This window comes from Mercenaria mercenaria, chromosome 15 (assembly GCF_021730395.1).
Source record: "Mercenaria mercenaria strain notata chromosome 15, MADL_Memer_1, whole genome shotgun sequence".
Taxonomy (NCBI): Eukaryota; Metazoa; Mollusca; class Bivalvia; order Venerida; family Veneridae; genus Mercenaria; species Mercenaria mercenaria.
This window is the reverse complement of record NC_069375.1, coordinates 5,289,405-5,361,493: the sequence shown is the minus strand read 5'-3', so window position 1 is coordinate 5,361,493 and position 72,089 is coordinate 5,289,405. Positions and strand designations below refer to the sequence as shown.

Sequence of the window (72,089 nt, the reverse complement as noted above, 5' to 3'; positions counted from 1 at the left end):
CAGGTTTGTACTGGTACAGAATCCAGGAACAATGGTTAGGTTACACCCAAAACAAACAAACAAAACAAAACAGAATTTGTAAAATGTTTACTTTTCGGCAAGATATTAGCTAGTTTCGGAATGTCAGGCTGATTTATTTATTTTTTTCTGATTTTTGTAAATTATTCATTTCGAGAGAGGAATCTAGAATGATTCTTTTGTGTAAGTTATAAATTTATATTGAAAATTGTGTAACGTGTTTTAACAAGTAATTTAGTCATAAAACGTATAATGATTATGTCAATCTTTTCGTTGTAAATTATGGAACGCCGGTACTGCATTGTATTGTATTGTATAAATGTATGTTTTGACCGTATATTTAATTCGTAATTGCAATTAAAAATTATTGTGTGCCAGTATATTGCGTATCTATTATATGTCCGTTTTGTTGTATGGTAGTCGATAATACATTCATACCAGTTATTATGCTATGTTTAATTTGCATTGTATTTTTGTTAATTTGTGGTTGTAAATAATAGCTGCAGTTTATCATCTTCTTATCTATAATTTTTCATCATAACCTTTTCATATCATTATCATACTTTAACTTTAGAGTAGTATGTAATCAATCTGAGAAATAATGGAAGTAATAAATGACTTATTGTATTCACGTGACGTATGAACTTAGTAGCACGTATATTTTGTATAAGTAGCACGTATTATTTATAGGAGCCTACGGAGGAATAGTGTACCCAAAGGAACAGTTTTATGCCTTTATTTGTATTTGCTATCATGGTGCCTATCATATGTTATATGTTAGTTTCTTCCACCAGACGACTTTTTCCTGGTAATGTCACGACCCGGAAGTCTTATACCCGTGGTTTACTTTACCTTACTCGCCTGGATGTGAATTCCCAGCGCAGAGATTTTACATCCCATGGTTGTGCCGTAACCGCCAAGCCGCTGACCTTTGTTATTGCCTATTATAAGTGGCAAATCAGGTATTTTTCTCAAAGTGGCAGCAGACAGAGCGGAATTTCATAATTCTATTTCTAATCAAGTATAGTGATATTTGGGCACAAAGCAGAGACTTATATTTGGATTTTTTTTTTATTTTTGACCAAATTTTCACATATGGGGTGATTATTTCGCTTAATCTGGTGCAAATCAAATCCCTTATTTGTATGATTTAGAGATGAAATCACGATGGATTTGTTAAATGCATGGTATTTTAGATGAAATAGTGCTTTAATATTTTATTTTCTGTTTGCTAAACTCAGGTACAAACACTCAACAAATGCGAAATAATGCACATGAGGTGACATTTTTGGCCAAAAAAAAAAGGACATTGGATGGCCTTAGAAAACGCACATTTCTCGACTTTAACTTACGACTTGTAAATGGAACAGCGCAAGATGTCTTTACTGAAGGTTTTCTGAGAAATAAATGCAAAAATTGCCGAACATTGAATAAAATAGTTCCCCCTTTAGGTAATATAGCAGTAATTCGGTCAAAAATGTGTGTGGTGGCGCATTTTCGCGTAAACCGGGGGACAAATGGGCATTATTTCATTCGTGGAATAAATTTTACATAAAATAAGACACTTTTCATGATATTTGCATGTTTTCGGGTTGTTTACTTGAAAACAAAAGAAGGGTGTTTATTCTGCGGACCGCTTTCTGAAATGTGGCAATATGACGGTACCTGACTTCGATCGGCTTGCATTTCACTGCATACTATTCAACACTCCTTTTTCTTTTCGTTTTCTTGAAGCAAATGCATGGATATCTTGCAGAAAATATGTCTTCAACAGAGTAAAAATCTAGAAAGTGTATCAAAATTGTTCTGAAATAACTTAATTATATGAAACAATGACCAATTATTTTTTTATTTGTGTACAGCCATAAAGCGAGATGAACAAAGTAACCGTTCTTGACAATTTATTACTACTCACTTATTTTCGTTCTTGCGTCCTCATTTTTTTGTTCAATCTTCTCTTTTCGCGAATTTCGTCACTTTTTCTTTGATAACAAATTTAGATGCAGCGGGTCAAAATCGTATGCGGCGGGGCCTGAGAATAAACATTATTTTTTTTTGACCTTAAAGGAGGGACGTGACAATGTGCCAGGATGGTCGAACCGGGGACAAACCATAACAGAACAATTTAACACTCATTACAACATTTACAAGTTTATTTACAGAAAAATGATAATTTACTATGAATGAATAAGAAACTAAATAGAAGAAAAGAAGGAAAAAACTGTGCGCAATATCTGATGGTTTTTAAAAGATATTCAGTTCTCAGAATTATAGTGGATTGTGACGGTTAAACAGATGTTTCACTTTTTACTTTTAACTTAGAATAGCACAATTAATGATGAACACTTGTTGATATACTGTCCAATAAAATCACTAAGTCGATAACAAAGGCATGCGGCTTGGCGGTTATGGCACAATCATCTCTGCGCTGGGAATTCACATCCAGGCGAGTAAAGTAAACCACGGGTATAAGACTTCCGGGTCGTGACATCACCAGGAAAAAGTCGTCTGATGGAAGAGGCTAAAATATCTAACATATGGTAAGCACCATGATAACAAATACAAATAAAGGCATAAATTGCTCCTTTGGGTACACCATACCTCCTTAGGCTCCCATTAATAATACGTGCTACTTATAAACGTTTTACAAATTCTGTAGAATGAACAAAAATTTACTGAATAAAATCGTAATTAAAAAATCATACAAAAATCTAACAAATAAATTTCTTACCTCGATCGAGCAAAAATTTAATTTTTACCAAGAATAGAAGAGTGACACAGTGTCCTCAGTCAGTAAAATGTGTTGTGCGCAACGCAAATCTGAACCAGTCAATTTGTATCGTTATGTCCCGCCAAATATAGGATTTTGCACGGGAATCACGACATACCCGTGAGCTCAGACTAGTATGGCGCGAATATAAAATTTGACAAATTAAGGCCCGGTATAGTGGTTTTAGGGATAAAAACGTTAACATAAATAACTGAAGTTAAAAAATATAAATTTCTTTATTTCTGAACCGAATTTTATGAATTTACATGGAAATTCAATTTATGAAATACAGAAAAACATGAGACGTATGTTATGCGTAAAATCAGCCATTAACCTCAATAACTCAAAAAAAAAAAATACAAAAAGCTGATGCAATACCTGCATTTAAACTACAGATACCTTGCGGCCCGTATGTCAGTTTGCGACATTGGTATCTGAGCTAACTGGTACCAAATTTGAAAACCCACTGCCTCAAAATGAGTCTAAAAATTTATTGGCCGAAAACATTTGCTGACCTTTTCATGGCAAAAATCTCAAAAATACGCCAATCCCTAAGTGTATACCAAAACTTTGAACCTCAAGTAAAGGATATACAAAAGTTTAGCAAATTTACTGAACTAACTTAATATGAAGTGAAAAATCTCATCAATGAATTAAATACTACGTCTTCGGAGCTAGATATTTTGCCAACATGTATCCCGAAATCACATGCAGATGAACCTCTCTGTAGTATCACTAAAACAAGGTATTTTTCCTGCGAAATACAAACAAGCAGTTGTTAGACCCCGGCTAAAAAAGCAGGTCTTGAACTAGAGCTTTCCAATCATCGTCCTGTGAGTAGTTTATCATTTCTATCAAAACTTATTGAGAAATCTGTTATTTACAGATTACAAAATCATGTAAATCAAAACAGTCTCTTGCCTTAGAACCAATCTGCATACAGGAAATACCATTCCTGTGAAACTGCACTACTTCGGTTGGCCAATGATCTTCTGTGTGGTATGGAGAAAAAAGGAAGTCACGGCCCTTATTGCGGTTGACTTAAGTGCGGCATTTTACACTATTGACTACGACATTCTTCTAGATGTCCTAAAAGCACAATATGGTGTCTGTGATGCAACTCTTAAATGGGTAGACTCCTATTTAAGACTTCGTACTTGTAAGATTAACATCAACAATGTATATTCATCAGACCGCCATCTTGAATGCAGTGTGCCCCAGGGCAGTTGCCTTGGTCCGTGGCTGTATCTCACCTATTCTGGAACTGATTTTGATGTCAATCTAAAATCCAAAACCAGTCTACGGTTTTGCTGATGGTCATATAGCGAATAAAAGCTTTCGCCCTACATCTGTTTCCGTTGAATCACAAGCGATCGGAAACCTTGAAAGGTGAACAGTTATAATCAATGACTGGATGAATAGAAACAAACTGAAAATGAACACTTCCAAAACTGAATTTACTATGTTTGGTAGCAGACCTCAATTGAACAAATGCTTTACAAATTCCATTAACATTGTTGGTGAAGATATAAAGCGTGAAAGCACAATAAGATATCTCCTTGCTTTTCTTGACGAAGCCTTGAACTTTAAAGATCATGTAAATCGCGAATGACGTAGAGCATGTTGATTACCTACGAATTATGAACATCTGAAAATACTTAACAAAAGCAGTCACTGAAATTTTAGTTTAGTTTTAGTCATTTCACATCTGGATTATTGCAGTGTCATACTGTATGGTGTAGCTAACTGTGAGGTGCGTAAGATGCAACGTATTCAAAACATGTGCGCAATTGTATCATTTACATTGGTTGCCGGTGAAAGCAAGAAGTTTAAGATACTTTCTTTCATGTATAGCTGTCACACTGGCAGAGCACCTCTGTATTTAACAGAATAGCTTACAGAGTATATTCCAAAGCAGACAAGGTTTGAGATCGTCTTAAAATTCTGAATGTCGTTATTTTGTTCCAAAAAACAAGTGCAAAACATTCAATGATAGAAGTTTCTGTACTTCGAGTATTGGTCCAAAACTTTGGAATGGACTGCCGTTAAAACTGCGCAAAAGTAAATCACTTGACACATTCAAAAACAATCTTAAGACACTGTATTTCAGAGATTTCGCGGCATTGTTTTAAACTTTTTGATAACTGTTTATCATGCGAAAACAGCAGGTGCTAGTTCTTAAATTTTTGTAAATGGTTTTACATTTCAACATTTATATCTCCAAGGTTTGTTCAATAATAATAATAGTTATTAAAACAATATTAATAATGACAATAATAAATATAATAACAGTAATATTGTAACAAACAGCCATGACTGCACCCCTCCCTTTGAGATCATTTTACCCCTATTTCGAATACCAGTGCTGAAAGCATCTGGTACGCCCAGACGAGTTGCATATAAAGGTTCAAACCTCCGGTTAATGGTGCCATCATATATACTATTTAAGAAAGAAATACCACACACTAACTTACCCATAGAGCCCTACCAACAAGTGTGTTTATTACATAGAGGATAATTGTTGGTTTCGATGTAATATCACGTTATAATTTCACCGAGTGGGCACCAGAAGTGATATTTTCACGAGTGGCGCAGCCACGAGTGAAAATAACAACTTTTGGTGTTCACGAGTGAAATTACCGTGATATTACATCGATACCAACAATTTTTCTGTTTATTTTATGTCTAAAACTCTACTTTTGTTGTGTTTATTTCAATAAAATGTCGAAATTTGCGGGAAATTTTATCAGGAAGCATCGCAAAGATGACGTCATTTTAACGACGTCATCGTCATATTGTTTCCGGCTTTCAGTACGCTTGGTAAACTTTTTGACATTAATCCGGGTATCAGATTTGATAATTTTCACTGAGTGGCCAGTGAGTTTATCAGGATATAACTCACCGTTATATTTCGATAAACCACCGAAAAACATAAAATAAATGACTCTATTCTATTGTTTCTCTGATTGGCTGAAAACGGTTCGAAAAGTAACGAGTACATATCATATCAACTTATCTTGGGTTATAAATAGTACGAAAATAAAAATACATCGAAGTAGGTGCTTGGAAAACCAATGTGAACCTGATTTGGTCTAAATTTATTCCTTATTTCTTTATTAAACAATTGTAATAACAAGACTGACTATACATTTATTCATGTAATAAAACAATTATTGACTTTTTCATAAGTTGATATCAGGAATTATCAACACTCAAAAAGTTATATTTCATATATGACTATTTTCGGGTTGATAAGTAAAAGTTATTGTTTAAGGAATTGGTCTGCATTGTGTTTATAGACCTGTGAGGGATTTGTGAACCGAGCGAGCGTAGAGAGCGAGGTTTTCAAATCTCCTCTCACGTCTATAAACACAATGCAGACCTATTCCGTAAATGATAACTGACTTACCTACATGCTTCTTTATTTACATAGTCCAGATTGCTTTCAGATTTGAGAAACGTTTGTAACGTGTATGTATGATAAAAACAAATAGTTCGAAGAAAGAACAAGACAATATATGTCACAATTTATTTGATACTATTATTATAACACAATGCCCAACTTGCTACGAACCTGTAAATGTATTTATCCTACCCTTATACAAGATATAGCACAAAATCGGCCTGCCTAATAAACTTTACTTTTTTCAGTCTGTGTCAAAATATCACTTTTGTGGGAAATTTTGAAATCACATATTTTATCAAAATTTTAAATTGAAACCGATACCATTGTATTGGAATTTTTTGAATTTAGAAAATGAGTGGTCAAATTAAAGGTTTTTATCCAGAAAAAAAAAGTTATTGCTATTTTTCACTTTTACGGCACTTCAGCCGGAAATTTTGAAAACATATTTTTTTTCGAATTTTTTCATTGAAACCGTTATCATTGTATTGGCAATGTTCTAACTAAGAAAATAAGTGGTAATATCAAAAGTTTTTATCCAGAAACAAAAAAGTTATTGCAAATTTTCAATTTTATCCGCAATTTTATTGCACTTGCAAACGTCATATATGACGTCAAGTCTGCGAGCTGTTGCTCTTTCCAACGACTTTTTCCCCCAATATTCTGAGCACGTAGGATAAATAGAATATTAAATTACTGTCTGAAAAATTTTAATTCATTAGGTTCGTCTACGAAAATATATAAGGTTCGGCAATAGCCTCGCCTAATATATTTTCTTCAACTCGCCATATAAATTTAAATTTATCCGACAGTAACCTGATATTCTCAATTTGTCATCAATTAGGACATGACATTTTGCATTGCATGAAAATCCGTGCATATTTGGGAAATAGTCTCTCTCTCTGAGATAATCAATGCGTGTCTAGTCAATTAGTCAGAATTTGACGCGAATCGTATTTTATGTTGTTTTTTTTTATTTTTTTTATTTTTTTTTTAAAGTTTATTTAACTCTTTAATTTGATTTTACTTTGCCGTATAAAAAGTATTGATATAGATTTATCATTACATTCTAACATGACTCGGTTTAATTTCCAGTTAAACAAAGAAGGAAATCAAGCTCTATATATTCTGCGATAAACAACGGTTGACGCGCGGACCGTTAAGAGAGCATTATAACGTCAATTATGACGTCAAAAAGCCGGATGACGTCCGATATATTACTCCTCACGTAAATGAAGTCCAGTATAATATCTGTTAAATTTATGTCAATGAGCATGTCAGAATGAAAACAATGCCTTCTTGTTATTTATCGTCTAATTTACCACGGTTCATCGTTCAGATGCTTCAGTATTTAACCACTCGGGCTAACGCCCTCGTGGTTCAATCCCTACGCATCTAAACTCTGAACCGTGGTAAATTAGACGATAGACAATTCGAGGGCCTTGATTATTTGTTAATTATCACATGAAATGCGTATCATAATATACCCTGATTTGGCACAATGCAATGTGCTAAAAACTGCGCGGACACCATCGAGAAGATATAAAAATCTGCAGTTTTCTTGACAATGAAAGTAATGAGTACAATTAATTAAGAGGTTTGTAGTTAGAGGCCTCTGTTTTGATTGACATGGCAACGATCTGAATAAACATTATATAAAGTTTAATGTCGTTTTGGTTCTCCACACTTGATTCACGTGAAGAAGTTGTGGATATCAAGTATAGAATCAATAAAACCTTGTACAGTGCAGAATATCTAATAATATTTAAAGGCATAAAAATGTCAATTAACGACATTCAGCAAAATTAGAACATTTTTCAGAAAACAAATGTACTTTAACCAGTTTTTCACCAATTACTACTACCTAAAAACTGCATTGAAATATGTTTAAACGGTCAGTCTTATTCACGATAATTTAACTGGGTTATTTTCAAAAATACAACTTCGTTACTTTTATGTTCCATGTTAAGGTAGTTCTGCACGTTTGATAAACCGGAAGTGATGGCGTAACGCCATTTATCCGGAAAACGTAGAATAAAACCCGGATTCGGCGTACGGAAATGAAAATCATTTTATGAATTAATGGCAACCCATGAGTAAAGTTTTTACAATGGCACTGTTGCTATCTTTCTTAAGTTAAAATATGATATTTAAACATCTGACACGTTAAATAATGCAAAATAATGTCATAAAATTACCTTGAAATGTGCGGTTCACTTTAATCATGGTCAAATATCTCAAAAGTAAGCACACGGACCTATACATTTTATTTCACCACATTAAATACCATATATTTATTAACGACCGTGAGAGGTTTAATTAAAATCTACATTCTAAAAAAAATTCTATGAGCGAAAATGTTATAAAAATTGTGATTTTCCCATAGACTCTCATTATAAAAAATTGCGTGAGGTCCAAATTTTTCAAATCAGTGAAGCAAAAAATCAAGCACACGACCCTATCTTTTTTAATAGCTGAGTTTTCTAAGTATATTCTGAAGTTTTGAAAAATCAGGGTTTAATCAAATTCTACATTGTAGAAAAAATTTCGATCCAAACGTGCAGAACTACCTTAATTGTACAGAAAATCGTCACAATTTTCATTAGCAGATTATTAATTAACTTTGAGGAAATTGGTGTAGTTTGTATTTTTTTGTAATTATATCATTGTCAATATTTTTCTTTGTAAAATAAAATGTCCTGTTTCATGAAGCATTCTCCAATCTGACGGAAGAGTATGCCCGTATTAACTTTCAGAAAAATATCAAGACCTGCTTAGTATTGAATGTTAAAACTTTACAGTACAGTCATGTTTAGATCAATTATCAAGATATGTAAAACTGGTCGGAATTTTTTCACTTATAACGTACTTTTTTGAAACAATTGATACTATATTTACGGAGTCAATCACGCGTTCACCTAAAATGTCATGCACGGACTTCTCATGATTTACCTGCATTGTTTCGGTCGCTTACGCATAACTTTAAATTTAATCTCTGACAAATGTGTAAGTGTGTCGACAATTTGGCTCAGTGGTTAGAGCATTGGACTAGCATCGGAGCGACTTGGGTTCGATTCCCGCTACTGGCACTTAAAATTTTTGTGTAGACATTAGAAATAGGACAGGTCTAGAAAGTCTTATAGACCTCATAGGCGGTCTATAATGTGTTTATAGGCCTCATCGGAACAAAGAAGCCGGTAGATAAATCCTGATATCAACCTATGAAAAAGTCGATAATTGTATATTATTATGTACACCGCCATTTAATATATCATTGTATAACAGTAGGCGTTTAATCAAATTATTCAGTTTCAGAGTCGCGGCCATGTGGTAATTATCGCATACATTCACATTCATTTGTTAAAGCCAAAAATGTTGCATGTGAAAGATATACCACACGTTTTTGCTTTTAAGAAAACAATTAAAAAATCCCAATGTTTTCATAAAGCTTATTATGTTGTCCTGTTAGGGCCATCACAGCATAATTTGAGACCGAAACAACGAAGACACGATGGTGAAACATCGAAAGAAGGATGATCAAAGTACGAAATAATTTCAAAGTTTCACCATGATGACTGTTATAGTTCGTCATATCGTACGTTTGTATATGTAGTGATGGGCCTAACGCAACTAGTTTTCAAATATATATAATTTACCCTTTTTCTCTGTCTTCTACATTCAGACCTGTCATTAGTTTCGAAAGTTTTCCTGAAATTGTTTTTCAAACGTGCCGTTTTCCTATAAACTTCTAGCATCTTGCGGTAGCTCGCCCATGTTCTGTTTTATATTTTCAAAACAAATCGTAGGGCGAGAGACTTAAAACCTCAAAATCAGCAAAATCTCATTTTCCCCACTTTTTGCACTCAAGAAATGTTGTTGAAAGAAAAAAAGTAATTTTAAGCACCTATATTTCATAAACAACACATATGAACATTGGTTGGCATTATTGGCTCGGCTGATTTTTTTAAAAAGTCTACGAGGGTATTGTCACGGTATAGAACTTGAATATTAAAACGGTGAGAAAATGTGTAGGCAGCCGGGTAGCTCGGTGGATAGAGCATCGGAACGGTATTACGAGGCACAGGGTTCTAGTCCCGGTCTGGCTGCACATTTTTCACACCATGTGACATTTGGCGCCCAACATGGGACCGTGAATGAATGTACTTCGAGATCATGTCTATCTTGTTCTCTATCCCATTAGAAATATGAGGACGAATTTCATATAGCGGTAGAGTATATCACGGCATAGGACCTGATATTAAAACGCGGAAAAATGTGTAGATAGACGGGTAGAACAGTCGGTAAAGCATCGGAACGGTATTCCGAGGCCCCGGGTTTGAGTCCCGGTCTTGCTGCAATTTTTGTTATGGTCTACCATGTTCTCAAAAACTTTAAGAACTACAGTTTTGAAACTTTGCGTACTTGTATATCTTCATTAGATGACAAGGAACCATATCTCTGATATGCATTTTGTCAGAATTATTGCCCTTCTTGTACTTGGAAAATTTGAGTTTCTTGCTGAAACTTTTTGTTTTGGTCCACCTTTTTTAAATACCTATAAGAGCTGCGGCTTTGAAACTTTGCACACTTGTTTATCATTAGTAGATGACTTTTTAGGCCAAGAAACATAGAATTTACTTGCATTATATCAGAATCTTTGTCCCTTTAGAACTTAATGAATCTGAACTATAACTCTTTTCTTACATATTGTTCAGCACTTGCAGACGAGCAATGGCACCCGTAGGCGGTGCTCTAGTTCTTCTGCATTGTTATATTCTACCATACAGAACAATAACACTCACGTTGTTATTGTCAAACAAAGGTAGAGAGACTTATTTAAGAGTTTAAAATTAAGAAGACACGGACTTCTCCTGCTGAAATCTTTGAATATGTGTGCAGAAAAGTTTGATATGCCTGCATTTACATTTAACTGAAGTCTATCCATTTTGATCTCTTTTATCCATATTATTGCGAGAAAACATCGTAATTCATTTACGTATTGTACTAAACTCCAGAGACGGATAATGTGGACATCAATTAATCCTTACAGTCTCCAAAACAATATATGCCCTCCTTATTCAGGTACAACATCAATTTGGCTTGCACCTACTACATTACTATATTAACACACTTGTTTTCAGATATCTTGATGAATGAGACAAGCACGCACTTAGCCGATCCTCTGTATATAAACTGGGTTAGAGGGGCACTGGGACTGAAGTATCTTAAAAATGGTCTTCATGGTCCAGTGGATCGTCTTATACAGCAGCACCACCATAGGCTTCTTCAAAGGTATGTAACAGATAAAGGAAAACAAGCGGTCAACTGTACAGAATGTACACTAGACAATCTTCTACCAGAGCATCCAAGAAACAGCTGTATTCACAAGTTCCGTTCCAAATGTTTATGCAGTAAACCCGCTGGACGGAGAACATGTCCCAACAATTTCTGCAGTCATTTCTACGACCTGATAGTATTAGCCCACGATGAAAGAAATCCAAACTTGCTTAATACAGATCCAAGCCGGTGGTACAGTGACCATTGGTCAGTTGCACAGTGTTTTATAGCGACCGGTGGGTATGCTGATAAGAAGTCGGCCGCAGAAACGGACGCTTCCGGTCTCCTGACAATTGTTCTCAATAACATAGACATCAGAGGAAGAATTGACAATATTGATAATTTCATTCAAGTAAGTATACTCGCATTCAAAATGACATTTTCCGTCTGGTCTACACATATTAAGATTGTCTAAATGATACCATAACTATTATGCACTGTCTATGTTTACTATAAATTGAAGTGAAATTGCTCTATAGTGAATAATAAAATCTGTACAGCTATTTATCAAAGTTTCTTTATGTGTATGTTTTGATAGTTGTTATGAATTATCAATGTTTGTGTAAACTTTCGTCTACACACCTATCCACACACAGCTGCTGTAGGTTGTTGTTGTTTTATCGGGGAGGAGGAAGGCGTGGGGGGAGGGTTGTTCATTTATGTTTTACTTTGTTTTTGTTTCATGATAACTGTAAGTATGCATTTTATTCCGGCCTAAGTAGGCGCATTCTAGAATAGAACAATACCCAAACTAATCTTCTTCAAAATACATAATGCCTTCGTTCAAAACGTGGCTGCCACATGTTTTTTTGGTATGAAAATAATATTTATTATTTTCTAGTTAATTCCTATTTTCAATAATTGTTTTTCTATAATATTTGTCATAGGTATGAATACTGGATAACATATTAGAACGTATTATTGAATCAATTGTTTTGATTACCTCCCTTTACAGAAAGGCATATGCTTAAAGTGCGTTTTCAGTAATTTTCAGAGGGTAAATGACCTCATGAGAAAGAAAAAAACACTTCCTTTTAATTTTGTAGAAAAGAAAACATAATTTTCTTTCATTTGTAGTTGTTTTTTTTCGATAACCGTTATGAACTGAATTAAAAAGCTTATTTTATAAAAGAGAAGTCGTATCAAGATTTAGCATTCAAAATGCCGGTCAAGGTTAGTGCAGAAGTTTATGTTCTAGAATAGAAACATGCATCAATTTACATCATTTATTTTATTTGACCTATGGACTATTTGAAGTTTTAATGCAATAAGCGATAACTAGTACGAGAAAATACGGTTTGAAACTGCAGACAATGAAAAGGTTGTCTTATTCATAAACCCCGAAACATTTTAAAAACTGTATAGTAGGATTTGATGCTATTTTCAACTTGTTATTCAGAGGTTTATGTACGGCTTGGTCGTGTTTCTTACCAATAATGGCACACCTAAAGTGTTATATTTACGCGGGGGATTTAGCCCGACGGCCATTATGGATCAAAGACACGCACGAGGTGGCCGTTAAGTGGCATTTTTATTATATACCTCCTAATGATTTTCATCTTGGTATTTTCATTTATCATATTTTCCACAAACATATGTATCATTTGTATTGCTTTTTTCATCATAACACCAATAGCAGTACACATGGACATTCCATTTACCCAGGGGTCGTTATGGTTATGGCGCACCAGGCTCTGTCCGTCAACGGTGGCCCTAACGGCCGTTGTTTACGGGTTTTACTTCTATTTATAGTAACATATATCTTTCAGGCCCGTGAAGATCGTAATGACATTATGCACTCTACAGATTTTGAAGTTCATGATGTTCAGTTACTGTCGTACATAGATAGAATGATAAAGGTCCTTCAAGACTTCAAACTGCTGTTACATGAGCAAGAGGCTAAAGTTGCCTTAGAGGAACTAGAAAAGGTGAGAAATAACGACATGTTTTATGAGAGTTTTGAGTTTCTGTAAATGTTCATTTGCTTTTATCATTAATTAGCATCATACCACGAGGGCTTCTTTTAAGAATTTATTACTTTGGTAAGCACACAAAGTATACAGCATAAATAATATTAATGCAACATTTTCTATATAAGTATGCATGACATACCCGCTCTTACGAATTTATTTCAATTTTCTTTTTAGACGTTAATTTACTATCTGCTGTTTATTGTAAATACATCAGATAATATTATTTTAACAGCTGAAAGAAAACAAACTTACAATTACCATACAAGATATTACGGGTGTTTTAGAAGACGTAATTGCTCAGAACACGAGAAGAGCACGAGAAGAAATCGAGAAAACAAAACAGGAAACAATCAAAACATGTATAGAACGTTTAGAAAATATGAAGACATCAATATCCGGTATAGAAAGCAACTTAATTAGTTCTGCCACGAAGGTAAAGGAAGATGTAGTTCAAGAAATAAAAGATGCTGCCTTAAATGTGCAGCAACATTATCAGCAAAGTATGGTTGAGGAGACTACAAGGCAAGAAGATCATTTCAAGGCCTTTGCAACAAGGCAAGAGGAATCAATGGTGACAAGAGCAAAGCGCAAATTAGATCAACATTCAGAAATTCATGAAGAGAGATTAGTGCAACGAACAAAACAGTTAGAACAGGAAATGGAAGACAGATGTCAACTCCGATCTACTGTTTCTTCAAATGGAAACATTCTAGCAGAAGCTGCTTTGTCTCTGACATCATATGAAAAGATGACGGAAGGTAAGCTTTTTAATAAGTTACAAACATAATTCTACGACTGCCTTGTTCTATGGCTGGAATTCGTCAGTACTCTTGAGGTATTTGTTGTAGGTTGCGTCAAATAATTACCATCATGCATGGATAGCGCTTATTTTGCAACTTAGCTACACATCTCGTGAAAGGTTCGTGTAAGCGTTTATATGTTAGGCATTTGTTGTAATACATTAAATCTATGGAAACGCTCTACAAGACTGTAACCGGCGAAAACCATTCAACAAACCAAATATCTTATTTTGTAAAAAGGGGGCCTCCACGGCCGAGTTGTTAAGGTCGCTGACTTCAAATCACTTGCCCCTCATCGATGTGGGTTCGAGTCTCACTCAGGGCGTTGAATTTTTCATCTGAGGAAGCCATCCAGCTGACTTATGGAAGATCGCTGGTTCTACCTATGTGCCCGCTCGTGATGATATAATGCACGAAGGGGCACCTGGGGTCTTCCTCCACCATCAAAACTGGAAAGTCGCCATATGACCTATAATTGTGTCAGTGCGACGTTAAACCCAACACAATAAATAAATATTTTCTAATAAATGTACTTTACAAAACAACCGGTGCTATACATGTGAAATAATTTTAAGCAAATATATTTGCGCTTTTGTCAACTAAGTGTGAACTGGTCCTATTTGAAAATAAGTTCAGATTTCGTCGGAAACTGACCTACACACATGGGCATTTAGCTGCGCCATTTTGTTTTAATCATCCAGAATATATTATCGTCAAATGATGTTTTAGCTAATTACATAGGTGCGATTTCTGTTAACTGGTATTGTGATATTTACCTGAGAAAGCTTTATTTCTATTTCACTTAATTTCAGATTTTCAGACGGACTTGATCGCATTTTACCAAAAACGACATAGTACTTTACCACTGTCTCCGCTTCTAGAAGAGCATGATGCATCACTAACGGATTTTTATGTGAAACCAACCTTGTTCATCGTAAACAAAAACAGTGGTATACAAAATAATGAAAGAGTAAGTTCCTACTCAGACATATTTTCAAGACAGTTGGGGCAAAATTCAAACATATATCTAGCATCACCTGCTGGGAATGGGAAGACGGCATTCACCAAACGTATGGCTTTGACATGGTGTCAGGCAAAGAAACCCATTGAAAGCAACAGAAAATACTTCTCTAACTTTGATGGAGACATTGATGCCATGAAGTCGTTTTCTTACCTGTTCCTTATAATCCTAAGGGACATAGGCAAAGAGCATTGTGACATCGATTCCATGATAAAATGCGAAATATTAGACCAGTTAGCTGGACAATATACCACTGAATTTATGACACGCCTTCTCCGCGAGGAAAACACTTTGATCATTCTGGATGGCTTAGATGAATGGTCACATCCAACTGCTGAGTACTCGTCCTGTAAGAAGATATCTGACATTCCTCATCAGAAAGTAAGAGAACACTGTTCCCTCCTAATAACAACAAGACCCTGGAAGCTTGATACACTGAGACTGTGTTCTAGCCAGATTGATCAAGAAATCAAAATGGTGCAACTAAATGATAATACGGCCAGTGAACTGACAGTGGCATTTACTAAACACCTAAACTGCAAGTACAATGACAATAGAGATCATGCAGATTTTGAAAGCCTCATTCAGAAAAAGCCATTAGGCAAACTTCATCACATACCATTGATTTTAATGCAGTTGTTATGTGTATGGCATGACAGGCAGCCAATTGGTAAAAGTTTATGCCAGATTTACGTAAACATGGTTGAATGTCTTGTTAAACGCGCAGTGCAGAAATCTTCAAGAATGGATAAAAATACAACAGACTTACAAAAAGGAACACTACCAAAATGTTTCGAAAATGCGACATACTGTAGAAAATACAAGCGTTTTCTTACTTCTATAGGACAGTTGGCATTTGAGCAATTGTTTAGTAAAGATCGATGTTCAAGTCTTGTATTTGACAGTTCTGCAGCACAAAATGTTATATCTGAAGATGTGTTGACATTTGCGTTAGAGACAGGAATTCTTACAAAAAACAAAGTGAACGAGAAGAAGTTAACAAGCAGACGCTCAAGTTTATCATTTATACACAAGACATACCAAGAGTTCTTTACTGCTGTATACATTTCTGTAGAGCATTTAGCCCCATTTGAAATACTCACTACTGGAACATCCGTCGCTTTGTTGCTAGACATGTGGAAAGTTCTTGTTTTTCTATGTGGGTTGAACGAGAAAAAGGTAAATGAACTTGCACCGGCAATGCACGATGCTATTTCACGTGATGAATGTACGCAGCAGCACAGAATAACTTGCGATAGATATGCTACTAACAAGCTGACAATGAAACGTTTACGGGAAATGATGATAGAATGTCTTGAGGAGAATAAAAGCTGTGGCGGTGACGGTGTCCTTCTTCCTTTGACAGACGTGTTTATTTCCGGGCATAGATGGGACACCGAGATTGCGGAGTACATTTGTCTACTTAAACACCTGATGAATATTAATCTGCGGAAAATAAAGTCAGTGCAACTGGCTTGTAATACGCAAATACTGGAATTGTTGCGTGAAGAGCTGGAATCTATTCAGAGTTTACAAGGCATTTTCTGCACTTCAACAGATCTGGAATCCATATTCCCAAGAATGATATCCAAATCTTACAAAACCCTCAAAGTCCTTGATATTGTTAAATGCACAATCACTGAAAGTCTACTGAAGGCAATAGTGTGCCTTGAAAAGTTGGAGGTTTTGTCACTGGAGGACACTCCAATGAGTAGCAAGGACATATCAAAACTGTACGAGAATATTTCAGAACGTACAGATCTGAAGCATCTTCGGTTAGCGGAGACGGAGCGATGGCGAGGATGATGATGATGAAACTCCGTATCCTTGCCTTGATCTTACCGAACTTAGACAGCTTGAGATTCTACCTTTGGAAGATGTGAGAATAAGAAAAGTGAAGTTTCCTTCCAATCTTTCCAGTCTTCAAATCCTGAAATCCAATGACGATGTAGTCAAAGAACATATCCCGATTTTCTCAAGCGCGGTCAATGTAGTTGAACTAGACATTCATACTTACAATAATACAGATCGTGTTGATCTACACCCTATAATCAACCAGTTCCCACATTTACAAATATTGAAGGTGAAATACGTACATCTGAATTCACTCATTTTAACTGAAAATATCAAGTATGTTGAGCTGTCGCGTGTAAAAATGGACGTTTTCGGTTTATCCGTTTTTTTCAAGTATATCCTCAAACAGAAGAATATCGAAGTGAAAATGGTAGCCTGTCACATAACACCGGTAAAAGCAATCAAGCGTCACATAGACAAAATGAGAGAAGTATCAACTTGTATTATCATGAAAGAAGACATAAAAGAAGACACCAAATTTGGTGTTTTTCTGCATTTTAAAAGTGTATGTGAGAGTGTGTTACTATAGATTTAAGAACCCGCCCGGTTAGCTTAGCTCAATAAAAAAAGCGCAGATCTATGACACGCGGGGGTCGTGCGTTTGATGCCCGGGCGGGACGTTTGTACACTGACGATTGATAAAAGGCAGTTTGTGTGAAATCATTCGTCCTCTACTTCTGATTCATGTGTGTACAGTAATTGCGGAGAACATGTTTGTACTGGTACAGAATCCAGGAACACTGGTTAGGTTAACTGCCCGCCGTTACATTACTGATCTACTGTTGAATATCGACAAACAAGGAAACAAAACAAACAATATTTGTAAAATATCTTTGATGTCTTAGGAGTCTGTCTTATGTAAAAATGTTAGAGAGAAACACACGCACGAACGCACGCGCACACGCACACACACACATAACGGGTAATGTACATGTGAAAATATACTTTCTTTACAAGTATGATATTTTAAAACGTGTCTTAAATGATCTTGGAAATCACATTTCTGTTTAAACACAAATATAACGTCCTGCATTATATGAAACACAAATGATAAAGAATCAAGTTTTATCCCGTAATATTATAGTTTTAACATTTTTATAAACAGTATTTGTAAAAATCGAGTTATGAACTTTGTCATTGTCATGATATCGGCGATACATGTTTGACAAGTTTAACATTAACATTTGCTATATATTTTATATGGAAAGAAAAAGAGCGTTTATACTGAAAGTCTTGTAGAAACAAAATTGGCATAATGGTATCAAGTATGGCCCTATCCGCAAAATTGCTGGCACAACCTGACGTCAATAAAAATATAGACAAAATGGCTTCAGTTTAACTTTTCTTTCAAAATTTGATGCCAAAATTTAAAAAGAACAGTAAGTCAGAGCTAGAACTAATTTTTCTTTCATATTACTCGAAATAAAATAAGTACATGTACCATTCTTTGTCTTTTTATTTACCTCATTGTTATACTGTTAAATGTTTTAAGATCATATAACGTAACACATTATGACGAACAAATGACTTAAACGTCTTAAATTAATATATTCTACATCTGCTAAGGTAAATGCATCAATAGATCTGAGATAACATTGAAAAGTTAAGTTGGCATGTTTTGGCCGCTCTATCTTCAAGCGAGAGGAGACCAGGCGCAAGCATGAGACAACACGCAATGTGATGACCCCTAAAAGCCGCAGACGGCACCCAACACACGGACCACACCCGAATTTATGACAGTAGACCTCAGCTCACCACTGCTCCGCACCAAAACGATGCCACGAAGCAAGTCAAGGACTACTGCCAAACACTCAGTGCTAGAAAGCTGTTTAACAAGCACCAAGCGTCCTGTCTCCTCTCGATTTATTGATTTTTTCCGCCGCAGTAAATTTTTGCAAAAATTTATCCCCCAAAAAATCAACACAAAAAAAAATTAGACATTTACAATTTTCTATTAAAGCATCTCTGCAACTGAGGCAAATCTCAAGCAAAATGCAATGAATCCGCGCGAAAGAAATTGTAGCGTATGCATAAAATATAGGTAAACATTTAATCCACACGACCAGCCGATCACTCGAATCGAAAATATCACGCGGTGCTACCGAAAGATACTATAATATTTCTAACATGAATGGGCAGTTTATCCGTCTGCTAAGTCTAATAGAAACCCTTGAATTAATTAAGGACCAATTTTGATTAGTCTGTAACCCTGCCTGTACGAAAACTGATTAGTACGTACCGGACAAACTAAGCGTATTGATGCACTTATCTGTAATAGCATAAATCTGATCCCCATTTTACCGGAAAAAAGTTGCTGTGGCATAACAAAATATAGTGTGATTTGGTTTAACCGTAAAAATCTTGGGCAAACTAGATCTTAACAAAATAATTCGATGTTCGGTTATTTGTGACGTCAAAACTTTGAAGGGGAATGAATCACAGTACGCAGTCATGAAAAGTTATAAATTTGTTTTATCTCTTGCGCATATTTGCGTGTATACACGGTAAACGTTAATCGTGTAAAGAACATACATAGTTTCAAATCACCAGAAAATTCGTAATTTTGGATATTACTTAATATTTTACCTAAATCAATGAAGAATTGAATCTACTTTTGGCACATACAAATTTTATTTGAATTTGTGTCCAAATCGTGAAATAATTGGCATAATTTTAAACCTCTAGCATGTAAGCGTCGGTAGCGATGACAATTTTCTCGGAAATTGCTTGAAGTATTTTGGTCTTTCAAATGTTTGACGCAGGTGGGGATATCGCCCATAAGAAAAAGAGTATCTTAATATTTCCAAGAATCGCGTTAAATTAGTTGGACTATGGGCAGACTAGACTGGTTTCTTTTTGTATTTTCAACAAAATAAGATTCCCTTTCTGATTTCTCTTAAATTTTTTTAAACGTATAACCAAATACTGTCCGTAAAAGACAGGTCAGCCTGTTCCTTAAATACCGGACCCGGCCGACGCTTGAAGCTACCAGTTCACTTAATCTGAATAGGCGGCCTGCCAAAGTAGGCCAATGTGAAAACAACTGTAAACATACTTTATTCGTAGTTATAATAAATCTGCAATAAAACATAACATAACTCTATATCTACCGCCGCAAAAGTGGATTTGATTCTGTATGACAACCCTGTATTAGATTACTAATAAATAACAACGAAGAAACACTCTTATATACTAGTGAAAATAATGCAAATGATTAATCGGCAACGTAAGGTATGATAAACTTTGATGAGAACCCTTACACTAAACCATACGTCATGAATAAAATGACGTATTCACTAAGTATAGCTTATACTTTTACCGGTTATAATTGTCAAAATATTTCAAATGCTTTTAAAAGCAGTGCTATACATTATCAGAGAATTGGTAGTGCTAAACAAAGAGCTATAAAATAAAATGTGTATTTTATACTTCTTTGTTCTAAATAAAGAATGTCTTGAATTTTGCAATCCTAAGGCGAAGCAAGGCATCTCAAATGCCATTAAAACGAACAGGCACGTGATTGGTTTTGAATAAAATATTTCAATGAAGGCACCAGACATATAATCGCCACTGAATTTGATTTCTTTATTCGACAAGTCGGTACCCCATATAAATGGGGAATAATATAATAGTTCTAGAACAATTCTATCGGAAGTAATGCCACATTTTTGCCACGTGTCCGGCAACTTTGCGTGACACCAATGACCTTTAATTCAAACCTTCACCCTAAGCATTTATAGAAAAAACAACTGTTCACCCTGTTTGGTAATCCAAAAACAGTCTTGAAAAAACGGGTATACCGATTGTAATATCGCAAAAATCCTAGTAACGTTGTTAAATCTAAACAACTCTCAACCCTTATGTGGTGATAGGCTTGCTAAGCCAACAGAATGAGTCGGATGAAGCAGAGACAAAACAGTCCACACACATCTGCAGTCCTAAAGAAAAATTATTCTGTGAAACAATCGATGATTTGTTTTAAATAGACATACTTCCTGTACTTCTTTTATAAATTTACTTTCTGTAGTGTAGTGGACCACCATCTGTAGGCCTACAAATCAAGCTCTGAGCCCAAAAGTTTCAGTCATTAGTGCCTTCGTTTTTTCGTCTGCCAACTGCATGCCTTATTCCGACATCAAATCCTTAAATACATTTAAAGCCGCCCATTAAACAGGCTTGTGTCGTAAAACCACCTCCAGATAGTTCTGCCGTTTGCCTGAATTCCTGTTTGATTTCAACACAGAATAATTAAATGCCCACCACGACCTAGTAACATTTTTTTAACTAAGAAAACTTCATGAAAATCATTCTTAAATTATAGGTAATATACAGCTATGATGGATAATTAAGGCCCTTCCTAAAATAAATGAGTTTAACAGCTTCATCTGCAAACTTATTCAGTCAATCTCTTATCATCATAGTTTTAAGAACATGGCATAGAATGACTACTTTACACTAAAGAAACCAAATGTGTTCGAAATTTAACTTAATACACTTATTTCTGTACATATTGTTACATTAATTAAATAAAATGGTAAGACATTAAACACCTTGTCTTGGCCTAATCTATGTCACCGTCAACTTGTTACTAAATACTTGTATATTTCGATCTTTTCATGCAAATCATGTAAAACTACCGTCATGGAAATACAAAAGAATACGGGTATTTTGTGGCGCATCTTTAAATCCTAGCAAATTTTGCAATGTTATCGATGCCCAAAAATGAAGTGCTTTATCGAAATAAAACTTTCTGTGTCACCGGAGTCTGTGTTAGCAGAGAAGACTATTAAACGTACTAAACTACGGAAGGTCGGTGGTTCTACCCAGGTGCCCGCTCGTGATGAAATAATGCACGGAGGGGCACCTGGGGTCTTCCTCCACCATTAAAGCTGGAAAGTCGCCATATGACCTATCATGTGTCTGTGCGACGTTAAATCCAAAAAAAAAATAAAAATAAATAAACGTACTAAACGGTATTTGTTTTGCGTTTTTGATGTTAAGTCCCTTGACCTATATCTTGACTTATTTTGGAAATTTGACAGCTGTTATTCTGTAGATATAGTTTACATTGACAGGCGAATTTGCTGAGTTAACTATATCTTTGTTGTTGTTTTTTTTTTTTTTTTTTTTTTTTAAAGCTTAGATTGATTTAATGTATTGGAGCTCTTGGGACGAAATTTCATTTGAACTTCATCTCCGGGCGCGACCCCAATCTTGACCCCTAAAAGGTCTCTGAGATGCTCTACTTGCAGCTTATCCTGGGATTCGGGTTTTGATACTTTACTGAAAAGTTATACTGACTGCAGGACACTCCCGAATGTGAAGCGAGGTATGTGTTACATATGGGAAATTTGAATATAAACGAAGTAATTGCACGTGCAGTACTCGCCCGAACAGTTTCCGCCGCGTCGTCAACCTGCATACATTGCCGCCACAAGTCAGTTATGATTTAAGACCAGGATGCGGGCGATATTGCCCGACGCAACCGAAACTGCCCGCCGTGCACACGCCATGCTAAAACTTGTACATGTAACAAAGCATTTTCTGAACTTTATCACTGATTGAATAGATATAAATAATGAACGCTTTCGACCGCTACATATAGAATTAATCTTGCCTGAGTGATTTCAATCTGACCGTCGGTGGACAATTTCAAATGTCTTTCTTACAAAAACGTTTTGATAACTTAAATGCCCCCTTTGACCAATAATGCCAAATTGATATATTCCTCTCTGAAAATCTGCTCAAAGGAGGAATGCAGATCTGATGTGCAGCCAGTAAGACACTGGTAAGTCTAACAGAAGGTATGTTTTGTGCATCTTGCCACAGACTGTAACCTTTTGTTCAATATTAAAACTGCTGACCAACAGATGAGCTAGTATAAATGACCTATACACTTACATCGTCACATCCTCCTTGAATATTTAACTCTATCAATGACATAGTCTTGTGAAATACCCGAACCATGTAAAATACTCAAAAATCAATAATATTATTATTGCGCCCACCAGCATCATCTTGTTACTGTCTGTTTCTTCCATCTCGATATCGATTGCACCATTACCGGTCCCCCGTGCTCCAAGGTCATGTGGAGGTATCTGATTCCGCATCTCGTTCCCAGCCGGCTTGCCGGCCTTTTGTTTCTCTCCCCTCGTCCTATTGTGATATTCCTGTTGTTGACGATTTTGTTCGTCTTACTGACGATTAGCTCTTACATTTTGCCTGTGACCTTCGTCCTTCCTTTCCCGGCCTCGCTGTTTAACACGTTCATGCGGCATCTCAATTTTAAGATTACTTTAAGTTTATCTTTACTGAACGACGTGTAGAAGAACAGTGAGAAATCTGTCAGTCAGTGTATAATAACGATCCATTCGCCCATTCAGACGCAATGTGAGAAATCTGCACGGGCTTTTTGCATTTATATCGAACAATTGGCTTTGTTCTCGGCTCGCTAAACATGCACATCAGTACTGTATTGATAAAACGAGAACCAGTTCAACTGAATGATTAAGGCCGATTAATCCCGAATCCTTAGCAACTGACAAACTTTATTTCTCGAGAAATAAATGAAATTATTTTAAAGAAATAATTTATAATATAATAAAGATCAAACTTGAACCGACATAACTATATAATTTTTCACTGAATTTAACGATACCAGGAACTGTATTTTTCATTGGAAGTCGGGTCTTTTTATAAAAAATATAGCAAATAAAATATTTCGTCCCACATCTGCTTTCGTAGAATCAAAAGCAGTCGGAGACCCCGAACCGTGAGCAGCAACACTCAATGAGTGGATGAATAGAAAACTAAATGTATTACGTTTGGTAGCATAACTCAATTGAACTAATGTTTTACAAATTTGATTAACATTGCTGGTGATGATATCAAACGCGAAAGCACAATAGATATCTTGGTGCATTTCTAGATGAAAACTTTAAAGATCACTTAACTCGCAAATGTCGTACAGCCATGTTAAATTACCTACGAATTATGAACATCCGAAAATAATTAACCAAAGCAACCACTGAAATTTTAGTTTTGTCTCTAGTTACTACACATCTGGATTACTTCAATGCCATACTGTACTAACAGTGAAGTGCGTTAGAAGCAACGTGTTCAAAACATGTGTGCAAACCTTTTCCTTTACAGGAGGTAATTTGACAGTTCCAAACCAGAATTGTATGATAGTGGTTGCCAGTAAAAGCAAGGACTGAATTTAAGATACTTTCCTGCATTCCTGCATGTGTAGCTGTCACATTGGCAAAACACCTACAGATGTATTAAACATAGTTGCTTAAAGGGTATGTTCCTCGTAGAGAAGGGTTGAGATCGTCAGGAAATTTTAAATGTCGTTATGTGGTTCAATAAAAGTGCAAAATATTTAATAACAGAAGTGTCAGTACTATTGGTCCACAACTGTGGAATGAACTGCTGTTAACATTACGCAAAAGTAAACCACCTGATACATTAAAACATCTAAAGGCGCTATATTTTAGAAAAACAAGGAAGAATATCCAACAGGGAAAGCCACGTTCCAAAAACGCAGCCTCCCCAAAGGCACGCACGAACAACACTCGCACCACACACACAGACACAGACACACACACACGCACACACACACACAACAAACAAATAAAGGAACACAGTGGGGCACCGCCTTGGAACGGTCAGTGGCAAAACCACCACTCGGGAGTTTAAACCGGTTTATGGTGCACCTTACCTCACTCTTACCCCCACCATGTTCCAAAGTCACAGTACAGTGTAAATAAAAGTTATCCCCGCCAGGTGAAACCCTAACATACGTAAAGGCAACATAAGGCATGTAATGTAAAACACAAAAATATGCTCATGTATATATGAAAATGCAATCCTTAAGAACCTAAAACGCATGTACTCAATGCCTTTGCAGAAGACAGAGCAACAAGGGAAACACCCCTAAGGGCCGGACGAAACAGGCCAGAAGACGAAAATCAAAATAGCTCAGTCCTGGTGGGATTTAAGAACTACTAATCATAGAGTTCTCCACCTGTTCTACACAGTCAAAGAGGAAAGCGTAGCGTCCAACTGTAAAAGGGCTGAACACCAAACATGCGGTGTGTCTTAAAACAGTTGGGTCATAACCTCTTTTCATAAAACGTTTAATGACTTTACTAAATACAATTGGAAAATTGCCATGACCCAAAATCTTACGAAGTTTGTAAACCAAATCCCCATAAAAAGCGGGTTTTGATATACCTTCTCGCAGAAGTGTCTTTAAATTGCTATTGTATTCCAAAATCATATCTGAATTACGATAGCGTGAAATTTATAATACTGAAATTAAAATTATCCCTCTTGTCCTAAATTTTGGTATGTATAAAATAGTTGTAAATATACAAATATAACCTTTTGCAAAACAAAGAAATTTATTTGGTCGTCAAATGAGGCCTCAACTCTAGGTATACACTGTACAAATGACCCAACTAAAGTACTAGAAATTAATTTAGACCCTAAGATAGATGCATTTCAACATACACTGTACAAATGGAGAAGATGGAAACTCTCTTTAATAGGTAAAATCACAGTAATTAAATCATTCGCATTTCCAAAACTGGTATACCCACTTACAGCATTGAACAATCCTACAGAAAATAGAATCAACAGAATTAAAAATCTCATGTTTGACTTCTTGTGGGATTCCAAACCTGATAAAATATCTCGAAATACAATTATACAAACATATGAAAATGGAGGATTGAAAATGTTAGATATATATGCTTCATAAATTCAATTAAGTTTGTTTGTTTTGGGTTTAACGCCGTTTTTCAACAGTATTTCAGTCATGTAACGGCGGGAAATTCAATTAAGGCTAGCTGGGTAAAAAGAATCACAAAAAGTGATGCAGAATGGAATAAAATTTATAACAAAGACCTAGAAAAATATGGAGACATATATTTAGATATAACACTTGCAAAGCAGATGCAGCTAAATTAAATTTCAAGTTCACCTTTCTTAAGGAGATAGTAATATCCTGGTGCACAATTAATTATAAACCATGTATACAAAACTACTCGAAAGAAAAAATATGGAATAACTCAAATATAAAATAGACAAATGGAAACTTGTTTCTTTACAAACCGTGGTTGGAAAGAGGCATTTTATACATGGAACATATTTTTGACTTCCGAACTAAACATCTCTTAACATTTGAACAAATGCAATATATATATATGGTATTGAAAATGGTGAATTTCTTAACTATTTGACATTGAGAAGAGCAATTGACAAAAAGTGGGAAAAACCCTTAGCTGAAGAGCAAATCAACTTAACACTTGGAACTGGATATTTAATAGATAAAATTAATCAAACTATAAAAATGAATAAAATGTTGTATGAACTACAAATTAAACAAATAGACAGTAGCAACAAAAATCTAAAGAAATGGGATTCAGAATTATTAGGAGAACAAATTAGATGGAAACATGTTTTTACAATACCAACAAAGTGTACTATCGATTCAAAGCTAAGAGAATATCAATATAAATATCTAATGAGAATAATACCAAATAACATTTATCTGTACAAATGCAAACTCACAAATTCTAGGTTCTGTGATTTCTGTTCAATGGTCCCAGAAACCCAGAGGCGCCTTCTTTTGGGAATGTCAAATAATACAACAATTCTGGGTTAATCTACAAAGACTTCTCAGAACTAAAAATATTGAATTAGATATCCTTAGTTATAGAACAGTGTCATTAGGGTTAGAAGAAGAAACGGATACTATAAAAAGAAATATTGTTAACTTCATTTTGATACTAGCCAAATATTTATAAGTATATGTAAGTATAACAAAAATATACCCGAAATTGAATCTTTCAAACTTTATCTAACACGGCGTATTGACATTGAACGAATAATAGCAACTTTGAAAGACAAAATAGATATATTTAACACAAAATGGAATGATTTTATAACTTGAACTCTTATATTTATATACAAATGTATATGTATATGCAGAAGCGCAGAATATAATATCGAAAAACACGTTCTCTCTAAACATTCTTGCTCACAAATGTTTGGGTAATTTTTCCAAATTTTCTATTACCACTTTATCAAACAAAAACCTTTAAGTATATCAGATGGCACACTGTATTAATATTGATTATATTAAGGTTATATTAAGGTATTGTTATACAGTATGTTTATATTTTCATTTTTCTAACATACATTGTTAATATACAATATCTGTAAGTGTTTAAAATGTATAACATGTGCAATCTGTGTATACTTAAATGAATAAAAATGTAAAAAAAAAAAAAAACAAAAACAAATTGTCGTAAATAGAGAGATGTAAATCTAGAAAGGAAGCAGTATCATCCGTGCTGTTAGTTTTATTTAACTGCAGCTCCCTGGGATAAATATTTTCCACCAATTGATAAAAAACGGATTATCCATATTAAGTATATCATCCAGATAGCGTGATGTATTATTAAATGCAGTAATAATGTCTGCCTGTGTATCTTGAGAAAGGCTCAACATAAAATCTCTTTCATAACAATATAAAAACAAATCTGCGACAAGGGGTGCACAATTTGTTCCCATGGAAATTCCAATTACTTGTCTGAAAACTGCATTCCCAAACCTGACGTAAATATTGTTCAATAAAAAGGAAAAGGCTTTACAAACTTCGTCACAGATGCACATAGTAATTTTGTACAATGCAACTAGTAAAAAATGCTTTATCGAAATTGCAAGCGAGAAAAGTTGCATTTTCCCTGGCAAAAATCTTTTGAATTAGGGCAGTTAGTTTTTCATTTATTAAGTTATGAGGTAAAGTCGTATACAAAGTAGAAAAATCGTATGTAGTGATTGAAGACACCTTGTAATTTTTAATTCTAAATTTATCCAGAATTTCGCCAGAATGTTTTACCAAGCCTTCATGGCATTGTTTTAATTTCATTGATAATTGTTTTAAATGCGATAACAGCAGTTGTTAAGTGAGTTTTTACATTTCATCGTTACTACTTTAAGGCTTGTTAAATTAAATGTACAACATAAAATAATCAGTTGGTTTTTGGCTATTGTATATAGATGTTTGAACGAACATTGATATCCTAACATATACTTTGTTTTTTTCTGGTACTCATTGAAAGCAAACCACTCATTGTTGTAGCAAGCCATTGTAAAGATGTACATATAAGAATCGAATGCTATTTTTGTGCGTTTATAGGGTATATACCAAATTGGGGATTCTTGCAAATTATCCATGAAGTCCCGATGTAGTTTATACTCGTATAAGCATACAAAAACTAGCATTTAATTCTTAATAATACTTAATTTTGCCATGCTATCTGCTGTAAAATGCAAATATGATATCATGTAGCGCTTAATATACTTATTTTTGCAATGTTGTACATTGTATGAAGGTTTGTTCGAATATTATGCTGAGATACAGTGTATGATGTTGGTCATTTGTCTTTGCTTGTTTTGTTCTCAACATCCTGATTGACAGTCTTGTGCTCTATTTATCGAACCAGGTGGAAAAATTTATGACATTGGTAGATTGTCAGCCATTACTAGATGTCTTTATTTCTCTATATTTTAAGGTAATTTCCTATATTTTTTAAAACCTTCTTATATTTCTTTTTCTACCTATATTCTTGAACATATTCCTATATATTTCTGAAAAAAATAGTTTAGGGCAATATTGCATTCATTTAATATTACCAAAAAAAACCAAGAGATAATATGTTACATATGAGAAAAATAATCTGTTCTGAAACCACAGAAAATGGTCTCATTTAAAATTGCTGTTTATGTAGACATTTCCTCAATGAATAAAACTAAAACCTGGAAATTCACAATGAAAAGTATTTAGATCTTTTCTCGTTACAATAAGCAATATAACTAAGTGAAAAATATAACTGCCAAATCATCAAATGACACGTTATACTATATTTCATCAACAGCATGGAACTACATTTTGGATAAAAATGTAGTCACTACAATATAATAAGATTAGTATTCAAGCTCCAGAAAGTATGTTTGTGGTAGTCAAAAACAAAATGGACGTAAACGAGTGGAAAAATATTTTTTTAAAATGAGAAAGGAATTAAGTAAACACAAAATATTGTCTCAGAAAACACAAAAGCGTCTTGGATAGACTACTGCATATAAGATCAGTTTAAATATTCAACAAAACACACTGTACTAATTACATTTCAAGTACAGAACAATATCAGTTTCAGTTTTATATAATGCAGCTAACAAATATTTCATGATAGTTTCTGTAACTTCTATTACTGACAAGACTATCCTGCAAATTCGCTCTAGTGCTTTGATCGGGGAGGAGGTGAGAAGAAGTTTCTTACTAATAAAATAGTATATTGAAATGTACAAAATGGACACCAAACCAATTTCGAGTTCCTAGGGTGTTGGAATCATGTTTGCTAAATAATGATACTCTCACATAGGAAATACCACTCCTGTGAATCTGCGCTACCTCGGTTGGTCAATGATCTTCTAAGTGGTATGGAGAAAAAGGAAGTCAAGGCCCTTATTGCGATTGACTTAAGTGCAGCATTTGACACTGTCGACCACTACATTCTTCTAGATGTCCTAAAAGCACAATATGGCGGCGTCTGTGATACAGCTCTTCAATGGGTAGACTCCTATTTAAAGCCTCGTACTTGTAAGAATAATATCAACAATGTATATTAATCAGACCGCCATCCTGAATGCAGTGTGCCCCAGGGCAGATGCCTTGGTCCGTGGCTTAATCTCACCAATGCTGGAACTCTTTTTATGTCATTCCAAAACCCATATCAGTCTACGGTTTTGCTGATGATCATATTGCAAATAAAAGCTTTCGTCCTACTGTATTTAACATCATAACTTACAGAGTATATTCCTTGTAAACAAGGTCCGAGATCGTCTGAAAATTCTGAATGCCGTTATGTTGTTCCATACAACAAGTGCAAAACATTCAATGACAGAAGTTTCTGTAGTATTGGTCCAAAACTTTGGAATGAACTGCCGTTAGAACTACGCAAAAGTAAATCACTTGACACATTAAAAAATCTTAAGACACTGCATTTCAGAGATTTCGCGGCATAGTATTAAAGTTTTTGATAACTGTTTATTATGCGAAAGTTCTTACATTTTTGTAAAAGGTTTTACATTTCAACATTTATATTTCAAAGGTTTTGTTTAATCAAACGCACTTGTTGGTAAGGCTCTATGGGTAGGGTAGTGTGTAGTATTTCTTTCTTAAGTAGTACATGATGGCACCATTAACCGGGGGATTTGAACCTCGATATGCAGCTCGTCTGGGCGCACCATGCGATGCTTTAAGCACTTGTATTCGCAATAGGGGTAAAATGACCTCTAGGGGAGGGTTGCGGTCATGACAGTCTGTTACAATAAGACTGCTATTATTATCATTGTCATTATTAATATTGTTATGATTATTATTATTATTATGTACAACGCCATTGAATATATCATTGTATAAAAATAGGCGTTTAATCAAATTATTCAGTTTCAGTTTCACATAAGGATACAACATTATACATTTTACCAAATATACAAATCACATTAATACTCGAGTTCAACCATCATATCCCTGGAGCCCCTTGCGTGTACGTGAAGTTGCTGGCACATGTGCCATTATGTAATTAATGCCAAGTTATTATAAAAAAGGAAGTAGATAATTAACACATCGACAACCACGTGTGCCCATTACTTTTCAGTTATTTGCCAGGCTGAATGAGCAATCAGGTTTTCGACAGGAATGGGATTTGATTTTTTGGTTCAGCTCAGAGCTGTATATTTTGAAAGACATAAGAATACCATAGATACAAGAAAGTAATCTTCCTAACAAATAGACATATGCTATAGCTCCGTTTTTATTGCGATTTCTTTAAGAACAATCCATAAGATTACAAGGGTTTTTTCTATATTCACTGCCATGGCAGTCTTGAGGATTTTCAGAGCTACAGAGCTGAAAGAAACCCGCTCCACATGTTGTATCGATGTTTCGTGGAACGGCAACCAGTCTAAAAATTACTTGTTCATATTAATCTTGTATTTGCGAAATGGTAACACGAAAATGGTAAGTATGTTAGCAGTGGGTTTCAGTAAGCTGTAAAGATATACAAGAGCTTTCAAATCAAATCGCGGATATGTATACGAATTATAAATTCATAATAAGTGTCTAACGTGGACAGTCTCCATGGTTACACGTTGAAGTTTCATTGATAGAACCGCTGCAATCGAGTCCGTTGTTCTGAGGTGCGGGGTTGTTACAGATTCTCGTGCGAAAACGTCTGCCAACGCCGCATGTTGTAGAACACGTGCTCCACACTTGCCAAGATCTCCATGAGCCATCGGCTGCATCAGAATAATTATGTGAAACACAACTTTCTGTTATATTTTGATTCAGTAAATAGATACACAGACTGCAAATGCAGTTCCAACAAATCTTTCTGCAGTCGCAACGATGCATCTAAATGACCGATATGTTTACAAGTCACTCGGCCATGACGTCACGAAAAGATAGAACATTACAAAGGTCTCAAAGCTCGTCATTTATTACCCGCAGTTACTAATAAGCAGTGTGCATTCTAGCATAAACCTGTTGTTCTTTTCGGGGGTGTTTTAACAGGAGAAAAAAAACGTGTGTTAACAGACATTCTCGCGCTCAAAACTCGGATACATTAAAAGAAAATGTCGTCAACGTAAATAAAAAACTCAGACATTCCCAAACATTTCGTGGACATTTATAATATTCATTTATCAGATTTTACGCGTTTTATGCATCAACTGCGTTAGCGCCTGTTCGTTTCGTTTTATAACATCTTCAGAATCCCTTGGAATACGTTGGTACCCTCGCCCTATCGGGATACGGTACCAACCAGTCCCTCGGGATTCTGAAGATGTTATTACACGAAAAACCAGGCATTATCCATTGACAATAGGTGACGAGTTTGCTACATCAGAAATCTAAATCAATATGCAGCATTAGATGATTTAAATAATGCTAGCAGAAAAACGAAACTGCTAATATACACGGAACAGTGTTTTCCATCTGTGTATGAAATACATTGTTGCGTTCAAATTTAGCATAGAAGCCCTCGGCGCACAGACAAACAGCTAACCGCGGTTCATTCATTATATAATTATTGTTATCACACAATTATGCCTTGTTTATTTTCATTATAACTTGCTTATTGAAATATAGTGAACTTTTTTCTTCCGAGTCATGTGGCAGTTGTACTTAATTTCTGACGTCATAATATTATCTCAATAGCCCGCGCATCAACCGCTTTAGTTTAAATTTTCATTGATTTGAGATAGACAATCAACTTGAACCGTGTTAACTCTTAAATCCAAGCATTCCATTTGTACTAGGGTTATGCGTGTTGCCACAAATTCAATATAATCATGATGGTCAATGAAATGATGCAATACTTACTAGGACAAGGACCTTCGTCACAACTCAAAATTTCAAAAGCTTTTCCAGGACAATCAGCCTCCTTTCCAGTACTGCAACGTCTTAGTTTGCCGGAGGTCCCAGATCCACATGTTACTGAGCAGGTACCGTGAAACCAACTCGACCAACTCGCTAAAATACAAGATTGTTTTGAATCCTAGATACTTTAAAACATCTGGATTACATAACGTTTTCTTATCCCAACTGCAACTAGCTTTGTCTTCCATATGCTGGAAAATTTATTGATTTTATATTTCCTCTCTGTCTGTTTATCTGACTGTCTGTTTCTGTCTGTATGTCTCTGTGACTGCCAGAAAAGTTTATTAATGCTACTCCTCAAAAACGTTTGGTTCGATTTCAAGTTAACATTGCAGGGAGGCTCAGTACCAACGTTGTTAATATTTACTGAATGGCGGACTTGTTGGCTTGAGCTGTGAACCGTTAGGTATAAGTTTAGATAAAGTTATAGCCAAAGATGAAAGCCCGTTGGTGACTGATTAGTTTATACTTAACACTTTACAATTCACACTCCATAGTTAATACTTCAAAATTCATAATTAACAATAGGACTGGGATGATTACTCTGTAAATCGGATCCGATTCGATTACTAGGTGAAACCGATTTCAATTTTGCAAAACCGGTAATCGTTCTCAAACAATAAACATCACCAGTCGTACTTTTTAGTTTTATCTTTATACATTTCTTTGACCAGCACATAGGTCATCAGTATATTTCCGCTAAAACACAACTGAACATAATCAAAAGTCTCAGATTTGCATGTCGTGATGTATTTGAAATAACATACACCAAAATATGACTTATTTATTGTCCCACTGCTTGCAAACGATAAATTCGGTCAGTTTCTTATGAAGTCAGCTGCTGGAAGTACCTTGATACAGTCTTAAGGAAATAAAACAGCATTTTCAATATGGCGGCCGATTAACCGGTTCGATTCGATTTCAAACAAAAGATTAACCGGTTTCAAAATTTTGAAATCGTCCCAGCCCTAATTAACAACTCATACGTCACACTTCACAGGTACTAAGATATTTCATTATTTTATATACTGATTAAAGATATGGCAGATAGTGTACTTCAAATCAACATGACATGTGTTAATCTTCGGCAGATATTTTATATTCCTATACAAGCTTTTTATGTACAATTAACAATGGTGTTTCTTATGATAGTTACAGTTCATTCCTAGGCTTAAACTGACTACTTTGATCCCTTCATTTTATATAATTTACGGGATAAACAATCTGTTACAGTAAACTAATTGAGAGATGACATTCGAGTCATCTAAACTTTTAGCAGAAATATAACCGTTGATAGTTTTTTGTTGAATAAGTACTATCAACCAATACTTATTATTTAATCGTTTCTGTTGATAAATTCCTGTGCAAAAAGGCGGTATTAATATTCTAAATGTTGCATTCACATTAAATTTGCTAATATTCGAATCCAACTATAACCTATGCATGCCATACGCGGGGAAGATATGACGTCATCAATTTAGAAGTAGATGGCCCTTTTTGTTTTCGGGTAGGCATATCAAATGTCTAGGTTACTGTGACACTGAAGCTGAAATCGGTTTCCAGTAAATATCTGGAACAGCCTTGGGTCTACAACCCCCAAACATTATAGTATGAGTGCATATGTTAAATAAATGACCCCTTTGTTTAAGGGGTCAGTAAGTAAAAGATCAAAGACGGAGGTACTTTGAGATAGAAAGTGTTTTTATAGAGGAATTTAGAACGTTTTATTGAGTATACGGCCTACACACTTTTGTACCCGTCTGTGATCAAAAGATGACTCTACCTTTTTGAAGTAATTTGGTTAAGATTCGCCGTTATCTCCGACAAGCCAGTATGAAGGAAACATGTGGTTTAAGAAACAACACTTATTATATTTATGCTGGTAGATAACTTGGGACTGCATACAAATTCTCATATTCCTCTGGGGACTCACCGTTCTAATGTATTTTATCATTTATTCTAACACGACCAGCAAATAACCTATATACACATAGAAGGAAAGCAATCAACGGTTACTTTGCGATAACCCATGCGCGTACAAAGTAGTTACGTCATCCTCTATGAATAGAATGATACAGGTGCGTAAAACGAAGTGTATTTCATTTCGTAAAAAGTAGTTACCATTTCTTCTACACTGTTCATACTATTATGTCGTGTTAGGATCGAAATAACAAGTTCCCAAGTGTGATTTATTGTACAGAATAACCCGAGCTTTCGTTCTTATGCGAAACAATATATTACTCAGGCCTACGGCCTTCGTGATATGATATTACGCATAAGATCTTAAAACTCGAGTTATTCCACGATAAACCACGATTGAGAACTTAGTATTTCTTAAATAACATTTTTTGTCTTTCTTCAAAAACATGCCCATATACATTCAACAGATATTGCATATCCATTAACCCGTCCATTTAAGGAAGCGGTTTGCTAGGTGATTTTACATAGTCTTAACATTGATCATATACATTTGACACAATTATTGTTTATAGGATTTTATAGAATTAAACCATCATGATGCATTGTTGTATATCAACTTCAAATTAAAACCGGGACCTTACATTATGTTTTAGAAACGCATAATTCAGAAGATAAAAATCATAATGAAGTAATAATTTATTTTTACGGCGTGTTGCTTTATCAGTTTTGATTTGCTCATGAACAAAACATTTATAACTAAAAGTTCAATGCAAAAACGTTACTTCTGTACATTTATGTTGATATTACAAGTATAAATGATTTTATACAAAACAAAAATGCAATATGTGTAGTGCTTAAAATAGTTATTGTATTGTATTGTATTGTATTGCATTGTATTGTATTGTATTGTATTGTATACAGTCAATCAGATGACATATAGTTGTTTCATTTCCAGATCCACTGCAGTTTAAAAAAATAAAATTTGTAGATTTTTATTTTGCTTATGCATGTCATGGACCGGTGCAAGCTTCCAGTAAGTGATGCTCAGAATAACTGGCAAAACAGAAAATATCCTTGCTCAGTGATATATTCGCATTATTTTAAGACAATCTCCCTCTGTCAACCTCAACTGCTGCCACATTCTGATCACAGACAAAACAAATGACAAAATGATATTTACGTTGATGATGATATAGAAATCAAATGCTGAATTAGAGATTTATGTAACTAGTCTTGGCCAATTATAGTTATAACAACACAAGTATCGCAAACAAACTTTCTGCAAAAATGATCTTATAAATAAATGAAGTAATGTATACATATGCATTGTTCTTTCTTTATAAGTTGTGTATTTTAAATGACCTTGAAAGCAGCAAAATGTTATTAACGTCATATATGTTGTTATTCTTTTATGCGGACGAGTTTCGTACCGGACAGACTGCAACAAGACATCACTGCAAACTGATGCGGCAATCTATATAATTTCTGACGTCATAATGTTATTTCAATATCCCGCGCATCAACCGTTTTTGTCTTTCTTCTTTGTTTTAAAACAGGCAATCAACTTTTATGTCAATCCATTTATATCAAGATAATGCGTGTTGCCACAAATTTAAACATAATGAAATGATGCAATACTTACTAGGACAAGGACCTTCGTCACAACTCAGAATTTCAAAAGCTTTTCCAGGACAATCAGCCTCCTTTCCAGTGCTGCAACGTCTTAGTTTGCTGGAAGTCCCAGGTCTACATGTTACTGAGCAGATACCGTGAAACCAACTCGACTAACTCGCTTAAATACAAGATTGTTTTGAATCTTAGATAAGAAAGATAAGAAAATAATACTAAAACATCTGGATTACATTAAGTTTTATTACCCAAACTGCATCTATTACATCTATAAGTTCAAAATGATTTTATACAAAAGTATTTTAATAATAAGATAATTTAGCAAATTAGTTTTTCAATATATTTGATCAGCTTAAAACATTGTAATATGTATAGTGCTTAGAATAGTTTGTATTGTACTGCATTGTATTAAAGTAAATCTACTTTTACGTGGACAGTCGATCAGATGACACAGAGTTGCTTAATGTCCAGATCCACTGCAGTTTGTCCCGCCATACTGAGGCGTGGGGTTGTCACAGTTCCTCGTGCGAAAATGAAAACCATCACCGCATCTGGTTGAGCACGTGCTAAAGTCAGTTACGGTCAGAATTGCATGATACAACTATTTCCCAATTACTTTGACATCGTTCAATTTGAGGCTAGTTGTTTACAACACATGACTCACCGGGACAAGGTCCTGTGTTACAGGATACCGTTTCAAAGTCTTTTCCTGTACAATCGACTAAGTTTCCAGTACTGCAAGTTCTCATTCTGTGGGTCGTTCCAGTTCCACAACTTACCGAGCATGAACCATAGAACCAGCTAGACCAACTCCCTGCTGTTTGATAAGGCAAAATTTAATAATGATGTCAGGTCAGCTAAGAGAAACTTTTTATGCTATCATGTTAATTTGGTCAGAATGTACAATGATGATCATATTTACAACTGACATAAAATTTATGAAAGACTTAAAATATACAATCCATTTTCTCTAATTCCATGCATTTGACAATAATATATTTTAGAACAAACTTTGTTACAGTATTTTACAAAAGGCATACGAATGGCTAAATCTACACAAAAACATAAGAATCTTGTCAATGGCAATCCAGTTTTTAAATGTACGAGGTAATGAATAAGAAAAAAGATATCTGCAATAGCTCTAAGTACTATAGGACAACAGCATACATAGTCAAACATTATAGAAATGAACGATTCAAATTGATTGCTGTATAATTTTACCAGTTATAACTGCGGCAGTTGAATTTGATGCCGGTCTCTGTCTGTCTGAAAGATAAATGAAAGTGATAATGCCTTATTTTCTGAAGTTGAAATAGACAGAACTAAAAATGAAAATTAGTGCATATTGTAATTTGAATGAACTACATGTTTTTTTTTTACATTGTAGCAATTTCGTCCGATTAACTAAACAAACTACAGCAAAACCTGTATTAAAGACCACATCTGAACACAGACCAGCTGGCTCTAAAGACCACATGTGCTGTTTCTCATTTTTAACATTTAGGTGTTTAATTAACCTGTGAATAAAGACCACCTCCCAATAAAGACCACATTTTGGCTCTCCAAAGGGTGATCTTTATAGGCAGGTTTGACGTTTTAATACGGGGTTTGTTTCAGCTCAGAGATTCAAAACAGCATATAACATCTCTGAGCTAACTTGTTATAGCTAGAAACGTATAAAAAAGGGAGGGTGTCTGTGGAAGTGGGACTGAGCGTAAAAATGATCAACCAAAATATAAAACCAACAAACAAACTATTAAATGGGACGGGAAAAAATGTAAGCTAAAGATACTGGCATCGCTTTAGACAAAATATAAGAAGACGGTTGGATTAGGTATACAATTGATTAGGATAAAGAACGATGGGTAAAAAAATGAATTTCATGCGGCTTTAAAATATTACCATATTGACAAATCCACGGATAGGACAGCATCCCTCCTGATACCACAGTATTACAATCAACATCATCCCATTGGCCACCTCGAGACATATCCATAACAGCGCAGTCTTCCTGGTCGTGATACTGGTCAATATATCGTCCGGGAATCCAGTTGATGTAATGTACAGGGTCACCTTGAAAGCAAATACCAGGACTATGAAAATAGAAGTCTTCTTGCAAATGATTTAATATTGAGGATATCATGTATGTCTGTACACACTTTTCAATTATGAACATGATGAAAATGCTGATATGTTATTATCATTATCAATATTATATCAGATTTATATAATGCCCTTTTCATGATAAATACGTTCAATGGTTTCTTTACATATAGCAAACGCAGCCATACATGGCTCAAAATTCTTCCTCTACTATGCTAATACATACACAGACCGAACTGACCAGAGGGATAGTGAGATAAAGTCCTCAGAACAGATAGAGAGAAATCATTTGTTGTGAACTTACTTTTAAAACTGAACACCTTTTGTTTGATCAATCTATGTTTGCAAATCTAGGATGGCGAATGTACATTTTCAAATACGAAAGAAACACTTTTAATCGAGAACTGTTAAATGCTAGGGGAACAATACACGTTTCAAACATTCACATGTAAGAATAATCACAAAATTCTATATGCAATACTACAATTGTACGTTTAACAGCGTACTTAGATTAGTGCTGTTATATTTTCTGGTCCTTCGGGATCATAGTATCCATCTAATATATATGTGAAATAGAGTTCCACTTAAACCGGTGCTAGGGGGCGTGGGAGGTGTTGCATATTTCATTACCTCTCATAAACAGAGTCTGCTATTATTCTTGTTTGGTTGCATTTTATGCTTCCAAGAGATCTATTTACAAACTTTATAACAAAACCGTGCGTTTAACATACGAATAATTTAAGCAAGCATGCCACCAGATTGATCGTAAATTATACAAATGTAACAAAAATGGTAGGTCTTTACAAAAAGTAAAATAGGCAGAGCGGAGGCTAGGCGTATTTAAAATCAAACTGGCATAAAATAACAAGTCTTCTTCCTTTTTACCATGCGGCCACGCATGGGGACGAAATGGTATCTCATGGACACGAAATAACTAACTACCAGATAGAATACGATAACAACTCGTGGGAACTGAATAGTTGTGTCTTGGCCACGAGATACTAAAACGTAGGAACGGAATACTATCTCGTGGCCAAATGTTAGTTTTCTCGTGATGAAAAGATAGGCCCATGAGTATCTCACTTATGGCTAGGAAATATATATAAAACAAGAGGGCCATGATGGCCCTATATCGCTCATCTGAGTATCATTGTTCTTAATGATAAGATCAAGTTTTGACATAGATCACATAGGCATACACTTTAAATATCATCAGGGTAAATATTTTCTTGTAACAGACCCTTTTGACCTATGGGTCACATACTAGTCATAGCCAATCTCCATACCAAGTTTGGGGGTCCTTGGCTCAAATGCTGCACACTCTATGCATTTTTTGTACTAGCATGACTATTCCTTACCCTGGAAGACTTAAATAACATTTTAAAGCAATCCCATTAGATGCTGCTGAGGTATATTCATTTACACAAAATAAAGGGGGTAATTTGTCATAAATTCAGTCAATAGTTATCTACCCTGATTGTCCGAGTCCATTTGATGGCATAAATGACATTTCAAATCAGTATCTTCATTGGTTACTGAGATACACCATTTTAATTTGAAACAAAGGGAGGTAATTTGACAATATATTAGAAAAGTAAGTAAAAGTAGAAATTTCTTACCATGGAAGACAAAAATAATGTTTCAAACCAATTTCATTAAAAGCTAGAAGGTATATTCATTTACATAAAAGATAAAGGGAGGTAATTTGTCACAAATTCAGTCAATATGTATCTTCACTGATTTTCCAAGTCCATCTGATGGCATAAATGAAATTTCAGATCAGTATCTTCATTAGTTACGGAGATATACTAATTTTAATTTGAAATAAAGGGAGGTGATTTGACATAAATCAGTCCATAGTTATCTACCCTGATTTTCTGAGTCTAACTAATGACAATAATGAAATTTCAAATGAGTCCTATAAGTACTTACTGATACAAAGTCTTTTTCATTAAAATCAGGTGAGGTAATCAGATAAAAATTAACTCCAGAACATATGACTGGATCTGACAGATTCATCATGGAATCCAAAATGTATTGTTGTTGAAGATATTTTGCAAGTTTGTATCAGATCAAACCATAAATGAAGTCTCTATATGACAAGCCAAAAATAGCAAATTTTGACCCTTTAAGGGGCAATAACTCTGGAACCCGTGATGGGATATGGCCAGTTTTCGAAAGGAACCGAGGTATTATGCCAATACAAGTTGTGTGCAAGTTTGATTAAAGTTGATTGCAAAATGTTGTCTCTATCGTGTTCACAAGCAAAACAAGAGGACCATGATGGTCCTAAATCGCTCACCTGTCCCCACATGACCCAATTTTGAACTGAGTATGACATCGTTTTTTCTATTATTTGACATAGTGACCTAGTTTTTGAGCTCATGTGACCCAGTTTGAACTTGACCTAGATATCATCAAGATAAAAATTCTGACCAATTTTCATGAAGATCCATTGAAAAATATGGCCTCTAGAGAGGTCACAAGGTTTTTCTATTATTTGACCTAATGACCTAGTTTTTGAAGGCACGTGACCCAGTTTTATGCTTGACCTAGATATCATCAAGGTGAACATTCTCGCCAATTTTCATGAAAATTTCATGAAAAATATGGCCTCTAGAGAGGTCACAAGATTTTTCTATTTTTAGACCTACTGACCTAGTTTTCAACTGCAGTTGACCCAGTTTCGAACTTGACCCAGATATCGTCAAGATGAACATTCAGACTAATTTTCATACAGATCCCATGAAAAATATGGCCTCTAGAGAGGTCACAAGGTTTTATATTATTTGACCTACTGACCTAGTTTTTGACGGCACGTGACCCAGTTTCAAACTGAATTTAGATATTCTCAAGATAAACATTTTGACCAACTTTCATAAAGGTCCCATGAAAAATGTGACTTCTAGAGTGGTCACAGGCAAAAGTTTACGGACGCACGCACGGACGGACGACGGACGCCACGCGATCACAAAAGCTCGCCTTGTCACTTTGTGACATGTGAGCTAAAAATAGCAAATTTTAGCCCTTTAAGGGGCCATAACTCTGGAACCCATGATGGGATATGGCCAGTTTTCGAAAGGAACTGAGATATTATGCCAATACAAGTTGTGAGCAAGTTTGATTAAAGTTGATTGCAAAATGTTGTCTCTATCGTGTTCACAATCAAAAAAGAGAAAATTTTAGCCCTTTGAGGGCCATAACTCTGGAACCCATGGTTGGATCTGGCCAGTTTTCGAAAGGAACTGAGATATTATGCCCATACAAGTTGAGTGCAAGTTTGATTAAAATCAAATACAAAATGTGGTCTCTATCGTGTTCACAAGGAAATTGTGGACGGACGGACGGGCGACGGACGAAGGGTGATCACAAAAGCTCACCCTGTCACTACGTGACAGGTGAGCTAACAAAACACATACATGTCCGTTTGTTAAAATTCAAATGAACAAAGAAGTTTGACTAGCTGATATTGGTAGAGTGAACCCACAGACTTGCAAATATGAGTTTGATAAATGCAAAATGTTCTTCGACTTTTTAGAATGCCATTTCCTTTTTTATAATACAAAACAAATTCGAGACTTGACAAACCTTTAAATGCAGACATACAAGGATAGATTTTGGCACAGGTCAGTGCCTGAATCTGCCATTATCATCTTTTGTAACGTTCTATGCTTTCGTCTAAGCGTTCATAATTTCATTATGTTACTGTCAGAACCTGTTTTCAACAGATAGTTTGTGAAACGATATCATCCCCTCTGTGTGGTACATTATTGTGCCTTTAATTTGATCTTTTATCAAGATCGTTTGTAAGTGTTAGATTATCTAGAACCTTGTTTAGACCTCCACAATCAACGATTTTTACCTGTGTCCAATTCCCACTGCTCTTCAGTTATACGGTCATCCAGTCCAAGCCATAATTGTTGCGTAAAATTTATTGTTGTCAGCATATTGGAAATAAAAGTCTGTTCATCAGCACTTATAATTGAAAGTAAATGCCCACTTTTATTATGGCAGTCTTCTTTTGCATACATCCAACTGTCCTCTAAAGGAACAAACTCATAGCATTTCTCCCCAAGCTGGAAAAGGTACTGTGACTGTTCACGCTGTTCCACTTCTTTAGGGCACATGCTTATACCTAAAGAGAGTTATTTGGATAAATAGCTATAAAGCAAGAGCCAAGATGGGTACATTACTGAAATACACAGACATTATCAAATTATAGCGGTGATGCTTTTGAATGACACCAAGACCATACGCCGCGTTTCATGGAATAACACTCTGTGTATCATTGAAAGTTCCATGTGCGCCGAATGAATGAATCTGCAGATGTCTGTAAATTATAATCTGGTACGTATAACATGTGTAAATGTTGAGTTCTGCTCAACTTGGGCTACACTGAAATAAATACATATGCTCTATTCCATTTAGCGCCACATGTAAAATGTTTAATCAAGAATAATAATGAGTTTTCTTATGTAAGAGAATAAAGAGATAACTTTTACAGCTCAGTTTAGCGAAGACTTTCTGATTCTATAAGATATGTTCTTCCGCGTTAAAGTTTAATTTCGTACCAATGAAATAATACTTACAATTGCAAGATTTAAAACGTGAAATTAACTGCAAGGAATTCACTGTAATATTTCAAAAAAGAAAAAAAAACATCTTAAAGACAGGAAAGGGGTGACTATTACTCAGAAACCACATAAATTTTGAAAAATAGGAACGTAAACCACCAGAGCTAAAACACTATATAGACTTATGTAAATACATGCTAAATTACAAGGTTTTATATAATTATACTTATATCACATAGTGCTCCCATCCTCCCGATAGCACATGAACAATTGTATGATGATCCAGTCAGTTCTAAATTGCACGTGGCGCCGTTTGCACATGGAGTGCTTAGACATAAACGACTTAAATTAATGTATTAGTTCTGTTATAAATGTGCTTATTTTCAAACATAACTAAAAGAAAATTGCGAAAATATAAATCTAATATCATAAAACTTCTACTGAATATGTACCAAGTCTAGCAAAACGGAATGGTCAAAAAGATAATTTGTTGATGCATAAAGGTAAATGATTTTCAACCAATGTATAACAATGGATTCTTTTGCAAAAGGTTTCCCCTCTGAAGTACTAAAATTCAATATTTATGCAATTCTATAGATATATAACTATTTTTTCTGTGTAATACTAGTTAGTGTGATAATACCTAGTGCATTTAAAATGTTGGTTTGATAAGCAAATCACCAGAAAAGTAAGCGGCAATATATTCATATAGAAAGTTTAACCATTACAAATCAGTGCAAACTTTAAAAAAGTATACGGGTATAGTCTACATAAACTACTGAAAATCTGAAAAATAGTTTGAGTTGCTATATTCTTAGTGAATGTTACAGTTTTCTGACCACGAAACTGATTTAATGTAATATATAGAACATGTCAGTCACTGAATTTATGTCAAAAAGAACATATATAATTATAACAAAAGGGTCAACTTCAAAAGTACGAGGGCCATTCGAGTACTTGTGACAATTTATCTCTTTACATTATAATTCTTAACATATCCAAATTCATTATTTCTGAAAGAAAGATATCTTACAAATTGAAATAATATAGTCTATAACTAATAAGGCTATTATGAATTATCAAATGAGCATTGGCAATGTTTATCGAAAGTTGCAAAAAAAGACAGCATAAATGTAGGACAATACTCCAACGGTTGACATCCAACTTTAAGAATTCCGTTGCGAAGTGGTAAAAATCGCTGAATTTGACATTTGCCTCTCATCGCAGTGATTTCATAGCAAGAATTTGGATGTAGAAGTCTTTCATGCGAAAGCTAGGTTATTTGCAGAAGATCACTTGCTCTATTTTGTTATTGCCAAAGGGTACCTGGAGTTTTCCTCCATTACTGAAGCTAAAAAAGGTTGCCTTAATTATGCCTGACGATTTAAAACCCAACAATGGAAAACAAACAATATCTTATTTTTAATCATGGTATGACGTCATTGTCACAAACTACGAGATGGCCCTCGTATAAATAAACCAAACTTTGTACTAACAAGAACACAAGGAAACATTTTTATAATACAAACACAGTTCGAAAGAAAAGTACTGCTGACCATACCTGTTGAGCAGTTTGAATCTATCCAGCCAGGCTGACAAGCACAGATATATGAACTTCCGGACTGGCTGCACGTGCTAGAATTCTGACAAGGGTTAGGTGAACACGGGTCATCTACATGGAAGTAAAAGTGTTTGGATTCATGACGAAACATTATGCAACTTAGCCGTGATTACAGATATTTTAACGTCATATAGTGCGTGAACACTATAAATAATATTTCCCTGGGAACATATGTGTTAACACAATTCTCTGCATCTTATACTTGATGCGATTACATCTTTTTTGCTAAACAGACCACTGGGTGCTGCTGGAATAACTCGTGACATTATCCATTCGTAATTGTTATCATGTTTTATTTTTAATACAATATAATCGCCTTGATAAAAAATATAATAAAACATCGAACATAAATCAAAAGTGTCTGCATAAGAACAACAGATGTGACGCGCGTTAGACAAAATAAATGATGTAAATAATCTTTACCTATAACTGTTATAGTAACATATACTGTGTCTGTAAAACTACCATCTGAAACTTGCACTGTTAAACGGTACGAGGGTGTCGTTGATGGATCAAGATTACTTGTTGTAGTAACAGTAATATCACCAGATGATGCGCCGATAGAAAATGTTGTTGTGTCTCCGACTGAAGAAAGATACAGAGCACGTACCCAGGTTATTATTATAAGAAATATGACATAGTTTCATCTATAGACACAAGTATATCTTATAGAGAAAACGGATACATGTGTCTGATCAGGTTGAGCGCCAAGTACATACTAATAGTTTGATTGTATTACAATACACAAGCTCGTTTAGTAGTGAATGGCGTAAAATGATTTCGAATTTAAAGTAAAATAATAAATACATTTCATTGAGGGAAAAGGTGTTTTAATGCTCCGTTATTGGTATTCTGTCAAATTGAATTTGATTTATGTAGAATTATATGTCTGCCAGGGCCACTGCAAATCATTCAGTAGCTTTAATGTAAAGAAACGTTACAACTTTATAAATTCATCTTTAATAACAACCCACCTTCACTTTGTATAACTAAAGACAAGTATTTCCTACCTGTTATAGAATATATAAGAGAAGCCGTAACATCTGGATCCAATGCAAATACAGTCAATGCAAGTGTTCCTGAATAATAATCAGATTTATGACATTGAAACAAAAAAGTCGGTGCGTGTGCATTTGAAATAATAAAATTTAGGACATTGTAACAATAGAGCCCGTGCAAGTGTATCTGAAATAATAAGGTTTATGACATCGTAACAAATACAGTCAGTTCAAGAGTATCTGAAATAATAAGGTTTATGACATCGTAACAAATACAGTCAGTTCAAGAGTATCTGAAATAATAAGGTTTATGACTTCGTAACAAATACAGTCAGTTCAAGAGTATCTGAAATAATAAGGTTTATGACATCGTAACAAATACAGTCAGTTCAAGAGTATCTGAAATAATAAGGTTTATGACTTCGTAACAAATACAGTCAGTTCAAGAGTATCTGAAATAATAAGGTTTATGACATCGTAACAAATACAGTCAGTTCAAGAGTACCTGAAATAATAGGGTTTAGGACTTCGTAACAAATACAGTCAGTTCAAGAGTACCTGAAATAATAAGGTTTATGACTTCGTAACAAATACAGTCAGTTCAAGAGTACCTGAAATAATAATAAGGTTTATGACTTCGTAACAAATACAGTCAGTTCAAGAGTACCTGAAATAATACGGATTATGACTTCGTAACAAATACAGTCAGTTCAAGAGTACCTGAAATAATAAGGTTTATGACTTCGTAACAAATACAGTCAGTTCAAGTGTACCTGAAATAATAAGGTTTATGACATCGTTACGAATACAGTCAGTTCAAGAGTACCTGTAATAATACGGTTTATGACTTCGTAACAAATACAGTCGAACCAAGTGTACATGAAATAATAAGGTTTATAACATCGTAACAAATACAGTCCATGCAGTTGCACCTGAAATACTAAGGTTTATGACATCGTAACAAATACAGTCAGTTCAAGTGTACCTGAAATATTAAGGTTTATGACATCTTAAAAAATACAGTCAGTTCAAGTGCACCTGAAATAATAAGGTTTATGACATTGTAAAAATAAGTCCGTGCAACTGCACCTGAAATAATATTTATGACATCGTAACAAATACAGTCACTGCAACATTTTTGTTTTTGTCGTGTTGAGCGACCTGTGGAGTTTCCACATTTTCTATTTTATGACATCGTAACAAATAAAGTCTTTTCAAGTATACCTTAGATAATAAGACTTATGACATTGTCACAAATTCAGTCAGTTCAAGTGTACCTGAAATTATCGGATCGTTCAGCCCGACTTTTATGTCGTAATATTGGTACTAAGATCCCCTTTCTAAATTCCAGTTTGTTTAGTTCTGCCCATTGTCTTCTCGTTTAGGGCAAACCCATTTTTTAAACTGGGAGCCATACGCCGCCTTTCATGAAATTACACACAAGTGTATCATTGAAGGTTCCATGTGCACCGCCGTATGAACATGTCTGTGGATGTCTAAATTACTTGTAACATGTGTAATGTCGATTTCTTCTCAACCCGGGGCTAGAGGGCATGGACGATAGTGTGAAAATGCATGCTCAATTAGACCTAGCCTGCAACATTTTCATTTTTGTGGTGTTGAGCGACCTGTGGAGTTTCCACTTTTTCTATTTAACCAATGAATTCAGGAAGATTATCAATCATATACTTGTATATATATCTCTTCAAGGTTTCGATAACATATTTGATACACCAGCAAAGGGTTACAAAGAGAAAACTAGTTTTGCTAAAATCACGTAAGATTTCATTGATGAATTATACTTGTAAATATTAAAACTATTAAAAGATTGTCAAGGTATTTTGCGTTGATTGATCAGCAAACAGATTGTGATAAAATATTTGTCAAGAAATAAAGATTATAACTGACTGTTCCTTCATTAATTTCTGAATGCATTAGAATACTATTGCAAAAGAACATTAAGAACGTTTAGGTGGGCCGATTGTCTAGTGGTAACACGCTTGGCTGTCGATCCAGACGTCCGAGGTTCGAATCCCGTCCAGGCTTTGGAAAGTTCTGAGATGCTCTTTAAGTGTCTCCCACCTAACCAAGAGGCCTGTACTGGTTCTTCCCAGGAAAGACGACTTCGCGTGTATTGGTGCTTTACACCGGGTACGTTAAAGAACAAGACTGTCTATTCGCAAAGAGCTAGGCTAAGTTAGCCGGACAGGCCTGTATCTAAAAATGATTTCTCTCTATCTGTTCTGGGGGCTTTATCTCACTCTGTCTCTCTGATCACATCGCTCTGTGTCTGTACTAGTAGAGAATGAATTTTGCGCCCTATGTGGCTGCGTTTGCTCTATGTAAAGCGCCTTTCAACGTGTTTATCATGAAAAGGGCGCTATAAAAATCTGGTAAAATAATAATATAACATCTATGTAATGCTAGTCATTTTATTTAAAACATATAAACTATGTTCTATATTACTACATTATACATGTTTGTATGTTGTATTGTGAATCTTGTTAATAACTATTTTGTTTTTACTAAATACACAAGCGAGCTGAAAATTTTAATTAATTTATCTGTCAGTTGCCCAGATATAATTGAATAATAATTATGTTACATGAGCAGAAATGTTTTGTTTGTTGTCGGAATTATTACCCGAGCCAGTTATAATGTAATTATGATATGCGAGCGAAACCCGTCAAAATATGTTTGCTTTTTAATCTTTCAAATTCATAGGAATGTCGCCATCACTGGTATTAGCTATAACAGATAAGTCGTGCAAGGGAAGCGGGAAGAACTTTTGTTATGCTTAAAGGAGAAAATTAAGGTTTAGATGTATATATTAATACCCATGTTACTTTACAATATTTGAAAAATGACGCTCTAGCTAAAGCGATTATAAATGCATTTCTTCCGGCAGTTATTACGTAAGTACTAGTAGCAGCAACCAGTGTTATAAACAATGAACTTAAATTTACTTTTAGCATCAGCTATGGCAATTTTTAAACCATCTAGTGCCAGAATCGGAACTTTATCCGTTTAAATGCTAGAACATGTTAGAAATACATCTTTGAAAAGGCATTTTCAGACGTTCTTTGCCTTTAACAAATAAGGTTTAAGAATATGCCTGTTATTTTCCACCAATAAAGGAATCATACAATTGTTACTTCATAAATTTCGATACTTTTTAATCAAATGCAGGTTTATACAAAATGGTAACAAAATATCATTTTAATATGATAACTTAGTATACAAAAGCGGAACAGTTTATTCACTATTCATAATACTAAAGTGAGAATAACTGAAATATAATTTTGATGAGTTGAAAACTTCTGAAGAACGCAAAAATGAGAACTGAATAAATGAAATCCTTGACTTCTGTGAAAATAAACTTGGTATGTCCGATGTTCGTTCCAGTGTGAAAATTGACCGTGCTCACCGTGTCGGGATTTTTTCTTCCGGTAAGACGCGACCCATTGTCGCAAAGTTCAACTATTTTCCTGACAAATTATCTGTTAAACAAAAGGCACATGACAATCAAGAGGCAACCGGTATCAAGGTAGGGGATCAGTACCCGAAAATAATACAGGAATGTAGAAGAAAGCTCATTCCCCATCTCGTCAAGGCAAAGAAGGATAGGAAGAATGCTGTCCTAGTGTATGATAAACTCTTTATAGAAGGTCAGCGTTTCATCCCCCCACCCCTCCATCAAATTAGGATAGGACTGAGAAGCAGCATGGAACGTACAAGGGATTGCCAATAAATTATCTGACAGTGATTTTCTGAATTGTGTCAGTCATTATGACGTGCTCCTATTATCTGAAACCTGACATTCAAAAATAACAAATATTAAAATAGATGGCTATCATACTTTTTCTTGCCCTAGGCCTAAAACTAATAAAAAGGCAAAACGCTCTAGTGGTGGCATTATTATTTATAACAAAGACAAATATTTCAATAAAATTGAACTTGTAAGTCTTAATACGAAAGGTATTGTGTGGATTAAATTAAAGAAAGAATATTTCGGTACTGAAAACGACCAATATTTCTGCACGTGCTATATTCCGCCGGAGGAGTCTAGGGTATATAAAAATGCTTCTTCCGAGCTTTATGATTATGGCTTTTTTGAACAATTAAATACTGATGTCATAACATATAGATATTTGGGTGACATATATTTGACAGGTGACCTGAATTCTAGGACAGGTCAAAGATCAGGCTACATTGAGAACATGAACATTGACCGTTTTGTTGATATGCCTAGTGATGAATTGTATGCACGAGCGATACCAGCACGTTTTTCTTGTGATAAAACTGTGAATGCTTTTGGCAATAAACTGTTATCTTTTTGCAAAGAAAACGACATTTTAATTACAAACGGTCGCCTTGAGTATGGAGACTTTACGTGCTATAATACTATCCGAAATAGGAGAGCAGCTGGTGTAGTTGACTATTTATTAACGACTTATAGAACTTTTTCAAGCATATCAAATATGAAGGTTTTAGAAATGAGAGAATTTTCTGATCACTGCCCACTTGTATTTTCATTAGAATGTGAGCATATGATATTTTATCATACTGATATTTTAACATATGATAAAATTTGCTGGAATGATACTGATCCGGATATATTTCAGGCATTGTTGAATGATAATAGGATGTTATTTGATGAACTGTCTCATAAATTAATATCTGATGAAATTAATATTGATATGTGTATAAATAGCTTTTCTGATATTGTTTATGATATTTCTTTTAAAATGCACGGCAGAACTTGTTACATTAAGAATAAGAAACGAATTATAAAAAGAGCGCCATGGTTTGATGAAAATTGCAAACAGGCAAAAGCATTGTTTTTAACAAATAAAAGAATTTTTCATAGTAATCCTTCTGAAGATAATAGAACGAACTTTTTGGACAGCAGAAGCAATGTTTGCTCAGTAAAAAAGAGAGCAAAGCGTAGTTTTATTTACAGTGAAAAAATAAAGCTATCTGCTATGAGCAAAAATAACCCGAGAAAATTTTGGAAATACATTAATAAATTTAGGAATACTGGTACGGGAAATATCTGATGTCAATATAGCTGATTTGGTGATTTGGTAGATCACTTTAAAAATATTTCGAATACCCGGCAGAGTAATTATTTTAAGGGAGTAGAACCCAATATACAATCTGAACCACTGCGCATTTACAGCTGAGGAAATTTCTAAAACTATACGGTCAATGCAGAGACATAAAAGTGCTGATTATAGTAGAATAGTAGCGAATTTTTTCATTGATTCAAATGCATTCATTTCACCATATCTTGTAACACGTTTTAACAAAAATTTTGATTCGGGAATCTACCCACAGGCTTGGTGTAAAGGTATTATTGTACCGATACATAAAAAGGGGGATACTTCGAACCCAGCCAATTATCGGGGGATCACCCTTGTCAGTATACTTGCTAAAATATTTTAATTTGCTCTTAGAAATAGGTTAATTAGATGGTGTGAGGAACAGAATATTTTAAACGAATCACAATTTGGTTTTAGTGATAATAGATCCACAACTGATTGTGTATTTTTACTCCACTCAATTATTCAAAATATTCTTAATTGTAAATCTAAATTATATTGTGCCTTTATTGATTATGAAAAAGCGTTTGATACTATTGTTAGGGATGCATTGTGGTTAAAGCTATCGAAATCAGGCATTAGCTCTAAGTTGATAATAATGTTAAAAGCGATATGTGCTTCTGTTACCTCTTGTGTGAAACTTTCTTCATCAATGCCTTTATCTGAACTATCTATGATCTCAACCAGTTATCTATGTATATGTTACTTTTTGCAGATGATATAGCGTTATTCCCAACTGATCCACGTACTTTACAAGCCCAGCTAGATTCAGTGTATAGTTATTCTTTAAAGTGGGGATTGAATATTAATGTTAATAAAACCCAAAATATGTATACTTGAGAAACGTAAACAGAGACGCGACTTTCAATGGTTCGTAAACGGCGAACCAATTGAATTGGTGGAACACTTTTGTTATCTAGGTGTTAACTTTACTTATACTGGAAGTATGAAAAATGCAGTTAAGTCATTGTCCGATCAAGCCTTGAAAGCATATAATTGTTTGCAAGGATTATTTAGTAGAGTAAATTTAGATATAAGAACTAAATTATCACTTTTTGACTCTATAGTGTTACCAAATTTGTTGTACACCGCTGAGGTATGGGGCATTTATGACTATAAAGAAATTGATAAAATCCATGTAAAGTTTTGTAAAACTATTCTTAGCGTACGCCAACAAACACCAAATGTAGCTGTTTTTGGAGAGTTAGGTAGATTTCCCCTTTCTGTTATTTGAAAAGAGAGGGTTTTGAAATACTGGTTGAAAGTAATAAAAAACCAGGATACACCCATGTATAAAATGTTTGTAGATCAATGCAGTAGTAATATGTATGTTAATTAGGCACAAAATGTAAAACGTCTGCTAGATAGTTTAGGTTTTAGTGATGCGTGGTTAAACTTTGATACGAATGTTAACTATTTGCCTTTGTTTAAGCAGCGTCTACGAGATCAATATATTCAAAACTGGAATACTTGTATTCAGAATATGCCCAAGCTTGATTATTTCAGAAAATTCAAAACACAATTCTGTTATGAAAACTATTTAGATGTTGTATCCAATAGCTCGTTGAGGAAAGAACTGACATGTTTAAGATTAGTTTCTCATAACTTAGAAATAGAATCTGGCAGATTTTTAAATATGGAACGAAATGATCGCAAATGCAAATTATGTACATGTAACGCTGTTGAATCAGGATATCATTTTTTTTCTCTGTTGTCCAAAATATGTAGATATAAGAAAGAAATATTTAGGATATAACCCATGGCCCACTTTGCAAAGTTTGCAAATATATTGTTAACAAGTAACAAAAAAACTTATGCTTAAGAGTGCTCACTATGTTAAGAAGGCTTTTAAAATAAGGCGACAGTCTCTTGACCACGTAACTGCTTCTTGAATTGATTTTTCTTTTTTTAGTTGTGATATTATCCTTAAGAATTGAATTTATATGTATTGTAACTTATGTTGTATTCATGTTTTTGTTAAAATGGCCAAAGGTAATGTATAATACCGATCTGCCAATAAAATGATGAAAAAAAATGACAATGAATAAAATTTAAAGTGTATTATTCTTGCACCCTTCACAAATTCCTTAACCCCAAGGAGGTATGTTTAACCAATCAAATGATAACAGCAACAGTAGCGACAAATTGCTAATCAATAGGTCTTACCAGCTGTTAAAGTGTCGTATAGTGTTGCTTATCAATATATGGCATTGCTTTGATCTTACAAATTGGTACAATATCCTATAGTGCTCCTTATTACAGTATTGCTTATTAATACAAGGCATATCTATGATCTTACCATTTGTTACAGTGTCGTATATTGTCGTTTAATATTACATGGCATATCTATGATATCACCATTTATTACAGTGTCGTATATTGTCACTTAAAAATTCATGACACCTTTGATCTTACCATTTGTTACAGTGTCACATAGTGTCGCTACTTAATACATGGCATATCTATGATCTTACCATTTGTTACAGTGTCACATTGTGTCGCTACTTAATACATGACATATCTATGATCTTACCATTTGTTACAGTGTCACACAGTGTCGCTACTTAATACAAGGCATATCTATGATCTTACCATTTGTTACAGTGTCGAAATTGTCGCTTGATAACACACATGGCATATATTTGATCTTACAGTGTTGCATAGTGTCGCTAATTAATACATGACATATCTATGATCTTACCACTGTGTTACAGTGTCGCATATTGTCGCTAATTAATAATAGCATTTCTATGATCTTACCATTTGTTACAGTGTCTTATAGTGTCGCTAAATAATACATGACATATTTATGATCTTACCATCTTGTAACAGTGCCGCATATTGTTGCTAATTAATACATGACATATCTATGATCTTACAATTTGTTACAGTGTCGCATAATTTCCCTAATTAGTAGATGGCATATCTATGATCTTACCATTTGTTACAGTGTCGTATATTGTCGCTTAATAATATATGGCATATATTTGATCTTACAATTTGTTACAGTGTTGCATAGTGTGGCTAAATAATACTTGGCATATCTATGATCTTACTATTTTTTTTACAGTGTCGTATATTGTCGTTTAATAATATAAGGCATATCTATGATCTTACCATATGTTACAGTGTCGCATATTGTCGCTAACTGATAATGGCATTTCTAATTAATACTTGGCATATCTATGATCTTACCGTTTGTTAGTGTCGCATATTTTCGCTAACTAATAATGGCATATCTATGATCTTACCATTTGTTTCAGTGTCGCATAGTGTCGCTAATTAATACAGAACATATTTATGACCATACCATTTGTTACAGTGTCGTATAATGTTGCTAATTAATACATCACAGATCTGTGATCATACTATTTGTTACAGTGTCGCATAGTATCACTTATTAACAATGGCACATCTATATTCTTACCATTTGTTACAGTGTCGCATATTATCGTTAATTAATAATGGCATTTCTATGATCTTACTATTTATTACAGTGTCGCATGGTGTCTCTAATTAATACATGGCATATCTATGATTTTACCATTTGTTACAGTGTCGCATATTGTCGCTACTTAATACATGGCATATTTATGATATTACCATTTCTAACAGTGTCGCATATTGTCGCTAATTGATAATGGCATTTCTATGATCTTACCATTTGTTACAGTGTCGCAATGTGTCTCTAATTAATACATTGCATATCTATGATTTTACCATTTGTTACAGTGCCGCATATTGTCGTTACTTAATACATGACATATTTATGATCTTACCATTTGTTACAGTGTCGTATAGTGTCGCTGATTAATACATGGCATATCTATGATCTTAACATCTGTTACAGTGTCTCATATTGTCGCTAATTAAAATGGCATTTCTATGATCTTACCATTTGTTACAATGTCGCATAGTATCGCTAATTATTACATGGCATATCTATGATCTTACCATTTGTTACAGTGTTGCATATTATCGCTAATTAATACTTAGCATATCTATGATCTTACCGTTTGTTAGTGTCGCATATTGTCGCTAATTTATAATGGCATATCTATGATTTTACTATTTGTTATAGTGTCGCATAGTGTCGCTAATTAATGCATGGCATATCTATGGTCTTACTATTTTGTTACAGTGTCGCAAAGTGTCGCTAAATAATACATGACATATTAATGGTCTGTAACAGTGTCGCATAGTATCACTTATTAACAATGGCACATCTATATTCTTACCATTTGTTACAGTGTCGCATATTATCGTTAATTAATAATGACATATCTATGATCTAACAATTTTGTTACAGTGTCGCATAGTGTCGCTAAATAATACATGACATATTTATGATCTAACCATTTCTTACAGAGTCGAATAGTGCTGCTTATTAATACATGACTTATTTATGATCTTACCATTTGTTACAGTGTCGTATATAGTTGCAGTGTATGAAGTCTGGTTGAAAACTGGGGGAGATTCGTTGACATCCAGTATATCAACTGTTAATATAGGGCTAGTTACTGTTGATGTCCCATCCGTAACGCTGAAGCAGAAAAATTCAAATATAAACATATTTGTATTATTTAACTTCTGGATGGAGTAACCTACCTTGTGTCCAAATATATGCATCCAAAGAAAACAAACATATGGTTGTAGCTTTGTGGCTTGTTAATCACAAAACCAATATTGTAACTGATAAATGTGAAACTCGATTACTGTCGCCTTGCGGAGTACACTAAAACGAAATGATAAAAGTCAACCACTGAAATCATTTGGTTATCATCGAACGTAACAATAATGGTCAATTTCGAATAATAGTTCTCAGTTATCATACGCAATCATTAATCATGCATTTTTCTTATAAGTTAACTCATACTTAATCAATTACATATAAAAACAGCTGAAGTGGGTTATGACCATTTTATGATTACATTATGTATATACTTTGGTTTCAACTAAGTCATGTACGTTTTTGTTATTGGAAACATAATTTAACAGCTTGAAGATGTATCTGACAGACTGTAACGTTATAAAGTTTAGTCAATGAAGACAATATACAGGTATCTCACAGACTGTAACATTTAAAAGTTTAGTCAATGCAGACAATATGCAGGTATCTGACAGACTGTAACGTTTCAAAGTTTAGTCAATGAAGACAATATGCAGGTATCTGACAGACTGTAACGTTTCAAAGTTTTTGTCAATGAAGACACGATGCAGGTATCTGACAGACTGTAACGTTTCAAAGTTTAGTCAATGAAGACACGATGCAGGTATCTGACAGACTGTAACGTTTCAAAGTTTAGTCAATGAAGACACGATGCAGGTATCAGACAGACTGTAACGTTTCAAAGTGTGGTCAATAAAGACAATATGCAGATATCTGACAGACTGTAACGTTACAAAGTGTAGTCAATAAAGACAATATGCAGGTATCTGACAGACAGTAACGTTACAAAGTGTGTTCAATAAAGACAAGATGCAGGTATCTACTTATTCACATACTCGTAGTTTCGCCAATTAACACAATACATGTATAAAGGTAACTACAAAATTAAATAGTTTCTTCAATTAATACAATGAATAGATATATTCCGTTAATGAACACAAAGTACATTTATATGCAATTTTATACCTTATTTCGCAAATCAACACAAAGTACATTCATCCTCAACTTAACCTTTATCTGCAGAACTATACGCAAATTAACAAAATTTATAGGCGCACTGTATGTCACCTTTGAACAAACGAGTAGTATATAGACATTAGAATTTACCTGAATTCAAAAGTGAAGGATGTTGTTGTCTCTGCATCAAGACCCGAAGGGGACGTTAGCTCTCCGGTGGAGCTGTCAAATGGAAAACTTGGAGTGCTCGGAGTCTGATTACGCTGAAAGACAATTAAGGTGATTGATTTGTTTATACTTATTATACCCTTCTCCGTTATTTTTTTTTAATAATATGGTAGCTATATTTATACCTGAAAACAAACACATTATCAATATATATATTCATTAGACTAAATATGGACCTACTCCGGAACGTAGAAGAGTATGAGTCATGAGCATCAATACTTGTATACTTCACATAATAGATCATATTTAAACCCACTTAAGGTATTCCATCATGCATAAGAGATCTCCAACGACTCCTCTCCACATTTCTACTGATTCTAGCATTCACGGCCTAGTGGATACTACGCCGGATGGTTTAACTTTATTTTTCTTGATGTAGTATCAGACCCCAGTAGAACATTTTATCCTCGCTCTTTTCTTCTTTTCTCTTTCTTTTCAACATAAAAGTGTTATTTCAACTGGTTTGTTGCACACATTTATTCTGTACAAACAAAAAAGGACAATATACATATTCAGTTACGACAAGGGATGGGGAATCTGGTGCTAGTTATTGCCAATTTGAAATTTGTTTCTTTGGAAATCTATACGGCAATACTTAATGATTTTTTTTTGTAGTAATGTTCAGAAGTGTGTGAGGATAAGCCCTACAAGGGCAAATGTGATGCCTCATTCGTACATTTTCACTTTATTTTGATTTTTTGTTCAATTTGCTCTTTCAAATCGAACAGCTTTATACTTTCTATTCATACGTGCCCGATGATGTCCTGTTATTGTAACTGTACAATGTTTACTTAATTGTTTTATACCACACTGATGTAAAAAATATATAGAAGATATTTATTTGTTTCAATGTAAGATCGAAATATATTTCACCGAGTGAACACTAAAATGCAATATTTTGCGACACGAGTGAAAATGTAAATTATTTCGATCTTACACTGCAACAAACAAATTTTCTATTTATTTTATGTGCTTTTAATGGTTTTAACCAAATCATATCAAGTTTGTCCGCGCAACATCACGTGCATGGAATCATGACGTCATAATCCCCTTTGCCGAAATAAATCAAATGTCGTGACGTCAGGATAGCTGTAAATAGTTCTATTACGTTTCCTGATTTCTTTTACATTTTATTATGTTTGAAGGTATATCGAGGGTTCAACGCGTTGAACCCTCGATATATTTATAATCCTGTTAGTAATTTTATACATCTATTTCATTATTGAAGCATTTTTGCAAGGAATTTTCGATTATTTATAATTCATATTCTTTCGCATTCCTGTTTAGTTTCATCTACCAGTGAAAATATCAGTTTAATTTCACCGATAAATACAGAATTTCACTTAAGAGCATAAAATAAAATAATTTTTCGGAAATTTGGATTTTTATGCTTGCTCCTGCATTTTTTAATATATATATATATATATATATATATATATATATATATATATATATATATATATATATATATATATATATATATGTGTGTGTGTGTGTGTGTGTGTGTGTGTGTGTGCTTTCAGAATATACAAAATAACATGTCATATCTTGATGGCCTTTAATTGTATTTTAAACATTTATTGTGTAGTACGGAAATCAGCGAAATATATGTAAATCTTGGGTCTTTCATATTTGTATATATTGAAGCAGAGAAAAGAATACTTGTATATAACATATCAACAAGAATACTTCCTATCGAATATGTAAGAGTGTTTCCTTCACTGTCCGTTGCTATGACAACAAATACAGTTTGTCCTGGACTCGCGTTTTCAGATATAGTTTCGGTTTTGGCACTTGAAGGGTTGAAGAAAACTAGGGCTTGGCCCGAAGCTTCAGCTGAAAAAAGAAATTCAAAATTTGTACATTCAGCATTTATTTAAACCGCCGACATCAACCGTAAAACGTTTAAAGAAAAGTTTTTTTATATACGCTGGGACCCCTTTAACAACAAAAGGAATGACTAGGGTTTGATACATGATATAAATCCATTCTCCTGTTGAGTCCTTTTTCAAAGTCTGCAAGATATTTTTTGTAATGAACTTTTTTAAATTTAAAATAGTCATATACATATTGGAAGGTCATTATATTACAACTAGATCCATTTGTTTCAGTCGTTATGAAGGTTAGACCTTATAAAATGAAACAAATATGTGAAGAAAAAATCATATAATAGAATGGTCACCAATAATTAGTATTTTGTTACAAAATATGCACTGACTTACCTTCATGAAGTGTGTTAATCAACAAAATGAAGAACGCCAAGACAGATTCTAAAATGAAATAAAACTACCGAGAGTTGTTGCTAGTCTGGGTTAACCTAGGACAATGTAAATATCTATCATATGTTTTCCAGTAAACTATAGAAATATTGCAGTGAAATGTATTAGTTACTTCTAAGAGAATAGTTTTGAAGTTTTTGCCGAAATGAATATCAAATATAGTTTTTCGGCGACGCCGTCTAAATTCGTTTTCGTTACCTAAACCACGTGACTTCAGTTTGCAAATCAAACTACTTGATAACGCATTATAGATAATTTATCAAAATGGAAGATTTATGCAACACTCTGCCTGATTGGACGAGAGTGTCAATTTCTTTCACTCTGTTGATTGTGCTACGCTGAGTGAAATGTAGACAAAGCGTTTATCCTAAACGACGCTGTTCACAGTTTTAAAGGTACTTTCCATAGAATCGCAAGCAATCTTATCATTCGTCTATATTTTCTTTATAGTTTCAGACTTTGCAAATAGCAATTATTTTATCTTAATTCCATTTTGTTACTTTGTAATCGCTTATTTTCCTCGGGGTACCGAAACCTATTTTTAGAATGTGAAAGTAGACTATGTTAATCAAAAGAGCGCACACTTAGCTGGCGAACAGTAACAAAATGGCTGCCCTAACGCACAGTAAGGCTTCTGGGTAAAGAAATTCGGTACTTAACGGCGAATATTCTAATATACGGTCTTATATGCAATGTAAATGTTCGTTGGCGTATATTCAACGGCTTAAAGACAAACTGTCAGGGAATGTGACACAATTTATTATACATGAATTTAAACGTGATGTTGATTTCTTTTAAATGCATGTAGGGCAACGCGCATACTTTGAGAATGAATAGGGTGTATTAATCAATTTTGTATGTATAGCTGTCAAGGGAGAAACACCATTAGTGAACATGATAAAGAGCAAACAATTACTATGCCAGGGAATATGACAACACTTACTGTACACCATTTTAAAGGTATTTATATTGTCTTTCAAATGCTTGAACATGCAATGTTCTATCTTTGGGAAAGTACTTCAAATGGCATTCTCATAGAAAACATAAGGTGGAAGATTGAATGAAATACCTAAATCATACTAGAGATAAAAACCTGGACCAAAATGAATTTGAAAGACAGTAAATATCGTTAAATATCTGTAAAATGATGTATGATGAATTGTATTATATATGCCCTGAAAAAAAGGAATTTGTGCCGTACATTTTTAAGCTCCGTCGACCAATAAACGTTAGTGTTTGCAGACGGTGTTACTGCTGTTTCTGTTACTGTTGGCCAAAAAGTGTAACTGTTAAGTGTCGTTGACGACACTTAGTAGTTTACCATTGAAATCTTTAATAGTACGCCGAATTTAATATTTATCAATGTTTCACTATTGAAACCAGAATTATTAGACCACGTACAAGTAGAATTATTTTTTTCTATAACGAAATTTAATTAGAGTGTGGAAAGCAGCTTTAAAGCTTGGTCTGGAGCATCATTATAAGGTCCTCTTCCAAATTTATTTATATAGGAACTTGGGCCCTATTAGGGACCATTATAGCTAAAAGTAGATTATGCCTTTCTTCGCATTAACCACTAAAATGTAATGGATTTTTATCAAATTCGATGTGTAACAATATCGTAAGTTTGTTACAAATGGGGATAGGGACCAATTTAGCTAAAAATATAAACACGTTTAATGACCTCTTCTCATGAACCGCTTCATGAATCTTCATCAAACTACTGCTGTAATTATCGTCTAAGGATAAACGAAACAAAATTGCAACCCTACGAAACATTTGCGAAAAATTAAAAGAGAACCATTTAAATTGTTAAAGTGCGGTGTTTAGTTTTGCAATTTGAAAAATGTTAGATGAAAGATGAATGTTAGATGAAAAATTTTCCTTATTACAATTCGCCGACCATCATTTTTAATGATATTTCTTGTTACTAGTACGGACAAACAAAATGAGTAAAATTTGGTTAAAACTATCAAAGAAGGATGAATTATTTTGCCGTACATCTTTCTGAATGCCACGTAATGGCAGACATTCTAGTTCTCAGAAAAACTTTTTTTTCAATTATAAATTATCATATATCATATATAATAAGCATTTAACAGATTAAGCAGTTATGCGAAATACTTTCTGCAAACTCAACTGCGGATCAGGACTGAAATGTGATAACTAAATCCCAAAAATGGTCCTTTTTAAAACGCCCAATAACGATTGTTTTATTCAAACTTTCTACAAAGCAAACCACTTCCTTTTTTCCTTTTACTCTATCCCACTGGAGAAAAAGCGAAATATTAAATCTCCATTAGAGAGTGAGAAATCGTTTCTTACATTGGTATATGTAAAGATACAATATTTTAAAATAAAATCTCACCAGTACAAAACATCGCATCCGATTGGGAGGTCATTTGGGTTGTTTATCCAACTTTGCCATGATGGCAGAAAAAAAGCCAGATATATTTGAAGCTAATAGCATCACTGTGACCTACGTAATTATTTGGCGGTTGCCTATTTTTAAATAACGCATATTCATCATATTTATCTCTATTCTACATTATAAAATATTCAATCCACGGATTAATATACTATACGAATTACTGTTCCTTGTCGGCCTGCTGTTAATAACTAGAATTTTACAATAGATTGACCTAAACAGGCTAATCGTAATGAATATGCATGAGTCAAAGAAAGCGGCACCCTACTGTTAATCGGATGTCTTTGACAGTACCCTTGTTTCCATCACCAGCTCAGTGAAGTGTGAAATGTTAACCATAAATATTACTTCTTTGGTATATGTATATTTTTATCGTATGAAAATAACAGTAACTATTGTAAAAGAAATGAGGCATAAAAACTCACCATTAAGGAACATCGCAATTTGTGTTAACGATACACTGTCATCACCAAACGTAAAACGCTATAATTGAAATGTTATCTGAAACAGACAAGAGGGTCATGATGACCCTGGATCGCTCACCAGAGTAATATGAGCTACATGTTTCAAATGTCAAACTGATGATTTTTAGAATTTTTTTGGAAGATTTTCTGATGTACAATCAAGTAACCCCTGGGGCGGGGCCAAGTTTACCCCGGGGGTCATGAATGGAACAAAGATTGTAGAAGTCTACTAGTCAATGTAACATATCAAATATCTAAGATCTAGGCCTTCTGGTTTATTTTTAGCAAATTTATGAAGATTTCCCTATATACAATCAAGTAACCCCTGGGGCTGGGTAAATTTGACCCTGGGGGGTCCAGATTTGAATTTTTTTTTGTAGAAGTCTACTAGGCAATGCTACACGTCAAATATCTAAGTTCTAGGCCTTCTGGTTTATTTTTTGAAAATTTTTGAAGATTTTCCTATGTAAAATCAAGTGACCCCATGGGGCGGGGTCATTTGATCCCGGGGGTCATGATTTGAATTTTTTTTGTAGAAGTCTACTAGGCAATGCTACACGTCAAATATCTAAGATCTAGGCCTTTTGGTTTATTTTTAGAAAATGTTTGAAGATTTTCCTATGTAAAATCAAGTGACCCCTGGGACGGGGTCAATTTTGACCCCGGGGGTAATGATTTGAACAGATTTTGTAGAGGTCTACTAGGCAATGCTACACATGAAATATCTAAGCTGTAGGCCTTCTGGTTTATTTTTAGAAATTTTTTGAAGATTTTCCTATGTAAAATCAAGTGACCCCTGGGCCGGGGTCAATTTTGACCCCGGGGGTCATGATTTGAACAGATTTTGTAGAGGTCCATTAGGCAATGCTACATGTCAAATATCTAAGCTGTAGGCCTTCTGGTTTATTTTTAGAAAAATTTGAAGATTTTTCTATGTACAATCAAGTAACCCCATTGGGCGGGGTCAATTTGATCCCGTAGGTCATGATTTGAACAAATTTTGTAGAAGTCTACTAGGCAATGCTACATGTCAAATATCTAAGATCTAGGCCTTCTGGTTTATTTTTAGAAAAAATTTGAAGATTTTCCTATGTAAAATCAAGTGACCACTGGGGCGGGATCAATTTTGACCCTGGGGGTCATGATTTGAACAAATTTTGTAGAGGTCCACTAGGCAATGCTACACGTGAAATATCTAAGCTCTAGGCCTTCTGTTTATTTTTAGAAATTTTTTGAAGATTTTCCTATGTAAAATCAAGTGACCCCTGGGGCGGGGTCAATTTTGACCCCGGGGTCATGATTTGAACAACTTTAGTAGAGGTCCTCTAGGTAATGCTACATGTCAAATATCTAAGCTCTAGGGCTTCTGGTTTATTTTTAGAATATTTTTGAAGATTTTCCTATGTAAAATCAAGTGACCTCTGGGGCGGGATCAATTTTGACCCTGGGGGTCATGATTTGAACAAATTTTGTAGAGGTCCACTAGGCAATGCTACACGTGAAATATCTAAGCTCTAGGCCTTCTGTTTATTTTTAGAAAATTTTTGAAGATTTTCCTATGTAAAATCAAGTGACCCCTGGGGCGGGGTCAATTTTGACCCCGGGGTCATGATTTGAACAATTTTAGTAGAGGTCCTCTAGGCAATGCTACATGTCAAATATCTAAGCTCTAGGGCTTCTGGTTTTTGAGACGAAGATTTTTTAAGATTTTCCTATGTAAAATCAAGTGACCCCTAGGGTGGGGTCAATTTTGACCCCGGGGTCATGATTTGAACAAAATTGGTAGAGATCCACTAGGCAATGCTTCACACCAAATATCTAAGCTCTAGGGCTTCTGGTTTTTGAGAAGAAGATTTTTAATGTTTTTCCTTTCTGTTGCCATGGCAACCAGAGTTCTGCATGGAATTCAATTCTTTGAATAATTTTTAAAGAAGACCATCCAAGGAACATCCCTGTGAAGTTTCATCAAAATTGGCCTGTTGGTTTAGGAGGAGATGTTGTTTAAAGGAAAGTGTGGACGGACGGACGGACGACGGACGGACGGACGGACGCCGGACGGTGAGCGATCACAATAGCTCACCCTGAGCACTTTGTGCTCTGGTGAGCTAAAAACAAAAACATTATTAAAATCCACAGACTATCTAAGTAACCTCCTACTTTACTGTAAAAATATTATTAGGGAAGTTTTATGGTGGATCTATTGTGTTTTGTGTTCAGGTGGTCTTATTTATGATAAAATTCCTTTGCATCTAGGTTATATGAATCATATTTCACCTATATCCTTGTGATGCACTTAGTTACTGGTAAGAGAAGTAAAAAGAACTGATGTACTTACCAACATTTTACATAATAATAAGTCCAAAAGTTTTGCTGAAGTAGTTAGTTCTCCTCACATATGATATCTGGAATAATAGCAAATATGTATTCTTTAAGCAAGAGCAGACCCTAACAAACCTATCGCTTAAAGTAGAGATTAGATTGTAATGTTAACTGCGCAATTTCGTGAATGTTTATAAAACAAGCTTGTAATATCCGTAATATTATTTACCACATGCCCAGTCATGAGCTAGAAACATTAACTCTTATCGTTTTTAAATAATAAATTATTGTTTTTTCAGTCCTTCTGTACAGCAACAAAATATCTTAAAGCATTCATGGCGTGCTGAAGGATTTGGGGAATTGAAACTAAATGCTAGAAATAGAACTAATTGTTTTACGTACAAGATAAGGTGTCTTGATATGAATATTTAATTTTACCAATAAATCTGCTGCGTGTTAGAATACAAGCGCGTTATATATAAAAATATTAGGCACATTATCGACATGTAAGATTGCCTTTTGTTTTATACATTTTCTTATTTCATCTAGAGTTGGGGGCAAAGATATTTTTATCCATTCTTGTGTCTAGGGCACACCCGATATGACATTTCTATTATAATTTAGTACATCTTGTTCTTCGAAACAGAGTGTTTATATGAAGAAATATGTTTTATTAAATTGTAAAATGTTGTGTGTTGATAACTCCTTTCATATGTGTAAAATTGTGACAAGCAAGGTACAACATGTTGTCGCATTATAGAGGCAATTAAAATAAGAGCCGCGCCATGAGAAAATCAACATAGTGGCTTTGCGACCAGCATGGACTCAGGCCAGCCTGCGCAACCGCGCAGTCTGGTCAGGATCCATGCTGTTCACTAATGGTTTCTCAATAGGCTTTGAAAGCGAACAACATGGATCCTGACCAGACTGCATGGATGTGCGGGCTGGTCTTGATCCATGCTGGTCGCAAAGCCACTATGTTGATTTTCTCGTGGCGCGGCTTATATGTTAACGTGTCCTTTTTAACCTTTCCAGTTCGAAACGCTCCTCTTTAAAGTCATTTAAACATGTAAAACAAATATTTTCATACCTTTATCTATTTATGATATACACGTGTAAATGTAAGAGCACACTTAACATAACCGTTTTGTATCTGAAGGCAGAGCTAAAAACCCATTTAAACCGCAATCAATATTTACATACGTACTGTAACCATAAGTATTTGTATATAAAACATGAATACATGATTATCTAGGTTCTTTTTGCCAATGAATAATATCATAATTTTAGGCACAGTTTCAATTAAACTGCGAATGATTTTCAACAATATTTGATTATTCTCATTTATTTATTTATTTGATATTTGATATGCAGTCGTTATTGTAATACCAAAGAAAACAAATCCCTCTGTGCATTTTTTTCACGGGCAGACACCTTTATGTAAGCCAGCTGGATGGGTTCATCACTTGAAAAATTCAACGCCTCGAGCGAGGCAAGCACCCACTTTGGCAAGAGGCAAGTGATTTGAAGTCGGCGACCTTTACCAGTCGTCCACGGAGGACCCTTTGAGTTTGGTGACTTTATCATACGTTATCTGGATAAATGAAGTTACGCCATTACTTTCAGCTTGTACCTTAAGAAATATTACAATCATTCTTACAACTGAAAAGTAAACGTCGTGGCGATTTTTGTTTATTATTATAAATTGACAAATATAAGACTTTATGCCATATAATATTTTAACATTCTAATTCATAGCCTTACAAAAAGATATTCTTGCCATTCAATGTAAATCAAATACAAAATTGATTTCTTCTCAAAAAAGGAGACATAGTATCTTAGAATGACAACCTATCTCAAACAATTATATATACTGTTACAAAGTATGACATATATAATCATATCCAAGTATTATGCTACAATTCATTTCAATAATTAATGTAAATTCAGATGCTCTCTGCTTTATCCTAGCTGTTAATGAAAGGCATTGAGGTAATAAACAGGTAATAAACAGAAACTAAATCTACCAAAACCTGCTACCACCTCTCAAGGCATTTATTGTTATACATTATCTTACTTTCTAATGGGGGTACTTCTGATACTATTTTCTGTTTTCATTTGAACCATATTTGTAAATATTTGCTTACTTACTTACTTACTCACAATCTGGAATTATGTCCTTTGAATTAATCGCACCGAAGATAGGAGTGGACAGCTAACTTGACGCTACCACAGACTTAGTGTGAGTGGTAAAGTTGGTTACATTTATGCCTTTACAAGATCTGAGCATAAACTTCCTGTTTTTTTTTTACCCATGTCACTTACTCATATTTGAATTTTTTTCAGAAGCTCGCAGAATCAATATAAATAATGTAATTCACTTACATCTAAAGTAGTTATACACGCAAGTACAGATGCTATTTAGAATTTTCCAGTTTAGTATACTGGATGTATTATGCTTACCCTTCGTAAAAAGTAGATATTCGACAGTACATATAAGCCTATAAAAGTTTAAAACAAAATCCACTATCGTTTAAAGTCTAAATGATTTTCTGAATTGATCAATACATAAATATGCTAAATACGGTATATAATTATAACTTGCTAGATTAAATTAAAATACACTAGACTCCTCTAAGTTTGATTATTACCTGTAGTATGCTGGATACATTATGCTTACCGTAACAACAAATATCCGACGGTTCACATATTATTCAAAACAAGATATTATATTATCGTTTAAAGTCCTACTTGCTCAAATACAAATCAATTTTATCACTTAGATATAAGGTTCACAGTTGAAACATACAGAGCGAATTTTGTAAACCCGGAAGTAGAGTTATTTCCAGTTATTAACCTATTTAAGTGGTTTATGAATTGGTGGAATTAAAATGAAGTTGTTAGTTTTCTATTCACCTTATTTGAAACGTTCTTACGTTTCTTAAAATATGCACTTGTTGATGATAACTTGCACACGTTAACGCCACAATTATTATAGGTTATTACATTTTGTATCGAGAAATATGCACGAGTTCTGCAGTGGATATATTGCGCGACTTAAGGAGCGCAATATTGTTCCGCGAAAGAACGAGTGCATCTTGCTGATGCAAATCTAATAATATTTTTATTACATAGATCTACACATACTTCGCTTATTCCTTTTTTAAACATGATATAAATTTGTTCTTTAGCCTGAGTTAATTAAAAACTGTCGTCATTAAAGAAGATTTGTTCTCCCTCAATAATTTGCTTTTTTTTCTTTAATAGTCTTATAATTATGTGAGTGTCTGTCGGATGGATGAATGGGAAGCTTCTAATCGTATTTAATACATTGATCATTGATATATTTTTTTTTAAATATGATTTTGTGAAATTTATCGTAAATGTCTGTATACATGTGTATTGTTGTTGTTGTTAACTGAAGGCCATGCTGAAAATAAGTTTACGTTTCATTTTCATGTTATGTACACTTTGTATGTTACCTTCATTAAATAAAGATGTTATCATTATTATTATTATTATAACTTTCAAACGTGACAAGATACACGAAACTGACGTCATAACTGACCGGATATGAAATTTGAACGCCAATATGGAAAATATTGACGTTTGAGGTTCCACTGTAACTATATATAAACGGAATGTATAATTGAGTATGTCTAATAATTGTAAATTATATGAACTGAAAGTAAATCGGAAACATTGACAAATGAACATATCTATGCCTTACTACTTTACTTCATGATAAGAAGGTTTCGTTTTACAATACATGTGGTCGTGCCTCCCAGTACGGACATATTAGTATAAATAAAAGTGTGGTTTGACTAAACCTTTAGGGCATGTCAGATAATAGATATAGATTTGAAATAGGTAAATATATTTGTGGAGTATTTAAAACTAAAGATAAAATAAAGCTTATCCAAGATGGAGCTATTGACTCGACTTAATTTGAAAGTACTGACTTTTTGCAAAATCAGCTGAAAGTTTTTTATAGTTTTAAAATTGTTTTAAAATACAATTACCTAATCAAACTTAAACAATCTAACTCCGTGTCTGAGAAGATTTGTTCTTCCTCAATAGTTTGTTTTTTTTTTCTTAAGCGACGTTACATTTATTACATGCCTTGCCATGCACAACAATTGTTAATTTTTATCGTTACTTCATTAATTAATTGTCTTTTTTGTCGGTCCTGATTTTTCAGCTTTTATAAAAAAACTCTAAATTCTCAGTGATATACAGTAAAATGAGAAAAAAAAATGCCTACTAGACAGGACGTAAGAGTTTTGGTCGATGCTAGAAATATTGTCTACAACAGGGATGTGAGATGAGTCTCGTCTTGTAATATCCTCATTTATGAATGGATACGTGATGCATACATAACTGTATTGGAAGCGCATACGAAAATGTATAAGAAAAAAATGCTACAAAGAAGTCATATGTATAATTTCATCTTTCTTTTGTAATATATAGTATGCAAGAAATTGATTCTACCATTAGTTGAAAGTTGAAAGACTCCAATCCTCATAACTACAGCAACAATTACACCTTCATAAATTGTAGCTATTCTAAGCATTATCTATAATAACTGTGTAGGTTCTTTTAATCAGGGGTCAGTTGCATATTGTGGCCCGGGTACGTTTATGTAAATAAAATAGGTAGCTGTATTCTAAAGGCACTTATAAGCAACTGGTTATTTTTGATGTTTGTGGAACTAAAGATGCCTGCGGACGAGTAATTATTGTGTTTTGGTCAAAGCGAAGCAACTCTTTTTCCATAGGGCTACATTGTAATGTTTTGGGTATGGCCCTTTACAAACATTTAAACTTTTGATCCAACCTGCCTAGGATATCTATCCAAGACCTACCAGAGAACGCAAAATAATATACCTGTTGACCATCACTTTTGGGCTCTTTTTCCTCCCGGAAGCCGGAAGCCGGTAACCCTCAGTCCGGCAGTGATTTAAAAAAAAATAATATGAAAATGCGCCATTGACAAAAACATGCATATTGCTCACCCCAAATGAATCATTCAATTTCGTTTTGGCCGTTAACTATTGTTTACAACTTCAAATCAAGAAATAAAACAGTTTTCAAAAACATCCATCAGATATTCCACCAATGGGAGATCACTTTACATTGTAAATATTACCTCGGAATTCCCTATACATTTTCAACCAATCAGAAGCTGTGTACGTGTCGATTAACTTTGACCTCTATTTGATTTTCCTAGTTCCGTGTAGACGGCCGGGTCTTAACTCTTACCTGGACCTAGTGGTTCAAAACTTTAACAGGCGATTAAGCTAACGGTTGAATAACTTTTAGGGTTACTTTTCAACATTTTAGAAGACACAGAAAAACAAATGTATACAAATTAAAGATTAAAGATATTGAACACTAAAAAGTCCTTTCTGTAAAATCAAAATACCACAAATACTAATATTTTGAATCAAGATTTAACCGGCTGTTAGTTTAACAGCCGGTTAAAGTTTCGAACAACTAGGCCCTGAGGTAATGGAAGTCAGACGAAATAGAAACGGTCAGCTCAAATTTGCGGGGAAAGTAAACAGTTATGAGACCTTTTTCTTCCCATCATTATTCTTGTTTTGTCTTTCCACATACTTTAAAAATATACATATGTTTTATGTCAGTCGTTTGCAGATAATACGGTACAGGTCGCACAAGGGGTCCATTTAGGTAAACGGGTACACTTGGATTCGATCAATCTTGAAAGGGCCAGGTTTACATGTAGCGAGTCGTAATATTGCATTTCCCTAACGTGCAAAATCAGGATGGCCATTTTATAAATTGTGTGTATGCTTTGTGTTTTTAATTAATGACAAAATCAGGACTCGTACAAGAATCAGAAACTTATCAAAACGAAAGTTGTACCCCGACCCATTAGAAATAACACGCCAAAAAATCAATTTTGTACTTTTTGGACAGCCTGCTATGATTCCTTTGCAGGAGCAATGCTCATTGTTTTTCATTAGGCCCTACTGAACTACAGGATATGAATGGAATGCCGGCCTAGCCATCTCGTGTTTTCACTAAATAGCATAAATGTACTGAGTGTCAATCAACCAGCATGGAACTCTTCAATGTTTTGAATTTCCATCACCGAGATGACTCATCGATTCATACAAAGCTAGCAGCAGTAAGTTTTCAAACTAAAACCAGAATTTTACATGCAATAGCTGTTTAAATTTTCTAAAGAATTAACAGTCATTATCTCTCACTGTATTTTACAGACATCCAAAACCATGAAGTTTTAATTATTACAAAAATCGAAGTGTATCATGCTACCTTAAACGGTCATTTTTGTCTCAAAATCTAGTGACCTGAAACTTTACTTGTTTTTATCATAGAAACAACGGAATCGGCAGGTTGAAATGACACCTAATGGAGTGGTACGTATATGCAAAACATCCCTTCCCTGACTGGATGTTTTATGTGTTGTTTTTTTCACACTTGTATCAACGCAAATTTGTGCAATTTTCAAATTTACTGTCCCTTGCCCCTATGTCGAAAATCTCAAACACCATCCGGGTGTAGGAAGCAAAGTACTTTTTTTAACTGAGTAATTACAAATTTGCTCTAATGGTATCGTATCATACCTTTATCTCTAAATCTTAATAAGGTCAAATTATTAGACTGGTCCAGGTTACAGGGAAAAACATAAACGAAAGCAAATTAGCATCAATCTGCAAAAGATATGTTATAATTAAATGACAGATACAAAAGTAGCACAGGTGATTGTGATACACAGATATTGACAATACTTTAGAGAAAATTTGAATAGGTAGAGTATACATATAAACCTAGAAGCGGCTTGTATGAACTGTTTTACTTTCTCATTGATAACTTAATTTACGAAGACGGCACTGATACTGATAAAACAGTGCAAACTATACATCTACCAAACAGTCCTCCTAGTACAATTTAGGCTAGATGTATTTACTTGCCAGTTTTATTTTCAAAATGTATACACTGTTAGGCACATATACACATACAGATTCATAACAATATACTAACTAAACCTTGTTTATTTCTGATTTCAACAATAAAATATCACCTTATCTACCTACTACTGTGTTTGATTTTAATTAGTACCGATATTTTAACAACAAGTGATGATTTATTCTCAACAAAAAAAAAACAACCTCTACACCGTTTGCAGGCCTGTACGACATTATTATATATATACACACAAGTTCCAGTATAAAATTGCCGTTTAATTAGTCATTAATTATCTTTATTCACACTTAGTAAGCAAATTTTTCGAAAATAACATCCCGTATTGATTTTAAAATTTTAAATTATTTGATAATTTAAGACAACTTAGTTAAATTGCACGTGCAAATTTCTCTGTCGGCTGGTGGCTTGGATTGAACTGTGTTGATACATGCCCATTATGAAACATCATAACTTACTAGAAAATATATCTTGAAAGCTTGAAAAGAAACCTAAATAAGATATTGTTGTAAATTGGTGTTGTTCTTTCAAAACAGTCTTTTTCTAAATTCAACGAAACTTAGTTTGTCGCACAAGAGCATTGTAGCATAAATGGTCTACGACATTATTGTACCTGTTGATTATTCAGGTTTTGTACCAGATACTGCACTTAGGTAAGGCGTTGAGACTTCAATACGAATGCTGAAGAGTACAGAAATTCTATTAACAGAGGCCAAATCCATGCTAGGCGAACTGTGGGTTGTCATTGTTTATATTATTATCACAAAAGTATATGATACTATTTGTATTTAATATACTAGTAGTTTTAAATAAAACTACTATTCAGGCTGCTGATTGTACGCTTAAAGTAGTCAAGAACAAACTGGACGTTAATGAGTGGCAAAATGGCGACAGGAATTAAGTAAAAACAGAATGTTTCCGTTGAAAGAAACAAATTCGTCTTGAGCAGAGAACTGCATAAAATTTCCATTTAACACAAGACTGCAGTAATTACATTTCAGGTACAAAACAATTCCTAATAAAATGTTAATTTTCTGTTTTGTAGAAAGCAGTTAACAAATACTTTAAAATGTTTTCTATAACTTATATAACTCTCAAAACAGTCCTGCATTTCCGTTTCATGGTTTTGAGCGG

At 34.3% G+C, this 72,089-nt stretch overlaps 1 protein-coding gene across 4 annotated transcripts; it reads right to left on the bottom strand.

Annotated features, from left to right (window-relative positions):
• Nucleotides 1-26,060: 26,060 nt before the first annotated feature.
• On the bottom strand, nucleotides 26,061-66,763 carry LOC128548890 (aggrecan core protein-like). 4 transcript variants are annotated; one of them, XM_053524432.1, is made up of 15 exons: nucleotides 66,665-66,763; nucleotides 61,627-61,702; nucleotides 58,717-58,764; nucleotides 58,188-58,330; nucleotides 56,417-56,529; nucleotides 55,056-55,183; nucleotides 45,548-45,616; nucleotides 44,961-45,122; nucleotides 44,478-44,588; nucleotides 42,205-42,477; nucleotides 38,142-38,312; nucleotides 37,461-37,505; nucleotides 36,904-37,056; nucleotides 32,634-32,783; nucleotides 26,061-31,549 (listed from the first exon to the last, which is right to left on the bottom strand). In XM_053524432.1, the coding sequence occupies exons 2-15, from the start codon at nucleotides 61,637-61,639 to the stop codon at nucleotides 31,374-31,376; spliced, it is 1,755 nt and encodes a 584-aa protein (XP_053380407.1). In that variant the 5' UTR covers nucleotides 61,640-61,702; nucleotides 66,665-66,763; the 3' UTR covers nucleotides 26,061-31,373. The 4 variants fall into 4 exon arrangements, 3 of the variants coding, with proteins under 3 accessions (XP_053380407.1, XP_053380408.1, XP_053380409.1); XM_053524433.1 differs by lacking the exon at nucleotides 66,665-66,763 and adding an exon at nucleotides 64,005-64,139; XM_053524434.1 differs by lacking the exon at nucleotides 66,665-66,763 and adding an exon at nucleotides 64,001-64,066.
• Between the last annotated feature and the right edge of the window lie 5,326 nt (nucleotides 66,764-72,089).

What these genes read in the sequence shown, in the direction of transcription:
- LOC128548890 (XM_053524432.1), bottom strand. An exon ending in TCCTTCACTTTTGAATTCAG is followed by an intron (nt 55,184 to 56,416) that starts GTAAATTCTAAT and finishes TTTCTGCTTCAG; the next exon opens with CGTTACGGATGGGACATCAA. An exon ending in TAACACAGGACCTTGTCCCG is followed by an intron (nt 32,784 to 36,903) that starts GTGAGTCATGTG and finishes CTTGTATTTTAG; the next exon opens with CGAGTTGGTCGAGTTGGTTT.